Source organism: Leptosomus discolor, chromosome 5 (assembly GCF_034619465.1).
Source record: "Leptosomus discolor isolate bLepDis1 chromosome 5, bLepDis1.hap2, whole genome shotgun sequence".
Lineage (NCBI taxonomy): Eukaryota > Metazoa > Chordata > Aves > Leptosomiformes > Leptosomidae > Leptosomus > Leptosomus discolor.
In genome coordinates this window covers 50,634,718-50,706,117 of record NC_141395.1, presented here as the reverse complement: position 1 = coordinate 50,706,117, position 71,400 = coordinate 50,634,718, and the positions used below count along the sequence as shown (strand labels likewise).

Sequence of the window (71,400 nt, the reverse complement as noted above, 5' to 3'; positions counted from 1 at the left end):
CCCAATTCTGTCTCCAGTAACACCTGTGTCATCTGGAGGGGGCTGGGCTCTAGAAGCTGCAAGCTATACTTGGCTGGGAATCAGTCCGTGGGCTTCTTATCCAAGAAGGTGTATTTTAGCTAGCCTACATCAGACTCATCCTGCCACCAGCAGCGATGTGGTGGCATGAACAAGGCCTCTGGGAAACCAGCCGTAGTCCTTGCTAGACTTGTCCAGATGGTGGCTGGTTCTTCACAGCTGGGGTGACCTGTTAGCACCTCCTGCATGCCGTTACACCTAGGCTCTGCGCTGGTGAACACTCCTCCTCTTCCAGCTCCACGGGATCCTGCAGGCTATTTGTCTGTCTCTGTAATTAATAGGACTGTCTCTGACATTAGCAGGGTAATGGCTATTTTTATATTCTTGTAGCACTCTAACTGGGAAAGTTGCCTCAAGGAAGATGGTGCATGTGTGCATGTGCCACGAGATTTCATGGGTAACATAATAGTTAATGCCCTCCTCCACAGTTTCACCAACAGAGTGAAAAGCAACATAGAGCATTTTCTGCCTTAGTGCCCAAAAATACCGACAGACTCCCTGTCTTTCTCCTGGTTTAAGTTTAGATGCTGCATTTCCTTACAGAGTTGCAAATGACAAAGACTCCAATAAGCACAATTTCAATGGCTTTCTAAACTTACCCCATGACAGAGCAGGCGTGTTGTATTTTGTAGGGCTTACAGAGTATTAAGGCAAAATCAACTGAGAGTTCAAAGGAGGCTGGGAACAGAGATTCTTGTTCCATATGTTATACCATTCCTGATGGCAGCTACCGCTTACATTTCTTCCTGTTTACTTTTCAAGAGGTCAACAACCAGTGTCTGCAGGGAAGGTTTGCCTGGGAGTTGTAATATTCCCACTGTGTTGTTCCTTTCAGCAGCTCCTGTCTTTTACTGGTCCAAGGTAATAACCTTCTTTCCATATTTTCTTTCTTTTTTCACTGCATCTGAACGACTCTCTTAAATTATGTATATATATGTTTCCCGTTAGCCAAAGCCCCCCCCCCCCCCCCCCGTATTTATGAAAAAGTATAACAATGAAGATATCGACTTCCAGTTTTGAGCCACAAAATTGATATTCCTCCAAAGTAAATACTGGCCTTGGCTGTGCCACAGTCAATATTTACCTTGAGTAAAATAAATCTCGCTGACAACCAAAACCTGAAGTCAATATTGGCTTGCTGTAATCCAGCCGGTATAAAGTAATCAGTTTCCTTTATATTACCTGAATGCTTTATGCAAATATTTTCAAGTTAAAGGTGAGCTCTGCATTCCTGTAGTTGTAACTGTGGTACTGAAACCATCCCCCCATTTTCAGTCATCACAAACCTGAGAACTCTCCAAGAGAGCGTATGAAAGCTCTCCTATCTCAGAAACAATCTGTGAGTGACTGATTAACTATCTAATCTGTGTACCCACTCTGAGACCCATTACTCCAGTATCTAAGAGTCTTGGCCTCTTTAAGAGAGGCCAAGTTTGCAAAGAAATAGAATATCTTTTACTAGACCAGGTGATATACCTGAGAAAGTGGATAAACTGAGCACACAAACCTTAGATCTAAAGATATTGACTCTTCCTAAAAAACCTGCATCTCATTTATTTAGACCATCGGGTCTACAGCAATATCATTGCTACTGCTACCTCTATGGAGAAACATTTCAGTACTCGAAAGAGGCTCCTTTTAAATGGATTTCCTTTGGTAACCAAGCTTCAGCAACCTTCTCATTCATCTGCCTTGCTGTTTATCTGCCTATCCATCAGTCACTCCTCACTCAATGAAGCCTGTTGGCCAACACCCACTGCCTTTGACAAATGGCAGATTCAAACTAATGAAGATCCTGTGGGTTTTATGCAAAACTGGTGAAGAAGAGAGACCTAGATGAGTCTTCCATTGGCCATGCCAGAGGAGTTGATCTGGGTAGTCAGCATGCCCAAGCCTTCGTGCCCACTGCAGCAGCACTGCAGAGTGAACTGGCAGGTACAGATATCAGGCCAGTGTGGGGATGCAGAGCATCACTCTGTGGGAAATGAGGTTTGATTAATTCTGCTGACTATGGAAAAGCACCATTTTTTAAATGTTTGTGTGTAACCGAGTATACTGTACCAGTACACACACACACACACACAGAGAAAGTTGAAATGAGGTCATTCCCTTAATTTGTAGTTCCAAAAGGGGTGGGCATCTTCACAGCGCATTTTGCAATTACCATGGCCAATGCACCCAGCAGCCTCTCTTGTAGCTAGAGCTATGTTGTTCCATTGCAGTGGCTATTATAGGCAACTGTGGCCATGAAGTCTGAGTGAAGCTCCCTGGGCAGCTAAACCTGTCTCAAATAGGCTTTGCCTATCAGGACAGAAATCATGATCCGCTTTCCATATTCAGTGAAAAAACAGGAAAAAGAGCAGAGAGCTTTTGAATGACTCACTGATGGGCTGGGGTTGTTGGGGTTTTTTTTGTCCTTACTGGAGCTTTTTCATTTCTAAATAAGAAAGAGTTGCAAGAACTAAAAAATCATTAACTAGATTAAGTCCTGATGAAGTTTTGTAATTGTTACAGTGCACAGAGTTGCTTTGCTAGATTATTTTTCTTTTGGTTCAGGTTACTTGTGCAAAGATGTTGGTGGTCCTCGCAAATCCTTAAAAGCTATCTGAACACAGCACTCACTGCTCCCTGCAGTGCAATTTTGCCTGATTAGCAATCTCTCTGGGAGGTCAGCGGCTGGAACAGTTTGTGAGTTGCATTATAAAGGAAATAAATAATAATCAATTATAATGTTTAGGGCCAGTGGAAGACCACAGGTGCAAAAAGCTGCAGACTCCATAGACTTAGTGCGACATTAAAGCCTAGTTTTCCCCTCGGTAAATACTGTAGCCATTCCCAAGCAGAGGGATGCTTTCCACCAGGAAAAGGAAGATCTGACAGGACGCTGCTCAGGACTATTTGCTTGTTGTGGTTGCCAAAGATACAAACCTGAGGCCAAGTCAGGGGTTATTTAATTAAAATAATGAAGTTAATGAAGCACAGGCAAATGCCCTTCATATTTTTATAGGGTGCTTTCCTCGCCAGCCACCTGTTCCCTGAGTAAAGCAGGCCATGATGCAGGGTGGACTCCACAGGTCTTTGCCTCATTAAGCTTCTCCACATTCATGGTGGGTGAACCGGACTCGAAGGCAGACTGTGCTTTGTGACCCACTGGAGCACAAGTGCCTGCTCATCTGCAGAGGGCTGGGTCACCAGCTACTTGATCGCATCTCTCCTGAAATTCTAGCTCCTTATCTCATCAAAAGCTAGAGCGCAGCTATTTTCCCAATTTACCTACAAGAGCAATTTGAGCTCCTGCGTGGATGTGAAGTGTTTGTCAATGGCGAAAGTGGTTATGAACAGAGAGCGGGATGTGCACAATGGTATGAGGACACCACTCTAAAGCCTCGCACAGTAACTCTGTAAAATACTTCTTTCCATGGCAGGAAGATTACCCAACCAGCCAGCCTATACCTTCAGTAATTCAAAATATTTTCCTACATCCTGAGCTGAAGAGGGTATCATGAGGGAGGTAACCCAGAAAGGGGGCCCAGTATCTAAGAAAAAACAGAGCTGGGGGATGACATAAATGACAATGTCCAAGTATTAATGTGACACTCAGAGACACCCTTTAAAGCCGAGCTGACTCACAGGCAAGTGTTTCACTGTTTCCAAAACCTATGACTTGTTTTCCCCACAGAAATGACAGGAAAACCCCAAACCAAACAGACTGAAGATGCTTTAATTCTCCCTGACCCAAGTGAAAACAAAACAAAAGAGTAGAAATACTGGAATTTCCCAGAGGATGGAAAGTTAGATTTTCACCTAGCTGCAGTCCCCTAGAGGCAGCATAGATTGATAGCCATCTATTTGGGCTGTTCCTTAGACATTACTGGAGCTGTATAAGAAAGCATAGGTTCTTGCACTGAGCCCGACTATGGTCACTAGCAGCAAACCTCTGCTGTCATAAGCTTGTGCGTGGTGAAAAGGAAGCAGCCGCAGCCTTAGACCTTCTCCTGTTTCTGGGAGAGCCCTTGGCACTCCCCCTTTGGTGTCACAGGGTAGGACCTGACTCCTGAGTATGCCTGTGTCTTTGCTGAGCCTGAGCGTGGAGGTAACACAGGCATTAGGCCCTCAAGCCAGTTGCCCACAGCTGCAATGAGAAGAGCCCCAGCTACGACTGTCCCTACAGGGCTCACAGACTGCAGGAGCCCCCTCCCCTGCCTGGTGCAGCTGCGGCACTTGCCCTTGCTCACATGCTCTCGGCCCCTCACTTTTTCCCTCAGCGAGTGAAACCAGAGAACGCCGGAGGGTCACTCTAGACCAGTGGGACAGGGACTATTAATGCCAGAGGAGCACAGCCCCAGGGCTTGCTGAGTGGACGAACAGGTTTCAGCCAAGGCCGCTGAGGTGACACCAGGGGTCTGTGGGATCCTGGCAGCTCCCACCAGAGAGGCTCCAGCCCGGTGCATGCTGCCTGCACGAGCCGAGGAGGTTCCAGTGTGCTCGGCACTTGAAAAGCACCAGGGCTATGGCTAGGAGGATTTAACTGCAGATCTAAAAGAAAAAAAAACCAACAACCTAAACCAAGTCAGTCGTTCAGTCTAAAACATGCACAGGTACTTGGTCTTGCCATGTGACTTGGCGTTGCTGTCTGACGCCTGCACTAATAAGCAAATGCCATGACTCAGGTAATTCTCCTTCTCTCTCTCTCTCTCTCTCTCTCTCTCTCTGGGTCTCATTTTGTTTTGCAAGCCATGGCATGAGCTAGCTTTAGCCTTGCCATAGAAATCTGACTCACTTCCTAAGGGCAGGCTAAAATAACCTGAGGATTTTTTTTAAATGCTACTTTTACCTTCTTAGCCACAACAGAAAGACATTGGGGATTTTTGGTGGAAAAATAAAAAAAAAGTCAGGTTTGTTAAACACAGATGAGATGTTCTTTCCAGCTCGATTTTCTCTGACTCTCTGAGTTGCTCCTTTTCAGAAGAGAAAATCTGCGCCTCTCCTGTGGCTAGCGTTTGACAATCAGCACTTCTTCTCTCTTCCCTGAGTGGTAAAGCCAGGGGGAGGGAGAGGGCTGAAAGTAAAGCAAAGAATTGTTCAGATTGCCTAGATCCCTCCAGGAAGTGATCTTTCTGCTTTTACTCCAGACACACGCCTCCCAGCTAGCCAGCAGCTCCAACTAATTAGCGCACGTGATGGGAATAGGAAACACAGTCACAAACAATAGTAGCGTGGGAACGCAGTGTAAACTGCAATTACATAGACCCCCCTTCTTCCCCCTGCCCACTCCCCCCTGCTCTGCCCTTCTCCAAATAAATAAATAAATGCATAAATAAATAAATAAGTGTATAAATCTGCAAGAGCTGCTGACAATACAGCAGATAAGTATGGAAGGCAGTGCAAACTGTGCCGGGCAGGAGGTGAAGATCAGCGTTTGCAGGATGAGCAAGAGCCAGCTATTATTTTCATTCCATACTTCAAGTATATCGAGGCTGCTCTGTTTCCTTTTGTTCAGCGTTGGGGCACAACAGAAAAATGTGTTTGGGGAATTTCAGCGCTTGCCAGGTCATGGGGGAGGTCAGTCCACTTTTGTTGGGAGAGAGGCAGAAGAAGAAAGAGGGCAATCAAATATCCTCCTTGAGGCAGCTTACAAGCACATGTCTCATGCTGTCAGGGGGCTAGGCTCCAGTGTGACACTTGCAGCTTCTTGTCCTCCTGCCAAGCTGAGTATGTTTGGTATACATTATATATGTAAGAAGTGGCCACCACTTCCCTGGCCAACAGCAGCTTTAAGACATACTATAACGGAGCTGTTGTGTGGGATTAAACACGTTTGCTGTGGTTTAGACATTAAGAGCGTCTGAGTGTTGGCACTTGCTTTAAAGCACCATCGTTAATACAGACCATGGAGGTGTTCATACAGAGCTCATCATCGTGGTGTCGCAGTGCTTAGGCTGTTATGTATCAAGAGGCACGTCCTGGTGATTTGGTTTTGTGACAAGGCAAACACAAGGGATTTTTATCGCAGCTACTGCAGTATGAATCAAAAGAGAGGGCTGGGTATGCATGGGAAGCCACTGCCATAGCTGACCTGGCATGCTGCTTTGGTGGCTCCATATAACTGAGATTATCTGGAATAAATCTTTCAGAGGGGCACTATTTTGGAAGAAAACTAGTTCTCCTGGAATAATTTTTCTTCTTTAAAAGTGGAAGAAATGAAGGTCACTCTGAGAACAGTGGATTCACCCAGGGCATTGGTTTTGTGCCGCTATACCAGTCAGCTCTGCAGGGTCCACAAGTCTTGACTTTTCAGAAACCTGTAGGAATGCTGCAGTTTTTAAGAACTGTGAACAAGACTGAAATAAGGCATCTTGCAAGAAAATGCCCTCAGTGTCAGCTCAGGCCATTGCTATTTTGTTACTGTGTTTTTGTCGCACTTCAAATTCGGCTTGAATCTCAAAATTGGCCACTTTATGACCCCTCAGTTTGGAGTCAAAAACTCTCAGGTCAGATGCTGATACACACGTAGATAATTTAGGAAATAAAAGTTTCCCTAACAAAAAGCGGGTTCAGTATCCAACTTTGTTCTGGCAAAATCAGAGCAGCACTTCTGTTGTTTATTTTTATCCTGGTATTCCATAACGTAATGGAAGAGACAACTGATGATAGGATTTGATTTTGATATCCTCCAATGTCCAAATACTCTGCCTGCCTGGAATAAGGTTTCACATTCAAACTAGTAAAGCTTCGCCTTTATTTTATCTAAAGTAGGCAAATCAGGCTACTTTGCCAGGATCTCCATGATGACACGTCAGCCAAAGCCCTGACCACCTTGTGGCAATTAAAAATCCCTGGCACTTTCTTACTTTCGTCACACATGCTGAACACACCCTTACAGTTCATTACTCTGCGACCGGGGAGTGTCCTATGTAGTCGTCGTTTCCCCAGGTCTCACTTTTGCTCAGGTGACTGATCGCTGTGGGACAGCAGTGGCAGAAAAGTGTGAGGTGAATACAAGGCATCATCTGAGAGAAAATAAAGAGATGCTTTTCCAGGAGTTGGTGCTCTCCATGTCAGATAGGTAATACCCAGTTTCCATTTAACTTGTCTGTGCAATGGTCGTCAAAGCTTTTAGTAGCTGGTACCTTCAGAAGCAATAAACTCTTACTTTGACTTGCTTTATTCCAAACCATACGTGCCAACAGCTACAGGGCATGCTCAACTGTTGTTTTTATTTTCACACAATGAAATTTAGTTCTAGGAAACATCTTAGGAAAAATTATTGTTTCTCTTTGCCAAAAAGTCAGTTATCTCCCCGTGAAAGAGCATACTTTTAAGTAACAGTTTGCATGGTGGAACAGAAGGTCTGGGAGTTGTTTTCTATCCTATGCTTCCTAGCGGGAATGAATAGCACATGAACATTTTTCTCAAAGCTGCATCTTACTGGCAAAGAAAACTCAAAGTAGGTCTCAGACTGTAAACTCCTTGGAGGAAGGACTTCCATAGATCACTGCATAACACAAAGCAGGGTTCGAACAGCGCTCTTAGAACACTGAAGTTGCAAAATTGCACAGAAAAAAACTGCTTGTCAGGCTGCTCCTTGATAGACTGCGAGGCTTTCGACAGCAGGAAACCAGAGCAAGTTTCTGTATTATTATTCCTCAGTTCAGTTGTGAAAGAGTACTGTAGGAACAGAAGTATTTTGGCAAACTACAGAGTGCTTGGCTGAAAAGAGGTCAGCAAAAAGAAAAACATGGGTTTACCCTGTGATATGTGGTGCAAACCGTACTGCGATACTGAGGAATGAACATGGGGATTAAATGAACTGCCCGGACATAGTGAAATTGTCACCTTGGTGGGATGGTGTCTGTAGGTGACGCGCATCTGTGGCCATTGCCCCCTCCAGCAGCTGGCAATGCTGACAGAGGCTGTCCTGCCAATAACGTGTTACTGAATTTCTTGTGTGATTTTACACACAAGGTACATTCTTACACACGTGGACATTATGTCATATGTAATTAAGAGAAAAGGTGGCGGCAAATCAAACCAGAATTTTCTACACCACGTCTCCCCAAGTCTGCCCCCTTTGGCATCTCTTATGAGACAGTCATTAATTAACATGACCTGGTGTCTTTCCTCCTGTATGGTCTTGGCCTTCTTCATCACACAGGGCAGGCCGTGCTTTGGGACTGGAAGGTGGGATGTCTAGTGGAAGAAGCTACTGTCTGTGAGAGCCTTGGCTCAGAGGGAGGCTTGCATTAAAGGAGAAAAGGGGCTGAACTGATTGGAAAGGAAATTAGGTGCTAAAATGGCCAATCTGCCTGTCCCCCCCCTCAGTCAGAGGGCTGACTGAATACGAGGTAGCTTTGCCTGTCAGCGGCTTGAACGTGTGTTCAGAGATTGGCCTCTTACACAGTTATAGCCCAGGTCTGGATTTGGAGATGAGCTGAAGCCAAATCAGGTAAATGCCAAGACTACCTGCATTGTTCGGAGCCATCCAGAAGAGAGATCTGTCTCCGCCGCTGCTGTTAATATGCTGACAGGGCTAGTCTGGCTTATTTATAGCTACACACTACTTCCAAAAAATGAGAGCTGAAACCTGTGCTGCAGCAGGAGTGCTGCTGCTGAGGCGTTCTGTTTACAGTAAGGGCTTTGATGTAAAAATTATCCCATCCTTGGCCAGCCAGAAATGTCTTGACGACCTGGACATCACTGCAGACGCACATGAGTGTGACTGTGCAATGTTGATATTCTTCTGCTGCAGCAGTTGCTCCAGCACAAAGCTGCACAGCACCTGCATGGCAGAACTTGGGACCAGCATGCTTAGAGAGCACCCAAGCCTCACTTCTGAACTGGGTAGCTGGACCTTGGAGACGTGCAGACGTGAATTTCAGTGTTCAGCTCCTGAGAAAATACATTTTACAGTCATAGTACTGCTAACAGATCCCACCAGAAGTCTAAAAAAACCTCTTCTGTCGCTCCCGTTCGCTTCTCAAGCGCTTCCACTCGATCTGTGATCGCTGGTTTTGAATGGGGTCAGTGGCACCCCCAATCGACACACTCCACCAGTCGACACACTCCGCCAGAAGTCAGTACAGAAAATTACAAGATTTGGAGCAGCAACTTCTTGCTTGCAGAGCTGATGCTGCAGCTTGATATAGGCGGGGCGGGAGTGTCTGTGGGGGCTGATGTTTTTGCCTGGCTGCAATGCGAGTGCCAGAGCCACTGGTTGGATTTGGCACAGTAACCATAGGAACAGCGGGTTTCTGGGACTGGGAGTGACAGGTTGACAGGAATACTCTTCAAAGCACTTGCTCCCTTGGGAGAGAAGACCTAAAGGAAGGGGATGGGAGTTAATTTAGTGCACACACTAGAGCAAGGGTCAGCAGCGGCAGGTCTCCGCTGGAGGGATGCCTGCAGCAGCAATAAACAACTCCCTTTCAGCAAGACTTTCACTGGCACTGAAATCACCGTCAGAAGCACTCAACAAAGAAAAATGGGGGGGGGGGGGTGTACACAAAAAGTGACACCACTCCCTTCTAAGGGACAGCCGCAGCCAACGGTGCCTGCGTGTCTCAAACCTGAGCCTCTGCTTCTCTGCGACAGCTTTACCCTGTCCTGCCATCCCTGCTTCCAGCACTGCAGCAGCCAGATGAAGCTGTGGAGCCTGGATCCAGAAACACTGAAGTGATGGGGAAATCCCGGAAGTGATGGGGAAGTGGGGCAGGAGACAGCATGCTGGTGTGTGTGATCGGAAGGGGGACAAAACGCTTGGACGGTGGGGTGGTGGAAGCAGGGGCATGGTTGTAGCAAGAGGTGGGCATGTAGAAGGCAAGAGGGTGCTTGCACTGCAGCGTGAGGCAGGGAGAGAGGAGGCACCGCGGTGGTGTAGGGCTGTCATCTCCTAAGGCTCGTTGCCTCATTGCTGTGAAAGGTCTGAAATGAAGCTGGTTTTAGAAGTGCCGCCTTCTTATGCCCTGTCATTTTAGTTTCCTTGGACTTTGGCAAGCAAAGGGCTGCTCTCCCGTCTGCCCTTCTGGCAAGAGAGGTCCGTGGCAGCGCTGTCTCAGTGTCTTGGTCATTTCTGGCTAATAAAACTTCCCTTTGGGCCACGGTTAACAATTAGACCAACGCTGAGGGTCAGGCCCTGCCCAGTACGAGAAAAGCACAAGAGTAATTTAAAGCTGTTTTTGCTGTCTGTTCCTCCTGGCGCTGGATGGGAAGATTGAAACCACACATGGGCAAACATTTCTTATCTTCCCACGGCAGCTGATAGCCGACAGCCATGGCTCATGCTGAGGCCCAGCTACACTCTACCTGCCTGTTCCTGGAAATTGTTTGGAGAAGTCAGGGTCCAAAAGCACCTTTGGAGGCTGCCTGGCCCCAGGGGTTCACGGAGCTAAGGATGGGGGGAAGCTCCAGGATCTGGCTGCAGGTGGTGGCCAGATCTCTACTCACAAGCAATGAATGCTTAATGCCAAGTAACTTCTTTTACAACATCTTTTTTTTTTTTTTTTTTTTTTTTTTTCCCCTACAGTAGGAAGAAGACATACATTGCCTGAACAGGAGGAGTCAGATGTGTAGCCTGCGGGCCAAACCGGCCTAAACATCACCACGCCTTCCACCGACCTGGCTTTTGGTCCTGTAAAAGCAAGTGGTGCAGGCAGACGTTTCACAGCAGGAATACAGAGGTTGGAGAGGTGGATGTAACGGAAGCGCCGACACAAGCTTAATGATAGCGCTGCAGAAAGGACAGATTTGTGACAAATGTAGTGTGGGAACAGCGTATTTCTATCAAATTCCATTTAGGGGTGGCGGCAGGATCTTAACTGCATCTCTTTAGCCTGGTCCTTGCTTCTGCCCAGCAGAGATGCTTTGCTGGGATCCCGGCAGCTCCACGAAATCGGGAGCAACTCTGTGCCGGGAACTTTTACCGACACGCGGGGGAGGCTGGAGCAGCTGTTCCAGGGTGCTGAAATGGGGAAGCTCGGGATCATCGGTCCTTCGGGGTCACGCTGCGCACGCCTCGGCCACCTTCCAGCCCCTCCGCCCGCCAAACGCGAAAGAACCGACTTCGAAAAGGAGCCTCAGTCGAAAGGCTTCGTGTAAATGGAACTTGACTGTGACGGAACCCCCGCAAAGAGCGCACCCTCCTGTCACCCGTCCCCTTCTCCCGGTGCCTCAGCCCGGGAAAGCCGGCGGGGTGCAGAGGAGCTGCGCGGGGCAACACGCCGTCACGGCTGACGGCAACCCCGCAGCTGCCCCGCCCAGCCCCCCCCGGGTTCTCGCCCGGGGACGTGCCCCCCCCGCCCCCCCGCTGGGGCCCGCACGCGGCGGCCGCCGGTGCCGCGCGCCGCCCGCCGCGCCGGAGCGCCGCTTTCCCACGGACTGCGCCTCCCCGCCCCCCCCTCCCCCCGCCGCAAACCAGTCCCAGCGCCGGGGCGGGGCGCAGCCACCGGCCGTCGGCCATTGGCTGAGGTTGGGGCGCCGGCGGCCAATGGGGGAGGCGGGGGCCGCGCGTGGCGGTGCTGGGCGGCGGGCGGCGGCGGGCGTGATCTGCCTGCCTGCCCGCCTGCCTGCCCGCCTGTCCGCCTGCCTGCCCGCGCCCTGCCCGCGCTCTGCGCGCTGCCTGCCCGCTCCCTGCCCGCCCGCCCGCGGCGAGAGCCGTAGGGACGCCATGGGGGAGACGGGTGCCGGGCGAGGCGCGGGGCGCGCGCTGGGCGCCCTCCTCCCCCGCGCCGCCCGCCGCCTCCCCGACGGCCGCCCGCGCCCCGCCGCCGCCATGAAGCGGGCGCACCCCGAGTACAGCTCGTCGGACAGCGAGGAGCTGGACGAAGCCGTCGAGGTGGAGAAGGAGAGCGCGGATGAGAACGGGTGAGCGCAGGGAGGGCGGGCGCCCCCTCCCTCCCCCTGAGCCCCGAGCCGCCCCCGCTCCCCTTCTCCCTCCCCGGGGCGGCAGTGCCTGTGGTGACCGGTGTCCCGCTGACTCCCCGCAGGAACCTGAGCTCGGCCGCGGGCTCCATGTCTCCCTCCACCACCTCGCAGATCCTGGCCAGGAAGAGGCGCCGAGGGGTGAGTGCCCGCCGGCCGGCCGCGGCTTCCCCCAGCCCCGGCCGCCCGCCCCCTGACACCCCCCCCACCCCCCCCGCTTTCTGCCCTAGATCATCGAGAAGCGCCGCCGCGATCGCATCAACAACAGCCTGTCCGAGCTGAGGAGGCTGGTGCCCAGCGCCTTTGAGAAGCAGGTAGTGCTCGGTGACCCTCTGCCCTGCCTCCCCCTCCCACACGTTCCCGAGAGGAAGGGTCACCCCTCTCTAACGCGTCTGGTTTTCTGCCTAAAAAGTTCCGTGCTTCTCCTTCCTTCCTAGGGATCAGCCAAGCTGGAAAAAGCAGAGATTCTGCAGATGACTGTTGACCACCTGAAGATGCTGCATACAGCAGGAGGGAAAGGTAAAGTTTCATGCCTGACAGCGGGTCAGCAGCTCTGCAGCAAGAAGAGTGCATCCTCTAGCATTCGTGTATGTGGGAGAGCTTGGAGAATGTGAATGGGAACTCTTTTACATTTCATCAGAAATTTGGGACTTTTACTTGACAAGGTTTGCCACATTGCTAGTGCTGAAGCTTTGCAGTGCTAGCTCTGGGTTGTTCTCGGAGAGGGCGATTACAGGACTCTGTAGTGATGTGTCAGCACCGTGAATTGGCTTTTGGCAACTTGGAAAACGTGACGTTTTTGTTGCTTGTTTCTCTGACTTTCTGAAAGTTCAGAACAGAAGGTAGGAAAAAAAAAAAAAAGCAGGATGAAACAAGTCGTGGAAAGAATTAGCAAAAATGTGCTTTTTAGGAAAAAAGTATGTTGCCTGCAGAAGTCCCCTCTGATAAGTTAGGACTTGTGCTTCTGATGAATTTTGCTGTGCTGTGGTTTTGCTTGCACTGGGGAGACATGGAAAGAACAAAAGTACTTTCCTGCAGTGGCGCTGTGCAATTTCATTTTAAAAATGACAGTCTGTGACTGGTCTTGGGACTTGCAGCATCACAGCACAGATATAAAAGAAAAGCTTGTTAGACAAAAAAAGGAACAAAAAAAAAAAAAAGGGAGCTTGGCAGCTAATCTATGGTTGGGAATACTAACCACATCCAAGTGAAATATGCTTATAGGGGAGGGTGGAGTGGGGAGACTACATGTAGACAATGACTAGAAACCAGCATCTTAAGGCTCCATTCTTTGTTCTTTTTTCCTCAGGTTATTTTGATGCTCATGCTTTGGCGATGGACTATCGGAGTCTAGGGTTTCGTGAGTGCCTGGCTGAAGTTGCTCGGTACCTTAGTATTATAGAGGGTCTGGACGCCTCCGATCCTCTGCGAGTCCGACTTGTGTCTCACCTCAATAACTACGCCTCTCAACGGGAAGCAGCAGGTAGTGCACATGCTGGCATTGGACACATTCCTTGGGGCAGTGCCTTTGGACATCACCCTCACATATCTCACCCGTTGCTGCTGGCTCCAAACGGGCACGGTAATACCAGTACTACGGCATCTTCCACAGAACCACATCACCAGACCAGAATTGCTGCCCCACATGCTGAAAATTCCTCACTCAGAGCGCCCCCAAATGGCAGCGTCGGACCAGTGCTCCCCGTGGTCACATCTACTGCCAAACTGTCTCCTCCTCTTCTTTCCTCCGTGGCATCTCTGTCTGCGTTCCCCTTTTCCTTTGGCTCCTTCCATCTGCTGTCCCCCAACGTGCTGAGCCCGTCTGCACCGACGCAGTCAGCAACCCTTAGCAAACCATACAGACCCTGGGGGACTGAGATTGGAGCCTTCTAAGAATGAACTCTTTAGTGAGGGTGGGGAAGCCTACAGACCTAGCTGAGCTGGGTTATGCCACGCTTAAAGTTGAAGTTCTTAATAACTGGGACAAAGGTACAGCTTCACCTTAACCAAGTTTGTCTAAAAACTGTCTCTTTGGATTTTTCTTTTGTTTTCTATATTTTTGTATTAGCAGGTTGTTTTATTTTTTGTGGGTTTTTTTGTTTGTTTGTTTGGTTTTTGTTGTGTTGGTTTTTTTTTTTAAATAGTTGGTGAAGTCTGAAAATAAAATTACAATAGTGGTTGTTAACACTTGTGTTAGATCTGTGCTGAGCATTTAAATCACTTTTGTAAACAGTTTGTTTTCAAATGTTTTGTTTTTCCTGAGTGTGTCAGACTGCCTTTTTATGAAGAGATATCAGCTATTGTTGTTAGCAGTGGCCTAGTTTAGTTATTAATTTTTCCAAGACCGCTCTTCTCAGCATTAACAAGCTGTGGTTTTGTTAGTATTTTGACACTGAGATGTTCTATAAAGAGTTACTCTTTTTGTAAACTATATTTGAGTCTTGTATTTCTGAACAAAGCGTTGACAAATCAGATGGACCAGCGTTATCTAAGAGCCCAATTCTTCTGCAGCGGTTTGGTATTTTTGGTGGTCTTGTTCTACAGAACCACTACGCCATTTCTTCCACCAAAAGGAGCAGTACGTGCTTTAGAGCAAACTCCAGAGTGGGGAAGGTGCAACAGCCAAATTGCACACTATATTGGTGGTGGGTTTAGTCGCTGGGGAAGTGAAGGGGGAAAAAAAAAGTTGTCACCTGCAGTGGTCTTCCAGGCACCGCTAGTCGTATGCATGCTTGTTTCACAGGGCCAGGTTCTGCTTGAGATACAGTGGAGTAGTTGTTCCATTACCTCATATTCTTGGGTAACTGAGATCAGACTCTTTCCCTCTGTGAGCTTCAAATTTGCACCTGAAAGGAGCGATGCTGGTGTTCACGTGGCCAGTGGCGTGGTACAGTGGAACCCGTTCGCAGCCCAGCCTTGTTGTTCAACAGATGTATCCTAACCGGTTGGTTTTTGTCGCGTTTTGCTTTTAGGTGCAGTTAAGGGCTCTGCTGCATTCTTGTGTGCATGAGAGCGTGTGCGTATAGATGTGTATTTTGGATGATTTCATAAGAATCTTAATCTGAACAGCTTTATCTAGTGAGTTCCACTGGACGGGGGTTGACTGCTCTTGTGTTTGTGTTGTGGCTAAATAAAGGAGAAAGAACAAAGTATTTTAAATTACATGCTCGTCTGATACATATCGGTGGAGAATTCTGTGCCTCTGGGTCTTGCGGGAGGTGTCAAACAATTGCTCCTTGGTCCTGCCACGGGCATTTGTATTTACTTTTTTCTCAAATATTATGGCATACTTTGCTGCGCTGGCTGAGTGCATAAAGAACTGCAGTGCCTTAGGATGACAGAAAATGTAGGATTCATTTTGCGTGTCACTTGTAAAAGTCACTTGCCTGGCAGCGTGTGGGCAAACAGCGAAGGCACCAGGGTTACTTCTAAAGAAGAGGTTAAAGCTGCACTGCACCTGAATGTTCTTACTGACTGGTAATAACTCTGAAAAGTGATCATCTTCACAAATGCAGAGCCCTTTCCTGTCTAACTCTTGAAATCTTTGTCTGTCCTGTAGCTCTGTAACGAAGCTTTGTACCTAGCAGTCTGGTTTAGCTCACGTTGGGTGCGTGAGTCCAGAAGCTACCCAAGGTCTCCGACCGATCCTGTGTTTGTTACTGAGCAGTATTACAAGTGTCTTACACTTTTTCCTGAAGTAACGACCTGACAGGCTTACACGTAGATCGAAGGTTTTCTCCTACCTGCAGAACATCAACAACTTCTCCTGGAAGTACCTGCCTTCTTCCCTGCGCGTTTGAGTTTACAGTACACTTGTGTGGGTAAATGGCACATCCTCGTCCGGATTTAGCTCTGCCAGAACAGCAAAAAGAGCTCGGCCCTGTGGGAGACGAGAGCTTTGTTTAAAGAGGGGCTCTCGGGCCAATTAAGGAGTGGTGTTGATGAGAGGCTTTCTCGGAAGAAGGATTGCCGTGAGGCTGGGAAGAGTGGGAGGGCATTCAAGTGCGTAACCTTGTTTTACCTTCCTCCCGAAGCTGTAGGAGACCACTGCTAGAACTGAAACGTAAAACTCTGTGGGAGCTAGAAGTACCTCGGTGTCATTAAGGAGAGGTTATAGAGCATAGTATTTCATGTAGAAACATGAAATAAGAGGCTGTAAAATTCCAAATCCAGCTTCCTTTTCACAGTGTGTATTGTCTCCTGTTTAATTATGCTCTGTCCTGTCCCTAATAGGTTTTTATACCAAATTAACAACTCCTACCTAGAAGATTGCTGTAGTGCATGCAACTATTCTTTAGATCTTTTAATAAATGGCGATGCTTCTCAGCCTTTTAATGGTTATTTCATTGACATTCAAATGACTTTGCCTGCCTCTAAATAGCTGGCTCTTTTGTGTAGAAAGACCCCTATAATTATTTTTGTCCCACCATCCTACTCTTGAATGGACTTCTGAAGCAGAGAGTGCAATAACAGTTTAGCTGCTGGTGTGTGTCTGTACCTGCTGTCTTCTCTTTTCATTACCAATGACAAAGGTATTAACAAAAAGTGCTACTTTTGCAGTAAGTCTGCGTTAACTTTTAGAGACTCAGAATCTACTGATTGCTATCCTAGAAAGCGATGAACGAATTTGGCCCAGAAGCTGAAGCGTCAGGGCTGGAAGTCCAGGGCTTTATTACTCCTTGTGCTGCTAACTTAGTAACTCGTGCTTGGCAACTGTTTAATCTGTATCTGTTTTGTCAGCTGTGAGAAAGGGATGGCAGTGCCTGTGTCCTTTCATCAAGGGACAGCGGTAGCTGGAAATTTTCTGTATGAATGACAAAGGCTGCTTCTCAAAAACTACACTTCTGAGACGTTCTACTATTTTTCTTTCCCATACGATGCTAGGTTTCTAAAGACAAACTGAGAAAGGCAAAATAAGCTTGCTTCTATAGATGACAGATATCTCGTGAGCCCCAAACATTTACTTGTTTACCCTATTGCAAAAGAGCAATTCAGGAGCACAAGCTTTACCAGAGGGATGCTGGAGAAGAAAGGAAATGCATATGTGACTTGATCCCATGACCCTCTGACTACCTTCAATTGCTCTGGGTGAACTGTGTCTGTCCGGAAATCCTCAGGCTAAAGCTCTGTGTGGGATGTAAGATGATGTGGTATTTCATACAAGCTAATATTATCTTCCTTTATCAGGGAAGCTGGATTTGAGTGCAGAGTAAGTTTAAAAGGCTGGCAAGTGCTGCATAAACCCAGATACAAACCTTTGGAAATCCATTCTGTGCTTCAGTGTAAAGGAATAGCTCATGAAAGTGACATTTTTTAGCTTTCGGAAAGAAGCTGTCAGTAGTTCTTAAGACAGTTTCTGTTCAGCGCTCCTGTCTTAACACTAGTAGCCTGTCAGAGTTTATTAGGCTCATGCTGAAAACCCCATGAATCCTGGCTATTGCTCTCTTCACTCACACATCAGCATGTGAGTCCCCAGGTGACAGGAGCCTTCCTATACTATTGCATAGTGGTGGGAAGCCTGCCAGGTTGTGTGGTTTTCTGTGGTTTCTTTTTTTTTTTTCCAAGCAACAAACAAGCCCAAGTGAACACTGATAAACTGAAATCCTTCTTCCTGTTTTATATTGTGTGCATATTCACAAGCGCTTCTTGCCAGAAACTCCCAGTTTGGATCGTAACATACTCTCCACGGAGCTGGAAGTCTGTAGCGAATAGTGTGGGGGTCATGAGCTTTGTGCTGGAAGGCAACAAAAATCATTTATGAAGCCCTTTTTTGAGGCCCTACACGAGAGGTCAGAGAGATGGGTTGTGGTGCTTGTGACTCAGTATGCTGAGGCACGAATATGTCCATAGGGCACGAACCAGCCTACCCGGCCTTGTAAAGCAGCGTGCGCTTTGCCGGTAACTGAAAGCCTTTCTCTCTACTTGCCCAGCTTATAAATACAAATTAGAATGGTCTCTTTCTTCTGGAGCCAGAAGATGCAAGTATTGCCTCATATTTGCAATATAGTAGCTTGGCTGCTGTAATAAATGTTGAAATGGCAGTGCCTGGTAAGATACAGACACTTGAAGGTGTCTTTTGGGGAGTCTGAAGTGTTCATTTGGTGAAAGCTATTATTAAGGAAGTGCTTGGGTATTATATGTTGTTCTCTCTTATTCCAGCTAGTCCTGCACAATTTTTTTCTCTAGCAAATTCTACTAATTATTCATGCAGCTTGAAGGAGTGGACTGAATTGCCTTGCTTTGACCCATGCTGTGTGCAGCCTGCCCAAGCCCTATCAGCAGAGCAAAGTTCATAGACAGAGGTTGTCTTTCGGCTGGTTTTTCTTTTTTCTTCCATATGTGTTGTAACACAACTGTATAGTGCAGGAAGGGCTTACCAAAGTGCCCAAAACAGCTGAGTGCTAAGGGCATTCTGCCCTGCTTGTAGAGCCCTTAACCATGTTACACTGCTTGGACTGTTTCAGTGTCTTTTACCATGCTGCTTTCATCAGGCGAAGCCTCCTGGAAAGGAAGGGGTGGGTAGCTGGAGCCAGTTTTGCACATCTTCTGCACTGGTGATTGACGGGGCAGCCTCAGGACAGCGAGAGCTCTGCAGACCACTCTCTCCTCTCTGCATTGAAAAGGCTCCTTGGAGCTTTCCAGGTGGCTCGTATTTCTCCAAGGTAAGCTGTAAAATCAAGGCACAGACAGCAGTAACAGGTTAAACACTGATGGGACATGTGTTTCTCTGGTTCGTGCTGCTTTCACAGAAGAAAGGACATTGGGAGTAGAAAAGTTGGTGGGACAGCTCTGCGAGAGAATGGCAGGGAGCAGGAAGGAAGGCTGATGTGCAGGATCAGAGGAAAACTGAGGCTGTGAACAGACGGACAAAGAGTTGCATTGTTTGCATTGCCTGTTGCAAAGCTACGGAAGTAAGTGACGTCAGATGACAAAATAAGCCGCGGGCAAGCATGTAAGGGATTCCGAGTGGGGAAGGTAATACTCTTGGTATTCCTAATTTTGCTCAGTACGCCAGAATCAGCTGAGCAGCAGACAAAGACTGAGGCACACAATTTAAAACCAGCAAGGTGCTGAAATGAACGTGTGTGAATGTCTTCATTGAATTTGGTGGGTCGTCCCACTGGCTAGGGAGGAGCCAGGGCTCAGGTGGACTGTCGCCGGCTGTCGGAATGCATCACAGCACGATTTACTGATTATGTTTGTACAATCTGGTCAAGTGAGCATGGGGAGGTTGAGGAATTAAAGCACGGTCTGTGCGCGAGAGGGGGCTTGTCGCCCAACTTGCAGAAAATTTGATACATCAGGGTAACTGATGTGAGCACCTAAGGACTGGCAGTTGCTCCCACAAATCCCTCAGCCTTCCTCAGCAGCTCCCACCTAGCTGCTGGTGCAGCCGCTTGGCTCCTGGGTTCTGGTGGTGTTTCTGGGCATGTGTTAGCTCTCCACGTGTGTACGAGGTCTCCTTTGCCATCAGGTGAGTAGGGCAGGTCCGTGTTCAGACCAGCAGTGGAAAACTAGCTCTTCTAGTGAAAGTAAGCGTGGGGCCCACTTCTGAGGTAAGGAACATCTGGTAGAGAGAGCACAGAGTTGCTAACCTGCTTTGTATTATATATCTGCTATTGATAGCACAGGTAATACCTTGGTAATACTGCTTCTTATTATCACAAAGCCTGTCTTTTTTGACAGAGAGGCCATTTCAGAGGCTGAATTTCAATATCAGAAGATGAAATGAGGATAATTGTCATGTGTTGTTGTTCAGCGATGGTTATGTGAAAGTTTGTGGGATTGGATAGTGATTAAAAACATAGCAAAGAGAACTGAAGTGTGTGCTGTAGGAACTCTTTTACATGCTACGCAGCAGGTAGATCTATTTTTTACTTTGTCAGGAAAACATCAATGTGATTTGAACAATGTGCCCTGTATAATGTAGATGCCTAACTGTCTGTAGATTGCCCCTTTGAATTTCTCTGGGATTCATTGCGTCTTCTGTTAAGAGGAAATTATCAACAACAAGAGGAAATCCTGTACTAGTACTGAATAGTCCTTATTTTAAAGGAACTTCCCTTCTTGTGGGAATTGCATATAATCAGAACAACACTCCATAAACCAGATGAATTATTTTAGAAGGAGACGGGTCAGCCTTTTATTTAAAAGGTCTGACGTTATCGTACATAAGAAAATCAATTGTTAGAGTGGAAGATATTCTTGCACGAGCTGCCTGTGCTTCCCAAAGGTGGGGCAAAGTTTAAGGCTTTGGTAACAGGAAATCTGGGCTCCTTAGAGACTTTCATGTTTTCTGGAGCATGCAATGACAAAATTACTATTTTTCTTCCCCAAAATAGCACCAGGAGTAATAATGATTAAACTTTACCTTGTTAAGATCTGGCATAGGTGGAGATGCAAATGATGCACATACCTGTTGGACAAAACCAAATATCTGTTAAGTTGGCATGGCAGGGGTAAGGTGCATCAGTCAGTGGTGCGTTGTAAAGGCCACGCAAGCAGAAAGAGCAGCTCTTTCGAAGACAAAACCTTCCCTTCCATTAGGTTTTGAGATCTGGCCCTCTGTACTTCAGTTTCGGCTGCACAGACCTTTTCCACCGCATAAACCAGCATGGGTTGTCACTCCCTCACCTGTTAAATCTGTGCCTGTTTCCAAATTGAGGATTGAAACCTCATGTACCCGTACCGGCCCAACTAGCCATGAAGCTGTGAGAGTCAGATACTCCTTGAAAGAAGTTAAAGCAAAATCTGTTATGCGGCTTTAAAAAACCCTTTGGGTTGTTGTTGTTTTAGGCAACATTTGTCCAATTTTTATCGCTTCTCTGGGAAGTAAGAAGGCTGCCCGCTTCACCGTGCTGACAGAGGTCTGCAGGACTCTTCACACAGCTCCCTCAGGCCCTACCTCATCCTGCCACTTCACAAACCAAAACCTCATTTTCCGCCCCTGCAGCCCAGCAACATCCCAGGCTGAAAGCATAGCTTCAATGACAGGGCTGGCTGAGAGCCACAGGGGCCCAAGACTGGGAATTCCCATGGTCTGCCCCCAGGGACAAAGCTGAAGGAGTGACACATCAGGTTTCCTGGTAGAAAAATCCCTGCTTTCCTTTTTTATTATTTTTGTTTAAAAGCATCAATATCCTCATAATGTGCTAGCCAGACAGTCTGACTTCATGCATTTTTTTTTTTTTTAAGCAAAAAGGGAGCAATAATGAAATTATTCTTTAGCTTTCATTTTGGCCTTATTTTCTAGTGCGAAAATAGTAATAATAAAAGGCTCAAAATCACTTCTTCTTGCCAGGTCCTCTGCTAGGAAGTGCAGCTTTCCCTCCATACTATTTTCGTGGACTTGCATGAGACAGAAACCTAGTCTGTATCAAACAGTTGCTGAGAAAGCTGTGATTCAGGCTTTATATAATGTAGTACTTTGTATACCAGAGTCCATTGGGAAACAGGCTGTTCAGCTCAGCTATCTGCATTGCGTTAACTTTTATAACCCAAAACTCCCATCAGAAAGGAGATTTTTATGAGATTGTATTTGACACGCCCCAAACAAGGTTCCTTTAACAACTCTGACTGAAAAAGGCTAGAGAAGACTTTGCCAGGGGCTAGTGCCACCTCAGATTTAATTTGTTTGGCGACAGTGTCTGCTCCTGACTCGTTTGTACTAGAACTGTTGCAACACTGCTGTTAATCCCACGGGGCAGTGAGAGATGATGAAGATAAATTTGTGTACAGAACTCATACCCAGCATCTATCCCCACTTTGTTCCAACATCACAGACGCTGCAGAGTGAAATGTATTCCAGGGGAGTGGGTAGGGCATAGGGAAAAAGTTGAGACTCCTTTTATGTTGAAGCATGACTAAAGAGGAGGTTTTTATTAATAAGCCTCCTTCTCCCTATCCCCAGGGCTTTTCAGTCTCAGCACTGCCCCCCCAAAGTTGCGTGCTATTTGCAATGTCCTGCAGAGGTGTAGCTCTACTTTCTGGGTAGGGAATTGGGACTCAGAGAGTTGAAAATGATTGTGTGGCTTGGCTGAGGTGTTGCAAACTGTTTTTTTCTTTTCGTTTGTTTTTTGGTTTTGTTGTTGTTTTTGGTTTTATTTTATTCAGGACTTCTTCGCAGTTCCTGGATTCAAAGCACAGCTGCTTTTGACTTTCTGGAAGCCGCAGAGGGTGAGTACTTCTCCACATCAGACTGAGCTACTTCCCTTGTCAGAGTTTCAGGCAATGAGGACCACTGGGAACATTTAGGAAGCCTTTCCCTAGTCTCCTACAGCACTTAAGCAAATGGAAGCAAAAAAAAAAAAATCAAGTTCCCACAGTAACCTTAACTATAAGATTCTACTTCACACTCCAAAGTCTCCTAACACATTCAACTATTTCATCAATCACTAGACCCCTTCACTACTCCCCGATGAAAGAAAATCCAACCAGTGGTTGGAATGAAACAGATTTCTTAGGCAAAATTAATATTCCCCTTAGATTTGTTTTTGCATGTTTGACTTCACAGCTTAACATTGTGTTTTTAACACAGTCTTCTGTGTATAATGTACTAGGTCTTAAATAAATTATTTGAAGGCACAGCTTCCCTTATGATGTCTCAGATCATCATGTGTATGGTTCATCAATAGGGCTGAATGTCTTGGATTTGCTACTTAGACCCCTTCAACTGGCAGGGGTAATTGGTGACATGTGTAGGTTATTTTCATGTGGACTAGATCTAGAGAAGAGTAGGTTTAAAGGGGAGAAAAGTACCCACTTGAGGAGCTCTGTGTGAGGGTGATGGTGGGGGATGCGCAGCTGAAGACTTCGTTAAGGTGGCACAGATTGCCAGTGTGGCGCTGGGTCATGGGAGGGACACGGGGAGGTGCAAGCTGGGAAAATCTTGCAATGGACAAAAATGTCTAGGAGGTGAAAATTGGCAGTTAGAGTGCAGCATTGGGAGGAGTTAAAGGCATGGAAGGAAACTGGCTGGGGCTGAGGAAAAGCTCATGTGTCAGAGGAGAGGATGCTCCCCTCAATCCTCCTAATTTGCCAGAAACGCCACGGTGGTCACGAACCCTGTGTGACTCAACAGTAACTTGGACACAAGAGGCAGGATCACAACCAGCTGGGCTGGACCCTTATTCTGACTGAAGTTGCCTCTCTCCATGAAATGAACATAATTACACGGATGAGAAGCCAGCAATAAAACATCGCTCCTTTTACATAGGGTGGCCCAGAACCTCAGTTGCCACAGCCACAGCTGTGCTCTCACAGTCTTCTATGGGTGCAAGCTGTACCGTAGTAGCTTATTTTTCCCCTGACTAGTTGCTTGTTTCCTTTCTGTTGCCTCTCTAGTTCTGCTGCCTGATAGCAGGAACAATCACAAATGTGTAGCACTAAATAAACAACTATATGCTTCAGCAAAGCCTTTGTGCCTACACATGGCTCAGTTGCTTCAAATGGCCAACCTGTACCTTGGCATGATGGCAAGATCCTATTCAAGAAATGAAGGAAGAGCCTTTATAACCTTGGGCAAGTGATCTTCTCATGATGATGTCAGGAAAAAACCCTGTAATTTGGACAGGAGGCTTGTTTAGGGATCCTCCATAAGGAAAGAATCACTATACCTCTTTAGAGCAGGAAGGAAAACTTTTCTGGAGGACATACAAAACTGTGACAGTTATGTCTGTTCTTGGGGAGTGTAGAGAAAACTCATTACAGATTAGTGTCTCTGCAACAATTTGGTTGCAGAGACACAAATCTTGGTTTTCACAAGACAGAGGAGGAGGGCTGTGAGGCAGCAGAGCAATGCTGTATTCAGTGGTGTGGCCCACGGGAGCGAAGGAGCGCTGTTTGCAACGGGGTGTTAGCTGCACAATAGCTGTTTGGGAAACGCTTTCTTACGATTTTATGAGAGAGAGAGAGAAAATAGGCACCTATAGAAATAACTGTTACAACTCCGTTGATTTAAAAGAGAATGAGAGTGCAATGAGGGTGCTTTTGTTCCAGCAGAGGAGTTTATAGTACGTTTTTGTCTCCTGACATCTCTGTGGCTTTCTGCAGGTTGGGGTGCAGTGGGCTGACTCCCCTTGCTTTTCCTTCCTGTCCCTCTAAGGCCAGCAACTGTGGCTGGGCTCAGTTCTAACACATAAGGCACAAGGGAAAGAGGCGTTCCTCTAAAAGAAGAAAACAAAACAAGAAAAGCCAACCGATGCAGAAGCTTGGCGTGATGGGTAACAATGAAAAGGTTCACCCTGCTGTGTTCCTGGGGATAAGAGCCCTGTTGCAGTCCAAGAGTGCCTTTTCTTCCTGGGACCTGCGGGATCAAGCGATACGTGGTCAAAACCGCAAAGTAATAATTTCAGTGCCACCGAGCACTGAGAGACCCCCTACAGAAAACGATCTAGTGTCAGAAAGTCTTTCTGCTCTGGAGCTGTACTGGCATCTCTGTGGAGTGAGAGTGTTACACTCCTGCAAATGCCTATTCCAGATGAGAGCTTCTGTTTATGCTCGGTTGAAATAGCCACTATTAATAGGTATGAATTAACTGTTATTAAAAAATGAGAAAGCAGGACGGGGAAGCCCAGTCTCAAATGCAGTGGGTGCACTGAACTGTCAGAATCCTGCAGGCTCACATACCAGCACACCTAAAAATCAACAGCAGTCGCGGGCATCACTGCAACTCCTCCCTCCTGGCCCCTGAACTTTCTCCTGCAATCTCAGAGATAACCCAGCCTGCGCACCAGATGCAAGGGGTGACACTTAGGTGTGACCTTAACACCACGTATGCCTCTAAGGTGTCCAGATGAGCCACAACGTTACAATTTTTTTTCCTATCAGATGCTTCATTCTGGGCAAATTGTTGAAGAAGCGAGATATGATTGAAACCACATACGCTGTGGTTATCAAAAATGAACCAAGTCACTTTGACTTTCAAGAGGCAGCAATGCCTTGACTAGAGAGGAAACCTGATGGGAAAGCACAGCGGTGCTTTGCTGTCAGCAATGGCTCTCACGTTGCTAAACTGCCAGAAAGTAAGCCCGCTCTTCTGGAGAGGGAATGTTTGCTGTGTACTTCCCTCTGTTGACTGAGTTACTGCAGTACACTAAACTTGGGTAAACTGAAGGCGAATCTCACAGACAATGGAGTGGGGTTGAAAGGCAGACAATAGGCCGGATTCTTGGCATTCGTGAGCTGGTGGAGCTTTGCTCAAAATATTGCAATGGCTGAGGATTGGCCCACTTTGCTCTTAGTTTAAGCAGCCCCCTTTAAATGTGACCATGCTCTCAAAAAGGAAAAAAAAAAAGTCTTATGGGTACACACCTTTGCAGGTGCTTAATTTTTTTGTCTAAAAAGATAACCCCACAACTTAAACTTTTCTTTGCATCAAACTCTCAGTCATTGCTGGCACTTGGCCTAAAATCAGGGAGGAAAACGAAGCAGAACTACAGTTTTCTTGTTTTTAAAACAACAGCTTCGTATTAGTCACCACTGCTACCAAATGTGGGCAGCAGTTCAGGAGTGCTTTCCAAGAGTATTGCTTTCTGTCAGTGAAATGTTGGTAAACTCACACTGGCTGGAAGGCTCAGTTTCCAGTCCTTCATGGAGTGCTATGGAAATGTAATATGCATTGCAGAGAGACAGCTTCACCAACCCCCAACAGCTCATTTGCACTGGAGTCAAACTGCATAAAATCTATCATCCTGTCCTGCTCTGCCTTGACCACAGAGTATAGATTTCCCTCTTCTGGGCAGGGAGAAATGGCAGCAGTGACTCATGTTTGGCACTTATGTCATTTGACGTGAAAACCATTTCCACTGGAGACTTGCAAGACCCTGGCTTGCAGTTTCTTTTGTTTTCTCACTACTCCTCTGGCATCCTCCTACGTGACATTGTGTTTGAAAATGCTAAAAGGGATGCTCGGTCGGCATAATATCCACACGATTTATCTTCTGCTGACAGAAGAGTGTTACTCAAAGGGGCTCCAGCTCTCTCTAAGGCACCCCTCAAATTTGAACAGAATTACGCTTTCACTGGTTGCCTGAGATGCACTGCAAAACAGCATGTCTGTGCCCAGAAACAGATTTCATCTGTGACAAAGGCACCTTCATGGCCTTGACATGATCCTTCCTCTGGGCCTATGGGTAGTTTTGAGGTGTCCCCTAAATTGGTTAAAAAAAGCACCATAAGCTCTACTTTGAGAAACGAGCTGAAGTGCCCCATCACCTGCTGGACACTTTGTGGCAGCTCACCCTGTGCTGTGATGTTACTGCCTGGGAAAGAGCTTAGAAATATGGGGGATCTCTTTAAGAGAGTAAATCTCTTACAACAATTTTTGCAGAATATATTGGCTGGCCACCACATGGTAGTTGTCAAAAATAGGCATGGGAGCTCCTGAACGTGCCAAGGAATGCTGCAGCTCTTGCTCGGTGGCCTTTGATCCTCATGATTTGCTTGGCTTTCTTCAGCAGATATATGTTTTAGGACTCTGGTTTTAACTGTCATCACCGGGCATCGTTTATTGTTATCTTTACTTCAGGCCTGCTCTAGTACATAGAGCTACCACTGGATTTGCTCAAAGGTCAGTCATTTTATAACACTGGGATGAATCATGTTCTTCCTTCATTCAGCTTCTACATGGTGTCGTGCTCACCTGGGGTAACCTGACAGAATCCTGAATAATTCTAAATGATGTGGGAATCACTACTGAGCTCTCCTGTGACAGTTTCTTCTGCTTCCCTCAAATGTTCTGGGTAATGGGCCACTGGGAGCACGCCCAAAACCATATATCATTGATCAAGCGAGCATATAGGTTCTATCATTTACATCTCTCTCCAAAAGAGTTGATAAAGAAACTCCTCTTTGGGGTGGATTGCAACAGACATAAGTAATCTTTGCAGTCATCTTCACAGATGCCTAACTACGACCTACACGACATGGCCTCGGCTTTAGGTTTAGCACCTAATGTGACGGGAGAATTAGACAGGATACACAAGGCTGTGGCCTGAGTTTCTGTGTTGAGGATAGGTCGGTTTGTGACTGGGAGTTACGACAAAGCAGGGAAGCTTCTCCATGCATTTCTTCTTGCTGTCAACATGAGACAAGTGCCGCCTGCATCTGGCACACGAGGACTTGTGCTTGATACATGCTGCTGCTCAGGTACTTTGTTGAGATGCAGACTCTGTTATTGTTTCCATGTCTTGTACCAAACCTACTGCTCTGCTGGCTTCACTAATAACACAACAAGGACTGATAAACTCATGAGAGCTCTGGCAAGCAGGGAAGTAGGAATGTAGCTCAACCAGAAAGTTCATCTGTGTCAGAGAACGGAGAGATGCAGCTCCTGAGCCGAGTCCCACATGGTGTCACAGGTACTTAAGCAGGTAACTTTTTCTTTCTTTGTAGGAAGCCAAAGGGAGTGTTTCCTTTGCTTGATATTGCTTTTATTTATTTATTTATTTATTTTCCCAGTTTGCAGTCAGATACAGGTACTGTTTGGATACACATGATGGATGAATGATTGCTGTAGTCCCAGATCAACAGCTTCCTATTTTAGGGGAAATTATGCCATGGTATCTAGATAAAGAGAGGACGTTGCCTGAAGGGCCATGGTATGTGCCTTTTCTTATTTACTGAAGTGACTGTAAATGCTTCCTTTTTACAAGGACTCAGCTTTTCAACTATGAAATTTTGAATGACATATTTGGAGCCCGATTCAACTTTTACTGACATTGTGGAACAAGTTTCTGTTGCTATTAGTGAATATTGAGGTCAGATCCTTTATTCACTGTGCAAAGATCAAATGAACGACCACACCTCTTAAGTGTTATTTTGTCCTTTTCTATGAAGTTTACAGTTAATTTCAAATTGTGTTGGTTTTTTTTTTGTTTTTTGTTTTTGTTCTTTTAAAGTGTGGTCAAAATACAAAGGTTTAAATCCATAACTAAAAAGATTTTACTTTGAAGATGTTTTTATTTGTGACTGTTATAACACCATCAGTTTTTCTCTAGAATAATGAAAAACCCCTGAGATAATGTTTCAACAGCAAAAATTCATTCAATATTCTCTCAGGGGTGGGTGAAAACATGAATGTTAAAAGACAATTAAATGCTAACATGATGCAAAACATTTGCAGCACTTACTAGTGATGTCCAGTTAAATAATTCCATATAGGTTCAGAATGCCTCAGCAATTTCATTATAATACATTCTCTTTTAAGAATCCATTAAAGTGGTCCAGGTTTAAGTAAATAAGATTGTGATTAATGGGAAAGAAAAGGAAAGAAACTTATCCTTAAATAATTTTGCAGACCCACATCTGTGTTTTGAAAGGCGAAGTTAATCCTTCGCAAAGCAAAACACTTCTTCAGTTTGACAACAGGTTTTGCGTTTGGTGCAGTTCCTTGTGTGTGACTTAAACAGGTTTCCACAGGGTAACCATTGCACTGTTTCAGAAGCGCACATGAATTGATGAGGTCCAAACACTCAAAATGATGTGTTACCTTACTATTTCTGTTTTTTCATCCCCTCGTGCAAATCCTAGAGAATGACCTGCATTTGCCATGAAACACTTTTACCAGGACTTGTGAGTATTACCTTATTTTATGCTATGATGGACAAAATACATAAGATATGGGATAAACCAGACATATTTTAGAAACTGTCTGCCTTCTCCTTTACATACTTTTCTCTACCATGGCCTCTGAGACCTCTTTTGTCAGAAAGTATTGAGCAGTGTGTAGTAAGAGGGGGTGTCCTTTCTAAGATGGTCAATAGCCCTCAAGAAGTTCATGGATTCACATTCTTTTAAGACTGCTGTACCAAATGAAGCCCAGTGCCATGCACAGGCTTACTCAGAGGATGGTAGCTTGTGGTGGTACTTAGGGCAGTTGTATGGTGGACTTGGGTCACAAAAGAGAGCCACTTAACTAAGGTAGGTAGCATATGAGTCATACGAAGTGTGGATGAGGAGGCAAAATTAGAGAAGCTTTAATATCTTCGAGTTGCCTTGAATTTAATACTGTTTATAGGAACAGTGTCTGTGCTTCCAGCAACTTTCCGAAGGCAGCTCAAAATCTGCCAGTGGCGGTCTGGGTGACTGCAGCTACCTGAATGCAGGGCATTTGCACCAGAAGTGCATACCTGTCTGGCCTGCTGTTTGCAGGGGTGGCCATTCTGTGTCTTGCAGGTGGCCAGTGGTTCATGAGGAGGCTGTTTCTGTGCAGGACTACAGACTATTTCTTCTCGTTTGCATGAATAATCCTCCTTGCTGGCTGCTTGTCAGAGTGTGGTTTTTTCTTCAGCTTTTTTGACAATTATGTGAAAATAATTTTATGATTCCATATGGAATTGTTAATGCTTCATGGACGGTATTACTTTAGTGGTGTATCATACCCAAAGCCTATGAATGCACCTAATTACTGGTTTCTCCAGTAGCAGGCTGATTGTTGCACTTGCTATTGGAAGTGCCATGTTTGTAATTTCATAGTGGACTTGTTCCTGAGATTTAAATTTAATAAAATACCAGCAGTGACTGACATGGTACCTCGGTCGATATGTAGCAGTTACCTCATGCAATGCAATGAATACCATGAATATTCATAGTATCACTCACGTACCCACTTGCTTTTGTCTTCCTAAAGTCTATTGCTTCATCATAGAATCATTTCAGTTGGAAAAGACCTTTTAGATCATCAAGTCCAACCGTAAACCCAGCACTGCCAAGTCCACCACTAAACCCTCAGCACCACATCTACACGTCTTTTAAATACCTTCAGGGATGGTGATTCAACCACTTTGCTGGGCAGCCTGTTCCAGTGCTTGACAACCCTTTTGGTGAAGAAATTTTTCCCAATGTCCAGTCTAAACTTTCCCTGGTGCAACTTGAGACCATTTCCTCTTGTCTTATCCCTTGTTACTTGAGAGAACAGATCGACACCCACCTCACTACAACCTCCTTTCATCGATGCAATTTGTCTCCATCTTGAGGCATTTTCTCAGAAATAGCCCTGAAGATGTCAAGATTCATGAGTCTTACCCAGTTCCGAGAAAATTGTGGAGTTGTTCCCACTCTTCTTTAGGCATTTTGATCTCTTAAATTTAGTCTTTCTCTAAGGCCAGCTGCTGAATAAAACTGCAACTGCTGTAGCTACTTGCAGCTGTATTTTCAGCCAGCCTTTGTCTGGCCAAATATAATGGAGATAATTTCATATTTAATTTCTGTTTGCTTTCTTTTAAGACCACTGTAAACATAGTGGTCATTTGAAGAACAATACTGTCTTCATAGTGATGCAAAGATGCGAAAACATGCTTTAAGCCTTTTTCTTAGTGAAGTAATATGCACTGTGTAAAAGCTTTTATGTGCTTCCAGTCAACTATAGCTTCAACTAAAGGGCTAGTGGAAATAAAATAAGTCATTGTTAACACCAGTATAATGAATAAATCACTGAGCAGAATAAGGAGAAAGATGATGGTTTCCCATGTTACACAAACCAAGAAAGGTTAAGTTTATGGGTAGAGCTATGCTGGGATTCAGTATCAGAGTATTTGTGTTTGATTTCCACTGCGGAGAGGGAAAACTCAATACTACATACATACAACAGAAATAATACACTGCTTAGAAACACGGTGCATTTCTTTTTAAATAATTCATTTCTGTTTACACTCCAGATCTGTACATCATCCTATACTGGGCATAGGACTTAAGAGCTACAAGAGCTCTTTAGCAAGCTGGAATATTTAGTTTGTGTCTTGTTTTTGTCCTGCCTTTAAGTACCTTGGAAAATAGTCTGAAATGTGGTAGAAAAAAAGAGAGATACAGGCTACACCTATGAGCTTTGTTCACCTGGGAAACAATTATCTTTGATTTAGAAACCTCGTGGTTTTCTCTGTTTGCCTGGAGAGTCTGTAGAAGGCTACATGTAAAATAGTAACTGACTGCATGGTGGTGCCCCTGTGTTACAGAACAGGGGAAAGCAGGGACCCCCTTCCAGCGCAGGGAATCATTCTCTTCCAAACTGAGGAAAATCTAATTTCTCTCAGAAAGGAATATAGGAAGATGAAAAAACCTTCCCTATATTTTATTTTATTTATACCCATTTATCTTAATGGAAGAAATAGAATAATTTGGGAACATATAGACAAGAAAACTTTTGAGAGATGACTGCCTTCATACCGGTGTTTGAGCAGGAGGTGGGTGAGTAGAGTTCAGAGAGTTAGGGAGCTGCTGGTCTGTAGGAACAGAAGAACTTTGCCCAGGAAATTTCCCTTCTTTGACCACAAATTCAAAGATTCTTGCCTGCCTCATTTTTTTTTTTGCAAGAACTGATGAGCTTCTTGAAGATGTAGCAGGTAGCAGGCACCACTACCAGGTGAAATCAAACACCTGTGGGGCTCTCGGTCCTGGGCTGTTACAGATGCCAGAAGTTTGCTCTGGCCTCAGAAAGTGATTAGACATATTAATAAAAGAAAATATCCATCAGGGGTGTTAAATGTACCATGTAATTCTTGCTCAGGCAGCTCCAGAAGTGCATATTGTTGGAGGCTGGAGAAGCGTCGCCATGTGCCTGTAGTGTTCTTATACTCATCTGTCATTGCCCACCAGCAGTGGCCAAGTACTGGGCCAAATGGGTACTTGGTCCCACCCAGTGCAGCCGGTCTGGCAAGTGAAGGTTCAAAAGATGCAGAATTAATCAAACCTGCCAGGTACCATTCTTGCAGTTAGCTGCTTGTTTGATTCAGAGGGAAACAATAGGAGGAGTCTGGAAAAGCTTGAAAACTCAGTCAATGTGTTGGGGAGCCCTGCTCAGAGCTACAGGACAAACCTGCAAGTCATGCCTGCACCCTTCCCTTCCAATCCACCCTTGGCAGAGTTCTCAGTTCAGTGCTGAGGTGGCCAAGTGCCTTTGGGAGTCAGCTTCAGCATCACGGCAGCCGACTGGACTTACCCAGTGCCTCCTGGAGGAGAGATGGAATCAAATCCGCCTTAATACTCACAAAAATGCCCAAGGACTAACTGAGCTTTAGTAGAAAAAGGCAGGATCAGCTAGCTTGGCTGCAGGAAGAATTGGGAAGCCTTGACCAGACGAACCTGCTGTGCTGGGGGAAAAAGAGCCAGAGCTTGGTGGAGGACAAAGTGCCAGCTCTGCCTCGGCTCCAGGGTCTGCAGAGACCTGTGCAGCCGTGGTGGCTCAACCTGCCTTCTGCACTGGCTGAGCCGGGCCAGCAGTGTGCTGGACCCCATGCAGCTGTGCTATGGCTGCTGAGCACTTACACTGGTCTGTCCTGGGACTCCCAGCATGGAGTTGCTTCACTGGGGAGATCCTGTTTTCAAGCTGGCTGAGCTCAGTCAGCCCTGAGCCCAGGCCAGGGAGCTTAGGGCTGTTTGGATCCATCCTTGCACAAATGCAAAGGATTTTGTATAGCCAAGACTGCTTGCTACATCTGTGAGCATTAAAGATGCCTCGGCATGGAGGCCAAATGGTGCAAACAGCCCATGTCTCGATAAACAACCACAGTGCCCAAGCAGCGCGGCTGGGTGCAGGCTGCCTGGTAGGAATGTGGGACTCCCCAGCCCTGCCTGGGACCTGCCAGGCACAGCAGCAGCTTGCACTGGCCAAAAGTGTGCCTGGCATCACTAAACTTTGCATGTTTCAGAGCTCTGGAAGAAGATGTCCAGGTTATCAACTTCTCATTAAAAGGATTAGGTAGGGAATAATGATATTAGGTGGCTCTTTTATTTTTATTGTCTAGTCCTCCACAACTAGGTAGCTTTGAAAGAAAAAAAATGTGCCTGTGGCCTTGATGCGGAGAGACTGGCAAGCCTGGATAACTATAAAAATAGTGGGAAATAATCAGAAAGAATCTCTCTAATTTCAATGTTGTAAATTCCAGCTTGGTTTGCTGATGAGGTAGCCTCCTGAGGGAACAGAGATGCCTGCCTGCCTTTAAAAGTCACCATGAATCCTTTCATAGAAAAATACTAACTTTACTGACTGCAATCTGTCAGTGCTGGAAAGCACCTTGGATGGCTCCAGAGTGTAGCTCCCAGTTTGCCCTGCAATGCCTCTCACAGCACACCTTCCCACAGAAACATTCCTGGGGTTCCAGGGATGGCAGGGGGACTCAAAGCAGGAGCGGCACACCAAACTTTGCTCTTGTCCTCCCCACGCTTGGGTGCTGTTGCCAATTTTCTGCTGTCTCCCATCCCTGCACCTCCTGGGGATGTCTTCTCCTTCCCCTTGAGCTCTGCTGCAGGCTGTGGCTGCACGGGCAGGCACCCAAGGTGACACACCAGGCTGGGTTGAGTCAGGCTCCCTTTGGCATTGGTAGGGCGTCCTAGGAGCATGGCACAAGAAAAACTGAGCTGGCCCTTCATGGGGATAGCTAAAGGTCGAACAGAAACTGTTAACTCAGGCACAGCCTGTGTTTGACGAGCAAGCAGCTGTGCTGCTTCCAAACCCATCCCTGGAGGGAGAAGATGGACATTTATCCAGTGCTGCTCCCGATCTAATACCTACGTCAGGGATAATCTACAATCTGAGTAACCGGTTCATGATTCATTGAGAGCTGTTCACATGCCACAGCGCTCCACCAGATTTTTCCATCATTTGCAAACGTGTAAGTGTAAAACAGTGCAGGAAGGGATGTCCCAGCTCTTGAGTCTGGTCGCTTCTGCTGCGAGCATCACCCTTTCCTAGCCTGCTTGAAATCCAGCTGAAGAGTATGAGGTTCTTCTGCTTCCATCTTGCACTCAGGAGGGCTGGTTCAGACTCCCTGGGGGTTAGAAACCACATCCAAAACTCCAGACTAACGGAACAGTGAATTTTAACCTGTTTATTCATATGGCTACCTTATCCTTTAGCTTACACAATGCCTGCCCACTGCTGTATTCTTAAGGAAATCTAGCCAAAGTAACGAATTTTGCCCAAAGAAAAAGTACTAACTTTTATGTTGCATATAAACCCAAATCCAGATTTTAGGGCAAATATAGAACACCAATCTCTACGATGCTCTAAAGTAAGATTTCAGGATAAAGCACAGCTTGACAGGATTTTCTGAGTAAAACTTTCCATCTGTAGTTGCTTGTTAAATAATCAGAGCTTGCCCTCTTCTGGTCACAAGCAATTGTACATGGGGATTTTTTTGTGAACTGAGAGCCTATGGAAATTACTATCTGAAAAACTCTTTGGCGAAGTGCATATTTTAAGAGTTAATGTTTTTTAAAATTTATTTTATGATGGTGTACTTATTTTCCAAGGTTTGTTTAAAAATCTGTTGAAATTATAATAGCTAAAAGAAATATAAGCTGTAGCTCAGCTGTTTCCTTATATCCCACAAGCCTGGGATGTATCATGGATAATGCCTTTCTTGTCTTCCATCTTTGGGAGCTGCCCAGAAGCTTCCTCTTCTGGGACCCATTTGACCAAAGCCAACCTGTAACAGTAGGAAGACACTTTCCAGTAGCTATATACTGCCACCCCAAGAAAGGAAGGCTGGCATCACATTGTAAACTTGAAGGTGGTGAATGTTTCCCTAAGAAAATTATCAATGATATACATTCCTGTGGTCTTTGTGGACATTTGAATAGAAAAAGTGAGAGTTTCTGACGGTGGTGTTGCAACGGTTGTAATTCTGGCTACTCTTTATTCCACACAAAAATACCAGCCCTTTTTGGTTTTACAGCCCCCCGTGGTCATGCTACTCATGTTACAGTGGAGTTAAATCTGAAAATGTCTGGGCTTGGTCTTCAGAATTCAGATCCACCATCCACCTTATATAAAGACCTAGTGTAAGCTGTGCAGCAGACTAAAGGACATCCTTCGGAGGAAATCCTTGCAATCCCTGGTGTAGAGATGATCCCCATTATTAAGACTGGCCACTGCATGGCACTATTGCACCAGCATCACTGTGGCACAAGCCCTGAAGCATGGGAAAGATTATCTAAAATCCTCCTATTGCCCCCCTCACGATATCCCTTCTGTTGAGTGAACAACTGCCTCCTTCCACCGCTGAAACACGCTCAGAATGGGGCATGTGCTGCAAGATGGCAATAGGACCTGCCTCTTCCCATGCAATCCTCTCCTCTCTCCACCAAAGAGCTAGTGAGGGGGTTTTGACTTGACATGATGGGATCTGGCAACAGCTGGATGAGAAAGAATGTGTTTTTGCTGCCCTAAAGGTTTTAAACCACGTCCCTCTCCTTCTGGGAGATGAGAGAGAAGTAATTATCTTCTCTGTATGGTTTAAGGTGCTGTGAGTAAAGCTCTTTCCTACACGGATCACATCTGAAAGGCAGACACCTCTGTGCCTGGGTGCGTAGGATGTTGCTGTACATCAGTGACATGTTTGGAGATTCTGCAGTGAAGGAACAGACCCACATTGCTACTTGGCTATGGAAGGGTTAGGATTTTGTTCCAGCCATTCAAAAAAACCACCTCCATGAGACAAGAAGCATGATAACAAACGGAAAAAAAGGCATCTTTTTCAAGTTCTGGATCCGTGGTGGGTTTAAACCCTACATCCAAGCCACTTGACTTTGGAAATGGTTTGCGCATAAATTTTGTGGCTTCAGTAGGAACACGTGAAGTGTGACGGGCTTTGAATTTTTCCTGTTTGACTACTCAGGCAATCTCCTCATGGCAGCCTTGACATAACCACTGGATTAACTAATAGGAAACTGAGCCCTACTCACCCTCAGAGGAGCAGTCCTGGGACCTGCAGGGGTCATGGGTCAGAAGTGCCTTTCTCAATGTGCTGCCCAGCTCTGCCTTGCTGTTGAGCCACCATCTCAATGAGAGGAGTGAACATCTGTGTGGTACACCACCAGTGCTCCAGGCTCCCTTCTGTCCTGCGGGAGGTTTCAGGCAGCCCATGGAAAATGCTCTGCATTTCAGCATCAGCTGCTCACAGCATGTAGCTGGGGATCTACAGTTAATCAGAGAAGTGGCCTTAATTTTTTAACTTAAAGGTCCTGAGCACTTGCTTGCCGTTGAATTAATAAATAAACCGAGATATTTCAAGTAGCCAGAAATGTAATACTTTAAAAATAGATGTTTTGAATATTTTATTACTTTTCAAGGAGATCCTTAATCTCTAACTCCACATGAGAGACCCATGGCACCAATACACTTTTGCCAGCAAAAGCAGGGAGAAGCCTAGGAAGGCAGTACTAAAGAAAAATATAAGGAAATAATATAAGGAAAGAGGAGTAATATAAGGAAACAGCCATGTTGTACCTCTCCAGATACTTATTTTTTGTTATTATAGGTTAAATATGCAGTGCATTTGCAAACAGGCTTTCAAAATATAGTTACACCTTAACAAAATGAACTCTAGACCCACAACTGTTAAAAGATCCAAGCGAACAGGAGCAGAGCATGGGCTCTGACATGGGTCTGCAGTGCTCATACTGCCTTGTTCTTCACTCATTTCCCTGCTGCAGACTTGGTACCTGCTGAGAAGCCTTTCCCAGGCAATGCCCAGCTCTGTGCAGGGGTGAGCATATGCCAGGCATATGCCCATTGCAATGGGCACTTTGGATGTGGACACCCTTGTTTGTGGGGGAAGAGAGCTTAAGTCCCATGGAGGCAAGGCAGGCTGCCCTGCTTGGTCTCAGCACCAGTGATTTGTCCTTGGCCTGTTCTCTGAGCAATTGTAGTCAGCAGAACAAACAGGAAAAGGGCTTGAAGCACGACCAGAGCTTATGAAGTCAATGGAGAGGGAAAACTGCAAGTGATTTGTCGTTGAGAAATGAAACCAAAATCCAGGAGCTCTCAAACCAAGATCCGGGACTTCAAATGGAAATATAAGCTTGACAGAACGACCTTTTTTTTTTTTTTTTTACTGGGGCTTAAAGCAATATATATACTTTGAACGCTTGGCAACACTGAAGCTCATGACATCTAGATTCAAAGTCTGCTATTTGTCTTCTCTGCCAGGTTTACTTCTGGTACTTTTTCCAGAAAGGCATGGAATTTAGACAAGGAAACCCAACTGCCATAACAAGTTGGAGTCCTTCTTTCATTCTGTGGTACAGAGCTCATTGCACAAAGAACTGAGCTTGCAGCCTTGCACCTGGATCAGCTTCTGCTGCATTTTGACTGTGGGCCAAGTCTCCCAGGGACATAACTTGGCTCTGAAATAAAATAGGCTGCATGGGTCAGAAACCGACTGTTGCAGATCTGGAGTTGTCAGCCCATGTTTCTGGAAGAGCAGGTAAATGATGCCACTTTCATGACTTTAAATCAGAAAACTAATCCTAGAGATAATTCTCAATCACCTATCTAGTTCTAAATGGGCCCAATCCAATTTTATATCTCAGCTCTGCAGCTCAGCAGCTTCCCTAGCAATTTTGTGTTTTTCAATAAATCCTGTAAATGAACCCCTTGCACCCTGGAAATCAGTGTGTTAACAGCCAGAGTCTTGCTACAGATATTCATGTATGTACTCAGAATTGCATTATTCACTTTTCTTTCCCCAGATTTCTTTTTTTTTCCAAATATTGAGTCCAGATTAAGGAGTGCCTGTGCATGTGTGTGTAGCTAGTTCTCTTTTTTAATAAACTCAGTGCTTGAGGTCACATTTATAGGCTTAGTTTATATGGTAACATTTAAAAACAACCAGCCTAAGCACTAGAAAACACATAGCAGGAGTTAGTCACATAGCAGGAGTTAGTCCTGTATTAGCAGAGAAACAGGCTTGGTTTATTAATAGATCTTATTTAAGTCTCACTTCCCTGCTTTTATGACTACATTAGGTTTTCACCTCACATGAGCCTATGTCAGAGAAGTAATGGAGCGAGAGAAGAGACAAGCCCTTTTTCAGTTCACAGAACCCCAATTCTTTATTAATCACAGCTTGCTCACAATGACATACAGGAAAATAGCACTAATGAAGAGTAGAATATGCAGGCAGCAACCTCCAGGGGGGTAGGGACAACTTCAAAACTGCAGCTATTTTGGGGATGATGTGTTAGGTTTGGTGATACTTGGCACAAGCACCCTGTCTAGTCATTCCTCCTGCTTCAGCCCTCTTAGTCCTAGATGTCTGTCACTAGGTAAGGTTGGCTAACACTGAAGAGTAAAGGTCATGATGGATGGAAGTCAGCAGTGTAAAAAAAAAAAGGTTAACAACTGGCTCACGGGTTCCAGGTGAAATATTTGGTAGCCTCTTGTACTATTACACATGTAATGTGGTAGCATCAGATAAGTATCATAGATCATGGCACCTACAGATAAAGCCACTTGATGCTATCTATTAGTTGCTCCATCAATAAATTTTCAAGTGGTGAATTGAGCTCACTTGACAATTAGCGTCTGTATGGCTGTGTGGCATCATCCAGAATTTGTCACAGCTTGATGGTTACAATGTGCCTCTTGAATTTGCCTCAAACTGATCCCACTTCTGTTGCACAGCTGTATTTGTTGCCTTTCTGCTCAAAAGCAGAAGCAATAAGTACTGCCCTTAGCGATTTAACCTCAATTATATAGCACGCTACAGAATTCTGTAGTGCAAGTTGCATTTGAAGAAACTACATTTTAAGAGCCTTTTGTCTTGGACAGCTGAATGCGAAATCACGATACCTGTGATCTAGTCACTGTTTCAACAAAGCTTATCGATGGCAAAGCAGTCTAGGTTATTAGGCAATGACTGGTCTCTAGCACCATAGAACTACTACTGACCTCATGGTGGGTTGGTATGAAAGTTGCAGGGAATGGAATCAGACGTGAAGTGCTTCAAATTAACAGACCCAGCAAATTCAACCGAGTGGAAATAGACAACATCAGAAGCCTGTTACAGGACATGTAAGATTATGAAATAACTTGCATAATGCAATACTTGTATTTTTTAACAAAAATGTAAGTATTTACAAAATAAGATCCAAGTTTTTTAAACATCAAGCAAATCATTCTGCAAACAGACCGCATTGTTTTTGTTTTTATTTTGTTTCTTTTTTAAAGTTTTTTATTGAGTTCTTGATTTTTATTTTTTTTAAACCATGTCATACATTTCCCATACTGATATCGCATGATCCATAATAATATAGGCAGGGGGAGTTCACTAATGGTGGGGATGGGTCACATCCACCATCGCTGTTTTCAGCCAGACAGTTCCACCTGGAGCTCCTTGTTTCTACGGACCTCTGCAGCATGCCTCTCCTGGAAAACATCAAGAAGGGAAAAATCAAACCTCTTTCTCATTCCGCCTGCCCAGGGAGGCTCCTGATGACACCGCATTTAGAGGTTGTGCATTTGATGCTTGTGCAAAACTTGTTTCACAGCACAACTATCTTTAAAGGATGTAACTCAGGACAAGTGTCATCTACCAGAAGAGCCTGAGGCATGGTCGATGCTTATGCTCTGGAGCTCAGTCTTTTATCTGATATCGCCTTATAATCCTCAGCACCTCACACAGTTTCATTTTAAAGGCCCACACAGACAGGTGCTGCTTGCAGCATAAAATATGCCACGTGCTCGCATTTACCCTCTGAATTCTTAGATGTTAAACTAAATACAGGGATGGACAAGTGGGATTGAATCAACTGCTTGCACACTGTGTGCAGAAGAAGCGTTAGTTACCATGTTATCTGTAGCATGTAGGACCCTTAAATAAAGGTCCAAGAATTTAGTTCCACCAAGATGGGTCAACCTGAGCATCTCAACCCCCCCCCAGACAGAATGACGAAGCTAGCTATCCTCTCTATTCCTTCTCTGACTGTGATGGAGAAGGGACATGGTTACCAAAAGTCAATGCTAGGCCTTTCTGCCCACTTTCAGCCATGTTGTCCTCCCTTATGCAGTCATAATTAATTTAGACTTATTTGAGCCACTGTATATTCATATACTTCTGTGGAAATGGGCCTGTGGTGCGTAACAACGGCTGTCAAATGAATTTAGGAATGTTCTACCTGAGGTGTTTATAAAACTAGTATTTTTGGCAGCTTCTGGGTTTAGGGTTTTTGGTTTATGCCTCTCTCCTTTCAACTGTCAGACTATCAGACTTTTACCTCTCGTGTCTGATCACTGAAAAAAAAAAACCCAGACAACCAAATGACAAGCACAAGGTGACTACAGAAGCAAACATCCATCCCTAGCTGACTTCGGTTTAAGGCACCCCCTAGGTATTTCCATGCATTAGAGGTCACAGAAGTCAACAGTTACCTTTTTATTGTCTCAGTTGGACTATGGATCACAGGCCAAGACAGCTTATTGCATCAACTCAACCTGTAAATCACAGTTCTTAAAAGATCCATAATTCTGAATGCTAGATTTTATAAGGCACTTGCTCCTTGGAGCTCCTATTAGCTGCAGTATACAGAAGTTATCTTTGATTGCAGGACCTTTTAGACACCAAGACCTTGGGGCATCCACAGTTCGGTGTAACTTTTAAAAATTTGGACCCAGACACCTCACCTCTTCTTTTTCTCCATATTCAGGTTTGCTTTTGTGTTGGCAGAACTGTATAGTCGTGCAATTTTTAACTACTGGTCTGTACAAATGTTCCTAAATGAGTTACGGTCTTCTTTATTCAGAAGCCTTCTTTGGATTTCATGCACATATGCCATGTGGAAACAGGGTGTAACAGTCTGCTAACATTAACCTAGGACAGAGAGATGCTTCAGCTGTCCTTCCCATTTCCTTTTGGACCTCAAGGACGGCTAATTGGCTTTTCCCTTTGTTTTCATAAACTTTGGCAGATGTGCCTGCAAACTAATCTCCTCCAAAAATGTCAAGTAATCTGGGTACAGTTCTTAAGCTCAAGAATTTTCCCACTTGCATAGTTACTTGTAACATCATCCTGTGGTTTCTGTTTCTTTCCTATCTCTGAGGCTTTTGTCTCCATCAAAGAAGCAGAGTTGGTTATGGAGAAGATCTCATTGAAAACCACTGAGAGCTATTTCCTTTCTGTTAGTCAATTTACTAACATATTAGAAAGTTCATCGAGAGAAACAACTGATCACTCACACAGAACTAATTTTTTCCTAAATCTTTATTCGCATGTTTCCCTCTCTTGTGAGGAAGGGTTGTTTTGGAGAAGGGCACACTTGGTCCTGCATGGTGGGATTTGTGATTTACCTGCATCCTCTGGCTGCACCAAAGACCTCCAAAGAAAATTTACTGTCTTTTAGTTGCAAGACTTACGGAAGATGTTAGAAATATTGATGTATAGAAAGGGTTTTTTCCCCATATTTTTTCATTCTTCTCCTTTGAGAAACCAAGAACTACAGACACAGGACAACTGATTTGATCAATGACTTTTCTTAAAAGCCAAAATCTAAACACAATTGACCTTTCAGTTGTTCACAGCACTTCTTAAAAGCTAGAAAATCAATCTCTCTCTGGGAAGAGTCCAGCAAAGGACCATGAAGATTAAGGAACTGGAGCACCTGTCAGTCTCTCCTTTGAGGAAAGGCTGAGAGAGCTGGGACTGTTGAGCCTGGAGTAGAGAAGGCTCAGGGGGATCTCATCAACGTGCATAAATACCTGAATGAAGGATGCAGAGCCGGGCTCTTTTCAGTGGTGCCCATGACAGGATCAGAGGCAATGGGCACACACTGAAACACAGGAGGTTCCCTCCGAACATCAGGAAACACCTTTTCCCTGTGAGGGTGACCGAGCACTGGCACAGGTTGCCCAGGGAGGTGGTGGAGTCTCCGTCCTTGGAGACTCCTTAAACTCAAAAGCCACCTGGACATGGCCCTGGGCAATTGGCTCCAGATGGCCCTGCTTGAGCAGGGGGGTTGGCTCCAGAGGTCCCTTCCAGACTCAACCATCCTGTGATTGTCTTTTTCAAAAGTGAGTGGTGGTTTAGATAGGCACCAGGGGTTCTCACTCAAAAACTGCTCAACTGTAGCAACTGAGATAAGAGCTACCTACAACAACATCTCTTCAAAATGTTGATTAGATTTTCCTCCCTAGTCTAAGGTGAGGAGTGATGGTGTGGTTACCTTCTCTTGGAGACGTTCAATAAGAGCAGCTAAATTAGCTTCACGGTTTTCTTTGATCTGTTCCATTTTCAGTATCAGCTTTTCCTCTGCCATTTTGCTGAAGTTATTGTTCTCCTCCAAAGCTTTTTGAAGCACTTCTCGCTCATGTTCTCTCTTCTCTGCCAGATGTTTCAGCACCTGGGCCTCCTGGGACTGGAAACAGAGAGATATGCAGCTGAAATAAAATACTCATGTGGAGTAAAGCAACCGCCATAGGGCAACAGTTCACTGAGTTTGGAAACTGTAGAAAGTTCATTGCTTTGTTGTTACACGCCCTGTTTGGGAAAACCACTTTTGTGTACAAACCAGATTAGCTTCAATAACAGGGTCTTAGAGGCACTGGCTAAACGTGGGGTACGTGTCCGAGGTAGCAGCAGAGAAGTGCCTGAAGCACTTCTGTTAACAAGAAATGCTGTCATGTCTTGCTGCCCTGGGTTGTCTGGGTTACTGCAGTGGTTGCTCAACCTCTGACAGCTGCAGTCTTTTAGATATGAGCATTTTATTTATGGAGATAGGGAATCGGAGGCTGAAGGTATGTACAGTGTCAAAAGGGAGGCTGCCAACACAGGAGAGGTGCATTTTTCACCCAGGTTGGACTATCCTTTAATGTGCTTGAATAGTTAATAACTGTCTTTGAAGTTTACTGTTGTGAAAGACAGAGAGAATCAATTCACATGATGTTTTTTTTCCCCATGATATTTATGTTTGGCTTCGTCTTGCTGATTAGGAAAGGAAAAAAGGGTTTTATTCTACAGAAAATAACAAAAAAAAGCTATTTTTTTGTTAAGTCAGAAGCTCAAATTTTGCAAGCAAGATAAAAACTGCAGGTAGGAATTGAACAGATGCAGCCTATGTGCAATACTATGTTATTCTTCTTTGTAAACTCATTGCTCAGAAGCATAAGCTTTGTTATTTATTTTAAATCAAATTACTGACATGAAACCACTAATCCTAGGAGAGAAGCCAAAGAACTTGCAGCATTGGGCCCACCCTCCAGGCAAGTCTAGCCGAAAAGACAATATGTTTCAGAGGGGTTATGTGGAAATGATAAACAACACTGTACGCTTTTGGATAAAATAAATTAGAGGGAGCACGAGAAGCAAACAGAAAACAGGGAATGAAATATGGCTCTGGGAAGCTAAGTGCTTATTTCAGTGCAGCTCACAATGCACTGCTGCCATTGTTATTCGTAAAAATGAGTCACTTTAAGGCCTAAATTAAGGGCTTTAACCAATAATTACAATTAGCAGTAATGAATCCTATTAAATTCTATCATGTGGCTTTAAATGGACTGAAAAAGGCTGCAATTCGTTCACATGAGTGAGATCCAACTAGGAGGAGAAAGCAAATATTTTAACAAAGGTAAGATACACATAAAGCCAAATGCACTGACGAGGCAAATTAAGCAGATTCTAGAAAAGGCTGCAAAAGCCATGCAGAACATCTTACAGCAAGGCACCAGAGTAAAACATATCGGGCTTTGAAAGGCTGTAATGGCTTGCTTGAGATCAGAGGAAAGAGCTACTTTTGTCCACCTTGGACACTTAACGTGCTTGTGTTCACCTCTGGCCAGGTTGCAGTGAAGGGCTCATTTCTCAAACTGGTCCCTGGAGCACTCGCTGAGGGAATGGTCTGCTGAAATGGCTGGCACCTTACAAAGGCTCTTCCCTCCATTATAGCATATGCCTAACAGTGAGTTGATAGAGAAGCATTTTTCAGATCTTTGACTCAGAGAAAATAACTCTTGGGCAGGACAAAAGATGTTGCAAATGGGAACAAGAAGTCCCCAGACAGGTGCACAAAAGCAGAGGGGGTTTCACTGGTAGAGAATGGAAGGAGAACGAGCCAAAGGGAAGAAGAGCTGGGCAAAGAAGGAATTCTGTAGGCTAACTGAAAATCATAAAAGCCCCATAAGTTTAACAGGAACCTCAATAATTTTAATAATCATATATTACAAATAGGTTATTTCGAAGCAAAATATTTGATTTCAGATACTTAGCATTTAACATCTCTCTTTAACTGTAGGCTATTTCAAAAAGTAAAAAAAGTTATTTTGCAAGATTTGGTGCAATGTAAAACTGAAATACTTGAACATCTTCATCTTGCTTTACCATTTTTGGACCAACTTGAGTGCTTCAGCTTGACCAGTGCTTGTGAAGTCATTCTGCATTTTCTGTTTAATTTAGTATTCAATGGCAACCTTTCATTTACTTTTGGAGAAGTTATCATCATTAAGTTTTGGTTGCCGATACGAATTTTGTGAACCCTTTGCTTAAGTGATCTAAAAGTAACTTTAATAATCTAAGAATCTATTGAATGGAAAAGGTACTATGACACTAACTATAATGTCCTTTCCCATGAAGTGTTTAAGAAGGGCCTTGTTAATTTGAAAGGCTAACATTTCATAGTGTTTAAGTATGTATATATGATGTGACATAAAATCAAACCTTTTCAGATTTGGAAACAGACATTTCCAAGGACATATCCAGGGCTCGTGGAGATGCTATAATAAAAAGTAAGATTTGGACTGTGCCTATAAGCAACATTTTTGAAAACAGCATTGGCTTTCAACGGGAGGCAGCAAAATGCCTTTGAGACTTTGGGGCACTTGCCCATTTTTCAGGATTTATTTTCTTCCATTCAAACCTCTGCCTTCTGAAAGTACTTCTTATTACCATAAATCCAGGAGAACAGTGAAAAATTAGAGTTCCATATCAAAGTACACACAGTTCTGGAGGCTACGCTGGCAGACAACACATTCAAAAGTAATTTGTCCACTAATGTGTGATAATGAAGAAAATCCTCATGCTCTAATTCAGTACTTACTGGATGCAAATTGTGTTGGCACCAGTAAGAATCTGAATGAAAGCTAAACCAAGCCTTAGGAACTGACTGCACACCCCTAATGCGATTTTGCTTTATGATAAAATGGCATTCCTTTTCCTCACTCAAAATGTTCAAGGTACCCAGGACTGGTTCAAAATAAAGGGACCCCCCTCCCTGCCACAAAACATTCACGGGGTAGATTCTCGTTTAGACTGAGGCCCCCCTTCTAATGCTGCTGGACCCCAGCTGTTTCGTCTGCCTGTTTCTCTGGTGTTCAGACCATTTTCGAAATCCCCTTATGACAATTTTGGAAGGCGGTCAGTATGTTTTTGTACTGGATTGTCAAACAATTTTCTGTTTCCAACACATTTGGCAAAACAACTTGGCCACCCTGTCTGTTCAAAGTCTACTACACATCCAGAAATGGGTAAATGAATGACCCCAGATACCTAGTGGGGCTAGGATTAATAGACTCCCTTTGTTGTTTGCGTTGGCTTTTAACTGCTGCATTTGGACGCCCACAGTCTTGATATAGGATTCCGAGAGAAGTAGGAAGTTTTTATTCCAAGTTTATTTTCAACATCAGATTGTTTAAAGTGCTGGAAAGGATATTTTTGAATCCGTGACAGTCCATGTTCTAACACACTTGTAAATGGTTTACGGTAAGTGCTTCTTGTACAGCTATTGTGAGAAAATGAGTAAAAAAGGCTGGAAATGGGATGAAAGATAAACAAGATTAATAAGGAGAAAAAGGTACGAAATGGTGGGGAAAGAAAAAAGCAATGCTCAAGGGGGAACAGCCAGAAGACTTTTTAAATATAACAAGGCATAATCAATGCAGCTACAGCTGCAGCATCCAATGCTAGACGTGGAGGAATAAAAACGTGGCAAAACATTCCTGGTACAGGTACCTTTGCTCCTAGAAATGTACTGCTATGCTAAAAACTATGATATTCATGTCATATTTCTAAGGGACCATATGGTGCACGCCCAGTTTTCCTTCAAAAGGAAATCCACATCTCATACTTCGCTGGACAGAGATAGATGCAGACAACTAAACACTCACTTCATGAGCAAAATTATTTATGGAAACTGGCTTTGAAGACTTTTTTTTTTTTTTATTTTAAACTATTACTCACAGGAAGAAAATTCTACTTATCTGAGTAACAGGTGCTTTATTTTCTCACATTTATCCATTTTTCTTTGACATGTTCATCCAAATATTGAAGTCATTCATGCAGAGATAAAATTAGAGGCTTGCTTTTAAGCAAGAAATGGGCTCAGACAACTGCTTTTAAACTGGGAATTTCAGCTTGAATGCATTCACCTTAGTTACTAGGGTCCTTAGTTACTAGGATGTACGACGCACACTACGGTCACGAGAGCTCCACTTTCATAACACATTCATTCATTTGCTGGATTTTTAAAATTAGGTTGTTCAGCAGATGTTGCATTAACCTTGGTATTTGGAAGTGTATTGTGTATATAAGAGATACTATTAATGGAGCAGAATGCAAAGACAGGATTAAAGGCTCCTACTTCAGTGTAAATGCTAAGGTGAAGCCTAGGTATTAATCAGAAAGAAATGGTGACTTGAAGTAGTGATGTCTTCAGGGGAAGGAACGGAGGCTGGGATTTCTCCTTGTAAAAGCAAGGGAATGGACTCAAGGTAGACCTCACTCCTGGAACTGACTTCTTCAAGTCTCTGCATGGTTATATCCTATTCCTCACTGGCAATACTGTTATTCGTATTACATTAGCACCTGTTCTGGCTGTTGTGAGGACTCTCTGTCCCAGGCAGTGTGCAAACAGAGAGGGAGAGGCAGCTCCTCTCCCAAAGCAATGACAGAGACATGAAGAAGAGTCAGGTGCTCCTGCTCTATGGGATCATGGAGCAGAGAAGTGAAATGGCCATTCGGCAGGAGAGTCAGAGACATCTGAGCTGTAACCATAGGCGAAGTCCTGCTTCTACGGAAACTAGATGGTGCAAAACTTTCCTTGATTTTAGATGAGGATCTTGGTGTTTTGTTTTTTTTTTTTTTTTTTTTTTTTGTTGTGGGGTTTTTTTGTTTTTTTTTTTTGTTCAGTCTGCCAAGGAACATTTGGGTCTGGGCTGCAAAGAACATAAAGTAGGGTAAAAGAAAAAAAAAGAGCACATCCATGATGTGATTCAAGAAAATTCTCTTCCTCAGCTGGCACAAAATTACCGCTCTCAGGCTTGTGACCTATGGGGGTGAACAAGACATGTTGGAGGGATGCAAGAGGTAACAGCTGAGCCCTCTGTCTGATGCTTCCCTATCTGCTCATGAGGCATTTCGTGATCTGCTGCAGCGTGAAGCCTGGCATTTTAAAGTTAATGAAGATCAATGACAGCTTGTCTTGTGTTCATTAGCAGCAAAGCCCAGGGCAGACGGTGGGGAGAAGCTTTGCCAGCATTGTCTCAGCTCATGACTCCAAGTACTCTGAGACAGACCCTGGTGCCTAACATCAAACTCTCTCCTAACTGGTAGCAAATATCTTCCTGTAGGCACATAGTCTGTAGGATTATGGTTTTTTGGATGAGAAACTGTGAAGTGGCTTACTATTTTGGCTATCTTTTGTATACATTAGGGGAGACACTCCATGTATGCAGATGTTGATGTAAATCAAAATGCAGCAGAAACACTTGGCACTGGTGCTGATTCCACTTGTATTGCTGGGACCTTTATGTGGAAAAGCACTTTGTGCTGCATTCCCTCTCTGCACAAGCACAGCTGAAGGCCAGTAGTAACAGAAAAGAATATCAGTAGATGGGCAAGTGCCTGTCCTCCCCTGCAGCTTGCTTGCTTACAAGTTTGGTGGGAAACCACGGAGCGGAGCAGGAATGAGTTGGAAGAAGAAAGCAAGCTCCACTTCTGCCAGGGAAGGTGCCAATCCCTTCTCTGCCTCTCCTCTCACCTGGGCTGCGTGGTTACCTTGCAGCATTTCAGAGTAACGGTATTAAAAACTCACGTAGCTATGTCTATACTCAACAGCATGAAAGTTAAAAAACATGACTGTTCTCCTGCGTTCTTTGTAGCACTAAGCACTAGGGATGAGCCTGATTCCATTGCATCCCAATACAAAGCCATTAAAAGGATTTAATTACAGACAATTTCTCTCCGATAATGCAAAGTCTAGTAGAAATGTGCATCCCTTTAGTGTTCCATTTTTATGCTACTAAGTTGAACATGGGCAATAGAAATACATAATTTGATATGGCTCTTGAAGGCTGTACATCAAGGGTGATAATAGCTAAACATTCGAGGCCAACGGGTAAAAATTGATAAATGTTAAAGACTCTGTAAGAAATAAAATTCTGCTGCATACAATGCCATCGTGCTCCAGTTTCTTAAGTGGGAAGGATGAAAAGATGTCTCTGATTATCCACCAAGGTAGGAAAATATAGCACATATATGCCAAAAAAAAAATGGGATAATAATGACACTCTATGAAGAGGTTTCTATAAATGGAAAGGACAAATCTGTAACTAGCCCAAATGGGTCTCACTGTATGGTGCAAAAATGAAAAGGTGCCTCAGGTGAAACTCTGGTCTGAGAGTATGAGGTCATGACTGTCAAGTGAGGTAGAGAAAAAGGGGGAGAAAAGGAGAGAGCCCTGTAAAAGCTTCTAAGGGAATAAAAAATAATGATAAACAGGAAACAGCTAAGCAGGAGACTGCTGAAATGCCTGTATTGCTGTAGATGTTCTCATGAGTTTGAAAATTTATTAATGAACACTGCCTAATTAACAGGGCAGAACCTAATTCCTAAACAGTGTGAAATCAATTAGTATTTTTTTCTGAAAAGGCAATTCTCGTCCATTAGTTATACTTGATTTTAATTAGAATGGTGCTGGAAGAACATGATCTAGAATGGTCATGCCTGACAGCTGTTGTACACAGATTGAAAAGTACGATAACAACTGCCATACTGAATGTCAGAAAAAGCCTGCCTGGTTTGTCTAGCAGCAGAGTGTGGAAGATGCTTAGGGAGAGTGTAGATGAAGTTGGGCAAACCTGCCTGGTCCTTTCCATGATCTCTCTCTCTCTCTCTCTCTCTCTCTCTCTCTCTCTCTCTCTCTCTCTCTCTCTCTCTCTCTCTCTCTCTCTCTCTCTCTCTCTCTCTCCCTCCCCACCTCTAGCTTTCTGCAGTCACCAAGCTACATATTTTCAAAGCTGGAGGATGCATCCATATAACCATTTCCTACAAGGTAGTGCTCTATCAATTTTGCTATTGTCTTCTTGATATAAATAATACTTTAATAATCGATAAATAGTCTGTGATAACAAATATAGCTTGATTAAACAACACATGAAAAGGTGCTTCCCTCTGTTTTGAAATTGCTGTCTGATGATTTCATTGGGTGTTTCTTCCACCTTGGATTGTGTGAAACAGAATATCACTACTCCTATTCATCTTCTCATTACCATTCATGACTTTGTAGACTTCTATCTTATCTTTCATTTGTTGTCTCTTTCCAAGGTGAAAAGTTAAGTATATAATTTATCTTCTTATGGAAGATTTGCTATTCCCTCGATTGCTCTTTTATCCTTCTGTGCACTGTACTCTTTTTTTTTTTCAGACCAAAAATGAAGGCAATAGTTGGGATCTGAGAGCACCAGGGATTTTAAAAGTGATGTAATGAAGGTCTTTCTCTGTTCTTTGTTTCTTTCCCAGCAATTTCTACTGCAATGCTAATGTGGAGGATCTTATCTTACAATAATTGAGATACATGTTCATTGAAAACAAATATAGTACCAAGGGGAAGAAATGGCAGGTGTCTGCATTGCTATCACTGATTACCAGTTTATTGCAAACGAACAGTAATGAAATCAATGAAATGAAATCTCTGGGACATTCAATTTATATTTCGCACTAAGAATATGTATAATATCAGGCTTCTTAATTGCTGCCATTTCATTCTGTGTTCATATCTTTACTTGATGTCCTGGTTTGAGCTGAAACCCTTGACACTTGAGTATTTGTACTCGGTACAGAGGCATTTTACAGATTGAGTCTTTGGGGCATATCATCATTCGGGTGTGTGAAAGCTCGTACTTCTGGGCAGGTGTATATTCCTTTCACATACAGTTATTTCCTTTTACTGAAATGAATACTCTGGCAGAAGTTGGATGGAGCTTTGAGCAATCTGGTCTAGTGTAAGGTGTCCTTGCTCATGGCAGGGGGGGTGGTAACTGGGTGATCTTTAAGGTCACTTCCAACCCAAACCATTCTGTGATTCTAAGTATTTATTTGAAAGAAGCAATAGTGCTAATGTGTGTGCATTGGAAGCACAGAGTCTTGCATTAGCAAGGCAGCAGAAATGGCAAATGTGGCAATACTTCAGTGTTCATCTAAATTAATTGTTCAAATTAGTGAGGTCCAGCATAGTCAGGTTTTACTGCAAGTCAAAACTGAGGGCCAGGTTTTAAGGACCTGTCAGTAATCCAGACCTACTGACTTTAATGGACTCACATCTCACCATCCGCCAGTGTGACCACTCCACTGGGTTTCTTGAAAGCAATCCTGATCTGGTCTGATAGGAGTGAAAGAAGAACAGAGCTGCTCTTGTTGGAGCTGCTCCGTGTGCTATCTGTGGCATATGTGCTGTCCCTGGACTTCCGTATACATTTTTGTCCGTATCTGGAAAAGATTCTGTAAACATCAATTTTAGTAACAAATCACACTGTCTGAGAGATAAATGAAAGGCTTAGAGACATCTAAGCTTGTTTCATTTTCAGATACCCTCTACCAGGGACTCCATAAGCAGATGGAAGGGCTTTCCAACTCCAGTTTAACCAGTGCAAGCAGATTTACCACAAAAACACTGATCACCTGGTTGAAGGACACAGAAAGTCCTTCTACGGCTCCTGAGACTTCTCTGGCTTTTGTGGCTCTCCTTTTGTGCCATAGCAAAAGGAAACTTGGATTAACCAGGACAATGTATTACCACATCTTTTGTGGTCATTGCAGGCAGCTGTGACTTTCCTAAAATGGCACGACACAGCATAGGCACTAGGCCCATACAGAACACTGCTAATTTTCAGGCTGGCAATTCAGACTGGCTGTGGTGAGTCTCTCATAGGCTTTGCCTGCCATACTCTGACTTACTTGATCTGCAATTTGGCCTTTTACCTTCTGCAAGAAAGAAGAGCAATCTGAGCTAGCTCTGACTTAGAGCAAATAAAGACCTCTTCAACACACCAGTCATGACAAAAGCCAAATAAACAGTTAACGAGGACTTCCTTCTGCATTTGTACTAACCCTTGTGAAGAAGGTGTAATAACCCTTCCAAACTTTTTAAGAATTATTTAAAAAAAAAATATTTTGTGATATATACTTCCCAAGCATCAAAACTAGTAAGGTTTGTTGCCAGGTGCTGAAAGAAAACAACCTCATTTGTTTCTTTAAACATGTAAATTATTTTCGTCCATGCAGGCCACTGCAAGTCAGTGATGGCAATGGAAAACATAAAAATGGACAGGAAACTTGGCTGTTATTCTGTATACTAAGTCACATCTAATTACTAGCATTTTTTTACGGAAAGATACCTTTCTCCTCTCCTCTGCAGCCTCCAGCTTTTTCTGGATCTCCTCAAGAGAGAGTTCTTTCTTCTTTGGAGAAGCTAAAGTTCGTGGCGCTTCCGAGACCGGAGATGGTGGCTTTAGGATCAGTTCAAAGGCTTGGCCCGAGGCACGTTTGTTGATTTGTTTCACTTCCATGTCTGCACAGTAAAGCGAGAAACGGCAAGCCCTTCAATATCTCAGCGGCATTGAGCAGCACAGACGTTAGCATAGGATCAGAAGTACGGACAAAAAATTTAGCATCTTTGCCTTGGGCATTTTAAATGCAATGGCAGCTTATGGGCTGGAAACTTCTCAGAAGTACATTTTATCTCTAATAGCTTAATTATACCTTAATCTCATAAAGATAAAAATTTACAGCAGTTTCGGAAGATTATTTGGGTTCTGTGTCATTTCACACCCCCCGCAAGCAGTGCCCAAGCTGATTAATTTTTTAAGCATGCTTTCATCTTTTCTTGGTTTCCTTGGGAATTATGTCAGCTGTGAAGAGCTATAATTCTCAAATGGGTAGCAGGAAAAGTAGAGCTCAGTATGAGAGTACTTCAATACTTTAGTTAGTTGCTATTAGGAACAATACAGCATCACGGGTAATGCACAATAGTATTAAAGTATTAGCCAAATAGTATTAAAGTAATAGCCAAAAGCAGTAAATAAATTGTTTAGTCAGTAAAATATCTACTGACTATTGTTATGGACTGGGATGGTGAACTGAGTCATTTCCCAGTACTAGCACATTATCCAACCTGCAGGATGATTTCCAGTCAAAGTCACTCACCATCATATTTATAGATGTTCATGTTGCGAGGTTCCGGGTAGAAACAGGAGCAGATCAGAGAGAGCATGGACAGCTCCTTCATCTTCTCCTTGTAAGCTGAAACGAGAGATCTTGTTAGCACGCTTCACTTCTCCAGCTCCTCCTTAGTGAATCTCTAGCTGAGGTGACTGGCTGGAGACCAGCGAATCTGCTCTAACACCTGGCAGGTTTCTCTAGAATATTTACTTTCAACTCTTTCTTCTGAACATTGAGCTTTTATCAAATCACACATGAGATGCTCAGTATTGCAGAGACTGCTGCTGATCTCCTGTATGATCTCAGCCTTGGGTGTAATGCAGACAGTCCTCTCTGGTTTACAGAAAGTGAATCTGGCTACCAGGAAATGTATTTAGCATTGGAAGAGTGCCATGACTCCACTCTCTCCTGGCAGGTGGAGAGACATGAAGCTCTTACAAATTCTCTGACGTATCCAAATGCAATTGAGAAACAGCTCTGAAATTCTGCCCATGTGTCGCCATAGGCAGATGCTAAAGACATTATCTGTTACTAATGAAAATGTCATCCAGATAATTAAAAATAAAACCAGAAATGAGGATACATGTATCAAATCCTCTGCATAATGTCCTTAATATGCGCAACTACTTGAAACAAAGCTTTTCCTTCCTCATTTACTGGCTAAAATACGTTGCTTCTGTGCACAGGTCTAGTGTATATCAGCCGATGCAATAAATACTGTTGTAATTTATGTTCTTGGTGTTACCTTTACTGGCTTTGTAATGCCTACAGGCCCCAGTCATGGACTGAGGAGTTGGTCTAGAAATGGTGACACCAACACCTAACCATTATACAAATGGTGACATCAACACCTAACCAATTATACAATGTTCTGCGTTCATCCTTCCTAATTGCTATCATCCCAGCTTTTAAGTAGGAAAATAGTCTTGTCTCCAGTCACTTGGCAAGTCAATGTGCCCAGACTAAAGTCAGCTCTCCTGGGTCCTGGGGCAATACCCTAGCCACTGCCCACACTGCACAAAGTATCTATGTTGAGAGGGTTGTTGTTTCAAAATTCATCTTGGCATACACAAATCCCTGCTACTATCAAAATCCTATCTACAGAAGCAGATACGCATTTGCTGCCAGCACGTGAAAACAGGGCTTAAAATATAACTGCAGCTGAAAGTATTGTGCTTAACAGATTAGACCAAATTAATCCTTGATGTGACTAAAGGAAAATCAGACAGCCCTTTGATCTTCAAATTGTGGATACATTTGAAATTGTCATTCAGCCTTTCTCATGGATGTTTTTGTGCTTTTTGAGTTTGTTTTTCCTACTCAGAAAGGTCCCTAAGATTGATGAGAGCTTGTGAGCCTTGGGTGCTGCTCAGTATGGTGGAATCTGGATGATCCATCAGTTCAGGAATGGATTTCTAGCTGCCACTGGATGATTAATTAATCCGACTAAGCTTTGCATGGGGGCCTCTAACCACAGACACTAAATAACCCACCTACAGGAAAAGCCAAAAGGCTTTTTGTAAACCATTGGTGAAAACTGGCATCTCAGGTACAAGAGTGTACGGAAGATTTCGCTTTCTGTGAACTGAGGTTGTCAAGGAAGCTTGGACTTGACAAGGTTTGGGGTTTTTTTTGAAACATAAGTACCAACTTGCAAGGAGTAACTCAAAAATCCTCTGAGGAGACAACTCATGTCCAACCCTGAGTTAATAGTCAAACATAATGATATGTTCATTTAGGCCTCCATCCAGCAAAGCATTTAACTGGATGCATCATCCTAAGCAGATAGGCGTGGTTGTCCAGACTGTCCTTTGAGGAGGGCTTGCCCAGCCAGCTGCCCATGACACCAGAATTGCATCCTTTTCAGCAGGGAGGTTGTGGCGTGGGTGCACATGAAACCCCGTGTCTTGCCTGGGAGGCTGCAAAACATACAGAAAATGGATGCTGGGTTGCGTGTTAAAGACATGGCTGTTGATGACACAAGCTGAAAGCTAAACGTTCTTGTACAAGGTCTGCTGAATCACTGCTACAATGCATACCTTGACATATCTTTGTAGAAAGAGCCACGCAAAGTGCCCTAGGAATCCTGCCTTTTGGGGGCTTTGTTACTATTTTTTATCTTTGCTTCATATTGACTATGTCTTGTTTTCTAATAGCATTTAAGACAATAAGAAAAAGGTGTTTGTTCTCCCAGACTGTCATCTGCAAAACACAGCTGGAGAAAGATAAGAACGTGCTCTGCTCTCTTACCTTTCAGTACAACAGCTGCACTGAAAGCATGCTGGCGAAATCATTGTCCTATTTCATTCTGGCCACTGACAGAATTAGGATGACTTTCCATGCTTTACAAGCATTACATTGTCTTTTTTCATAGTATTGATTTAGTCTCTATTTGCCCTAGAAAGTCCTTCAACCATAGCTGGAACTTGGCTTGAATACTCACAGAAAATTCTGCAGGCTACTGCAACCCTGGGAATCAACGAACCTGACCTGTTGACAAGCACTGTTTTTCCTGTTGGAGATGTAAGGGCTGAGGGCCTCAAAGGAACAGAAGAGCTACACACCTCCTCAGGCACCCAACATTAGCACTGTGATCACTTGGCCCCCGTGACCAGGTGAAGAACAGCTTATTTGGTAGCACTGAGTACAGGAGTCCTGCTTTGCTCAGCTGGCCTTTCCTTAAACTTAAATACATTAAAGAAAAAAAAGAAAAAAGCGGTAATGTTATCCCAGTCAGTGGTCTGATAAGAGTGGCTGGCCCATGTCATACAGGTTGAACAGAGAGATAACTGTGCTGTCCCAAATCCCGAGGAGTCAGTGTTTTAGCCGTGGAAGCCTGTTCTCTCAAAAAATGTGTTTCTATTAAAAAAGCAGCACACTTGGGCTAGAAAGCCCACAGCGCAGCATTTATGCAATTGGCACAGGACCTCTTACGTTAACCGAAATAGGCACAAAAATTGTCTGTCTTACAGTGGAGGTTTTAAAAACCCTTGAAGACAATCAGTGATTGCAACAAAGTTTATTTTTCAAATGTGTTTCAACTGGCTTGCTAATTATATAGCTCCTTGTGCAGTCATGTAGGGTACATATCATTCCATTAACTGTGCAAGTTAAATGAAGGAAAGTAAATGATGGTAATCGGAATACTACAAAACCTTTGAGAGGGAAATTGCTAGGAAAGAACAATGTTGACAGAAGATGGCAACAGAATTTTCTTACTTATATGCAGCAAGATTTAAATAGGGCAAGAGCAGAACATTGATCCTTGCTAAAACCAGAAGGGATTTCAGTATTAGCAATTCTTGCAGTTTTGCTGTGAATATCCTAGTATTTACAGGTCTTAAATTCTGAAGCTCTGTGATTATTTCAGAACCTCATCTTCTTTTTTTTTTTTTTTAAAAAATAAATTCCTCATATTCAGAGTTGCAGAGAAAGCCTTAGAAATATTATCTAATCCCCCTAAAAAGCTTTGACAGCTTCAGAGAAGAAACTCAGCTTTGAAACTCAATAATGCATGATATTTTTTCAGAATGAATCCCAAATGCACCTTAATATCATTATTTTAAGCCAATCTCACCATTTTATCAAACTTCAGGTATTATTTTTAACTGCTGTGTTTAGAAACTGTGAAACCACTCCTTGCGTTGGGTGAACATTCCATGCTTTCTTTGTGGGCTCTTTACTCACTGGTCCAGGTAAGATCTCCCAGGGGCTTTCAAGTGCGCCAGTGCTACGTCTGCATGAGCAAGCAGGGAAGCACAGCAGGACTGGATCTCCAGAAGGAAGCAATTCTAAGAACTCCATGCCCATGCTGTATATATTTTGGCGTTCTTTAGACTAGTTTGGTCCCCTGGAGCATAGCAGACAGACTGCTAATGCACATCTTTCAGTTTCATTACCTCTCAAGTAAACCAGCTTGTGCACTCTGAGATTGCTCTGCAGTGTGAAGCAAAGCACGGTCAGCTGGAGTGTTTTGATGATTCTGCCATTAGAAGTCAACAACCACTTATTTGTTGCTGGGTGAAACAGGAAGATTAGGGAAAACACTGGTAAACCCACCCTGTCTGTTCTAATCTGTTATGCAACAGCTACAAGGAATTTTTTACAGTTTACTGTAAACCAAAAATCTGTCCTGACTGATGGGCCATAGGCAATTTGGGTCATATTTTGTTCCTTGGCAAAGCATAGTTAGGACAGATTGCTGTGTCACAGCAGAGACCATTATTCAGGAGCAAGACTATTTTTAACACATGAAAGGAGAGAGATAAGTGTAAATGTTACTTACAACATCTGATGAAGGCAAATCTGTTGATTCATTTTGCCTTACTGAATCCAGTCTACATATAATAAAGTGCTATTGATTTTTAACACTTCAAGTCCTGGTAGCCAACCTGTTCTTGAAGTTCTGCACACCTGGAAGGAAACAGGAACTGGCACGTTGCCCATGATCAAAATGTGCAACCCATAACATGCACCAGCCCCGTGTTCCCTTGCCAGGCACAGGTGAGACTAAAAAGTAGTTTTAGGGATTAATTTCTGTAACCCTCATGATGTTTCTGAGGTCACTAAAGCTACCTAGGTTTTGGCAGAAGTATTAGCAATTTCACTCTCTCCAACAAGAGATCCTTTTAAAAAACATCTTTAAAATGGTTTGGGATGAATCAAGCATGAGTGTTATTCATAAAAGCACAGGGTGGCAGTGGAATCAGGCACCACTGTAGCATCAGTTCTTCAAAACACACATACACATAAGATGCAAGCGACAGACCTGTTTCTTCAGCTTCCTATTAAGACTGTGTCAAATTGTAACAATGAACCCAATACGGAAAACCCATCCCAGGGAATACACAAGCAGCTGTTTGCTTATGCAGACTGCCCAATAACGATTTTCTTGCATCTACGGTGTGTAGATACAAACACATGCAAACATGCAGACTGGAGGCTGGCACAAGTCAGACTGGAAATTGCCCCTAAATTTACAGCTCAATCACTGATCATGACTACAGATTTTTGGACTAAAATGGACTACACCCGATGCCATGTCTGTGATTTTTTTACTTAATGCGTGTGACTGGATTCAAATGTCTTTGTTCACTTTATTTTCTGATGTCTGAATGTTAACGTTAAGATGTAAAGCTACTGTTTTGTATTATTTCTATTTATGTAACTTTCACTGCTGAAGCAATAAGAAAACCCATCTACTGAACCCCGACTGTTACGGTCATCTGTGACACAAGTTAATGGGACTATTTTGTAGGGCTAATGCAACCACAATCTCAAAATGAGATTTAATGGAAGGGGTTTTTTGAATTTGGAAGAAAAATATCTTGTCAGTCTTGTCATGATTATTCAAAACAAACAGTGATGCAGATGCTTTGCCGTGGTCACTATTACAGAGTCTTGGGCAAGATTGTACTGTCCATTTACAGAAATGAAAACACACCTATTTCCTCCCAGTGTGAAAGGAATACAGACGCGCCTGTCCAGAGCCTGTCGGTGCACTCAGGGCCCTGATAGCCTCACCACACTGCACACTGGTGGAAATGCAGGAGGAACAGTCAAGAAAGCTATGGGTAAGCCTCCCCTCCTTCTCCAGATCTGCAGACACTGGTCCGTAGCAGTGGCAGAGCCAGATGCTGCACTGTCTCTTCTGAGCCACCCCTTTGGAGAGCCACAGCATTACACTGGCATGAGGAAACCCTTGGCAGTTCAGTTCCAACTGTCCTCCAGGACTGAGGGGAAGGCTACAGAACACAATGCTAACACAGAGGTCTGTCATATTTCCCTCCCTACCTCCACACCCCATCCCTCTTCCCCCAATTTTCTTCCCATAGAGCTTTTTATGTAGGAAAGGATGTGAGCTATTAAAACAGACTTAGAAGACAATGGAGAGGGTGACCAGTGAGGAATGAACTCAAAGGTTACAGTACTCCTAGGACAGCTTTATTTCCAGCTGGTTAACTGAAAAAACTTAATTTTTTGCAGTGAGAATTTCAACTCCTGTTCTTCAGATGCTTTGGCAGGATGCTGATGTTTAAAATGCCAAACTTATGCCTACCTTCATAAGAGGCCACTACAGCCACAGATAGGTCCTGATACACTATTATCACCTAAGTGTGAAAGTCATGCAAGCGTCAGCAGTTTGCAAATCCTTACAGCAGTAACCATCCTGCTGTATTCTGTGGAAGCACAAAAGACTGTGGAAATTCAGCTATGGGATGATGTGTACCAAAGAGATTTTCCTGAATGTAAACTGGATGGAAAAAGGGAACAGATCATGGCAGCTGCAGCAGGAGGAAATAACCCTCCTTACTTGGCTCACCTTATCTGCTTGAGAACTGTTGTTGGTTTTATTACATAGCTGCATCCAGAGAAAACGGTCTCTTTTGATGGGTATTGTAGCAAGCTTGGCTCTGTCATGTCTCACAGAGAAGTCCTCTGTTTTACTTTTAGTTTAGGACTCCTGATAGAGTAGTAGTGATGATTCTGCACATATCATTCTGGGCTTGATCCTACCATTAATGTTCCTGTTCTCAAGAAAAATCCCTATCCCCTGAGCTATCACTCAGAGTCTTATATGAGTTATTTAAGAATCAACCTTAAGCCCTGGATGGGGGGATTTGCTTTCCATGATTTAATGCTCACTGTGCGTAACATATTTCCTTCACATCATATGCCTGAAGGGTCATGACATACTCTTTCACCAGCACACAAAGCCATTAAACGCCTTTACTTCTGAGACAGGTTATACATAAGATGGCTCAAAAAGCCACATACTTCACTCCAGAATTTCCACTAATGTGGCTTTGAAGATCCCCCTTGGTAAGCAGCACTACTTCAGTCTCCATGCTGGCTAAAAGCAGCTTTTTCAGGAATGCTAATATTCACATGCGAAGTGGCAGAAGGCTTCTCAGAGACTCTCCTCAACACACCCACCCCAGTCCTGCTGTTATCTTGTCTCAGCATTCCTGAGATTGGGTCTACCACCTGTACTAGCCTGCCATGACAGCAGCCTAGTAGAATTTGCTTCAGGACTTCCCTGCAGCAGGACAAACCCCAGATTTATGATCCTTCCCTTAGAAGTGGCTGCGTAGTGCTTAGGAGTCCCCCAGGCCATGCTGTTTCCTGGGTGCAAAGCTGTGGTGCTCGGCTTGGTCCTGGGGCCATGCTGGTGGCTGAAGCACCCTGGAAGGACTTGCAAAGGAGGTGGTACTTTCTTCAGTGTCTTTGTAAGTTTGGTGTGAGGTGGACTGAGTTTCAGCTTGGAAGTTGCAGAGCCTGCAGGCAGCCTCCTTTTCCCCAACAGCCTGGGCACACAGGTATCGGTCACCACAAGAGCAGTGTGCCCAAAGCTTGCTGCGGACCCAGGCACTGCGTGGGAAATGCAATTCTGAGTCCTTGTGTCAACCACACTAGTTTCCCCTGGAGCACCCAGCAGTCAGGGACTAGGCTACCAGAGATGGCTGCTGTCTCCTGGTACGCTCTTAAGATCATTTTGTTACTGTATTGCAGGAGCATGCAGCGGCCCAGCTGAGATCTGCACTGCTGCACAAACATGTCGGATGTGAACGCCCTATGCCGAAGAGCTTATGGTGTAAGTGACAAAGACAGGTGAGGGATGCTGGGGGCAAAGTGACCCAGAGATGAAAAAAACTGCCTCAGGTCACAGACCCCGCTCTGTAGGAAAGCTTCACGGAGATCACAAGCCTCCTGATTCCTGGATGAGTGACACCTCTGCTAACACAGGTTGTCTCTTTGAAAGTGCTGCAGGCACTACGGCTGCTGGCTGGTGAAACAGCCCCGAGAGTGAGGATGCAAATCAAGTATGATGAAACAGAATGGCAATGGTGTAGTTACGCAGCCTGCTATGATCAAACAGCACCTTCCCAAGGTATGAATTGGGCTACAGGTTCTGTTTTAGCGCAGTAGGACTGGGTTACCAGAGGAAGGCAGGGTGTGACAGATCTGGCTGCCAGTATTTATTTTTCTGAATCTCACCCTCAGCCATGTGTGTTTGGAACGATGGCATTTATTCAATTTTTCCTAATGATCTCCTCAGTGGCTTCCACTGACTTAATTTTGCACCACCCTGATCCCTTTATGTAGGCTCAACAAACTCTTCTTGGTCTTGCATCACCCAGCCATGCATCACCCACTGACACTGGATGTCATTTTATTCCATGGCAGCTGTGTATTATCATGCCTAGAGAGTAATGACATAATTGTGGCATATTGTCAGTCTCCACAATTGAAATAGGAGTTCTGCTGCTGTTTCTTCTCATCTGGACACAGCAGATCCTTGCTGGATTTGTAATGATATTATTTCAATTATGTTATGAAATCCCTCCCTGCCATCTTTTGACCGAAACTACAGTCAAATTGTTCTAAGAGCCATACTGAGCTTCTCAAGAGAGCAAATTTTTAGCAGCATTATGCACATGTTCAGAAAGCAAGCTACTGATACAGCATCAAGTGAAGGAATGGCCCAAAACGCTTCAGCAAAGCAGGCAATTGGGAAAGAACAGGTAAAGAATCCAACTTTTTCTGTTTCCATCATTCAGACAGTCTCAGCTGCTGCGGAGGACCTCAGTCAAGGGAACAGAGATGCATTGCTACAGTGCCAGTTTCGATCAACAGACAGGCTGGTCCTTGCCATTTGTCTGGGATCAGATACTCACGTGGTTTTAATAGAACTGTAAGTCAGATATAAAAAGTTATTATTTTTTTAAAATATCTCATATAGGGGTTGTAACCACAACCCTCACTAATACACATCGTGTACCTTTCTAAAGTGCAGGTATCTTTAAAAATTGTGCTTTGAAGATGAAGGCCAAAACATCAGTTACTCATAACTTAAGGCTCAGAAAACAATAAGGAAATTCAATTGCAAGGTGCACTTTTTTTTCACTTTAGGCAAAGAAAATACTGTGGGCAATCAGCCAAGTAGAAATTTGTGTTTATATTATATGGGATAAAAGCAATTATAATTTGCAGTAGGGTTGGACTCTTGATTTTTACATTCCAATCAGTAAACGTATTCCTTGCCTGCTGAGTCATTTCACCGAGTGCAGAAACTATTGTAATTATTTTCATACCATAATTATCACAAGAATCCATTTTAGAGACAAGATGCTGCTGCGAGGGCTGTGGAAGGTACCTCTCAAACTAATAATTTCATATAGACTAGAAACCCCATTTTATAATGTCTGAATAGCAAACACATAAAGCATTAATTAACTTATATATGTACATAGATAAAAATGTATATATATATAAAAAGCTTTTTTACATAAGTTTATTCGTTGATCTTGAGCAATCTGCATGTATTTAATGTACTCAACCCAAAGCCAAACATGTGTAACTGCATCTTTAAGCTACACAATCACTCTTACTGGCTGCCATGACTACCGACTAAATGTCAAAATGCAAAAGACAATGAAAGGAGACAGTCTGAAAAATCCGATTTTCTTCTGGGCTTTGATTGGAATTTTAATTTTGTGGCACATTTTAAAATAAGGATGTCTCATCAGTTTGAATAAAGGCATTAGTTTGCTTTCTGTACACAATTGCACATGACATATGTAAGTAGATTACCTAAAAATGAAGGGTTCCTGTCCTTGTAATAATACAGACAATGGCATACACATTATAATTGTGTTAATTAACAATAGTATTTTAAATTTGAACACCAGAGCAAAATAAGTTCTTAGCAAATGAGTTTTAAGTTTCTGTATAAGACTGCTTGATATTAGAGCTTGCCTGTCAACGTAACTCGTATTCGTGGAGGATTTTGCTTTAAACCCAAGGAGATGTGACAATGGAAACTGTGTTGCAGATGCCCTGATATCTGGTTTATACTCTGATGCTTTCTATCTTATGGCTTATTTCCCTTTTTTCATAACAAAGACTATAGAAGTGTAAATGCTTTTATACAAATTTAAGAGTCTACTCAGTTGGGTATATGTGGGAGCAAGGGGCTGTACTTATTTAATTACAAGATATTCCAAAGGACTGAATTTCTGGGTTTAGAGAAAATTAGTCCCTAATTTAAGAAGGTCTCCCCATGCAGGAAGCCTATCAAGGGTGTGTTTATCCTTGGAGAAATACTTTGGTTCAAAAATAATGTCTTTAGGTTTTGAAGGACTTTGAAAGCACTGCACAGAGTAAGCAAAAATGACAGCATCTCCCTGATCAACCATGTTGATACAAAGCAGATTCCATAAACCACAGATTTTCATTTGGCATTATCTCCTAACAAGTGGGCAGCAGAATGTCTAGGAAAAGTATCTTTTGGCACAGGTCCCCAAATCTAGAAACTGGGGCTACTTCTAGATATTTTAGTGTTCAACATGTTCCCTGTGAAAATCTATTTTCACAGCATTTAAAGACATAAGACAACTTTCTGCTAGTCTTCTACACAGTCCTAAAGAGAGTATAAATGCCCAAGTGAGACTTCAGCTGACATTTCAATGTGTGTCTACAAAAACCCCTAACTGTCAATGCTGAAGGATAAAGTCTAAGCACCAAAATACGAACAGATACTGGGGCGGTGACTTTTTTAAAAAAATAAATGTACTATGACTCTATATGTAGGTTGGCTCTGAAATTCTCACAAGGAAGAGGTTTTTTTGCTATTTCTTCCACCTTTCTTTCAAAGGGGTCAGATTGAGAAAATGGAAAGCACAAGCAGGCCAGAAGCAGAGATGTTTGTGAATTGACAGCAGGTGAGGTTGGGTTCACCAGTGGTTGAAGGTATTTGGTGCTGTGGAGCTGCACCTGGGGTACCACATCCAGTTTTGGACATCCCAATTTAAGGGGGACATGGAGGAACAGGCGAAGGTCTAGCAGAGGGCAACCAGGAAGGTGAGGGTCCTGAAGCATGTGGCCTGCGAAGGGTGGTGGAGGGGGCCAGGTTTCTTTAGTTGGGCAAAAAAGTGGCTAAGGGACAACATACTAGCATCTTACAAGGAAAGATCAATGAAATGACAGACTCAAACTCTTCCAGATAAAAGAAGAAGGAGCAACAGCCACAAAGCGTCCATTCAGGAGTTGGCTAGACAAAGTGGCGACGGTACTTTTTCAAGCAGGACAGGCTAGACAACTTCTAGAAGTCCTTCCAACCAGCTTCTCCATAGTTCAATTCCCAGAGCGAGCTCAATTTTTTCTGTGCCATTGTGGGAGGGAGGGCTTGGTAGGAGCTTACAGCTCTAGCTCCACTCCTCTTTGTTATTCACATCTTTCAGTGCTTGCTATCCCAACAAGAATGCATCTCATCTCACTGGACTTCTGCACTATTGCTATCACTCTGGATCTGTGCATTAGCTGCAGACTCTTGGTGAGCTCATCCCTAGCATGTTACAGAACCAAATCCCTTGGGCTCCTTTCCTGGCTCTTCCCCCAACCACTCACTCACTCACTGTCCTCCATCCAACCTCCTTTCTTGCCAAAGAACCTCATGGTTTCCTTTTGCCACGTTCCAAGAGCACCTCATTGGGGTAGCACCAGCAAAAGACTCCAGCTTTTCAGCTGCTAGACTTCAGATGTGGCCATCGTAGTAAGCCACTTCCCCATTCATCCTACCTTTTTTCTGAAACACAGTCTTCCAAGTACCCTTCCAGGTTTGTAAAAAATCTCAGCATTTAAGCTTGCTTGCAAAGCAAGCAATAAACCATACAGATTAGATACAGGCAATAAAGAAGATACGTAAAAGCAAATAAAGAGAATTATTGTCACTATTCTTTTAAATTTTGGCTTTGCCTCACTGGGAAGATTTTGTGTAGCTTGCGGAGTCTAAATGATCATTTCTTTCTTGGAACCATTGCAAATAAAATAGCAGTCTGGGCATCAGTGAGTATTGACTTCTGTAGTACAACAAATCTGTTTTTTCTGTAAGTTTTGTTATTGAACAAAACCATAAAATCATATTGAACTAGAGCACGTCGATACAAATGTGCCTATTTTAACCAGAAATTGGCACAATTGAAAACATTTATATAGGTCAAACTTAAGACCAAATACAGATAATAAAATAAAACTGAGATATTTATTTAATAAATATTTAATAAAATTTAATTTATTAAAATAAATCTGAGAGATTTATTTAATTGGACATTCTTTGCTATTCTAGTAAAACTGATTTGGGCAGTGACAACAATCAATTAAGTGACTTGTGTGAAGTGATGTATGAAAAATTCAATAACCTTGATTCCTGCCAGGTGACTAGCATTTTCCAATTTGTCACATCCTTTGTTAGCCTGGTATGCAAAAGTAAAGCTTCAGCTTGACCACCCACTGAGCTGTGGCCATTTATCAGTGATCCTCTAGAGCCCATCTAGAAGACACGGCCCATGTCCTGCATCATTCCACTGTTATGAACTTCCAACTCTGAGTAAAACTAATTACAATAATTGGAAGTTTTTGACAGTCATCATCTTCAGCTGATTAATACCATTTGACTAGCAATCAGATAATTTGTGGATGAAATCCCAGCCTTATTTTAAGTCAACTGGAACGTTCTCTTTGACGTGGGTGCATTTAAGTTTTATCCAACAGATGCTTTCTGGGGGGCTTTCTAAGCTGAAATTTTTGAGCTATTCGTCATGTATCTGTTGCGCTGTGGCTTTCAGATTTTTCTGTATGAACTTTATAACTAAACTATCTATGCAGCTATTATTACTAATTACCTGTTTTATACTTCTACTGTTGTATCCTGCCATGTCTTTATGCATCTATCCAAACATTAGATTGCTTCCATTAAGAAAACGGTACCACTCAACAGCATATTGCTAAAATTTATCATATTTAGGCATAGATTATAAATATTATTGAATAATCAGAAGATGCGTAAAATGAATGAGAAGAAAAGAAAAAGAATGACAGCCTCTTCTTTAAAACCATGCTGAGGGTGCAAAGAAATTAGTATATTATTCAGAACTGATTAAATTGGCTGACTGAGAATATTTGCCAGTGGGATATTTTTGTTACAATCGACACTATAGTAAAACTAGAACAAGAACCACTGGCCAGAGGAAGCAACCTGTGTTTTAAGTAGCTTTGATCAGATTTGCATAATAGAAATACATTTGATTTTTGAAGATAAAAAAAATAATGCCTAAATGTCTACGCTGTAACAATTTATATAGACTTCCAGCAATGTGACTGCTCCCAATTCAGTCTTTCATGATCCATCTCTGTTTTTCATCTTTCTCTTCTCCTTCCCTCTTTTATACTGTTCTTCAATTTAGTGATTTTTTTCCTTTTCTGAAATATTACTGAAGATTTCTAGAATTCATTTGCTCTGTGAGTCTATTTCTCTCTCTGTAGCTCTCTGTCTATTTCTCTGCAGTATTAGCCTCCACTTAAACAAAAGAGGATCTTGATGAATTCAGAGACACCGCTCTGCTAGTAAATTAACCACATGAGGAGCTGATCCCTGCAGAGGTGTTCCATTGATTTCTGCGGGGCTCTGCTGTGAGGGCACTTGGCTTACTTAGAATAAAAAAGGATCTTCACTTGCAATAGCTAGATTTTCAGGGCACTGTGCACCAGCATATCCCAGCATCCACAGCCTGTCATTAAAGGCAAATCAGAATTTCTGTGTTGTTCAGTCCGTCCTTTACAACAGACTTACCAAACTTCCAGGACTAACTTGGCCATCGCATTTTTCAGTATGTTTTAAAAGTAGCAGGAGCTGGAGATATCCAAATGTCAACTTATAACAGCCTGATTTTTCTCTTTTGTTTTATAATCAAATTCTTTTTTCCCGTATTAAAATGTCTCTTTTCCTGTATAATCAAATTCTCCTTTACTAGTGTAGCTGGCTTTTATACGACTTTTCAAAATAATAAAGGAGATGTTTCTTTCCTAAGCTGATGCTTCAGGAGATTTAAAAGGGGCAAAAGAATGGGTTCATCAGACGTAAATCAATATGGGTCTACTACCATAGTTTCCCACTGGTTTAGGATCTAATTCTAGCAAGACTGCTGTTCCTGGCTGTTGCACATCTTAGCCACTTAAATGTGTCACCCATACACCACAGTGAGGCACTGCTATTTCTCATCTTTTTTTTTCTTCCACTGCATTAGAAAATATGGAAGTCCTCCTTCCACTGAACATCACTTTGTTAAATTACAACGATTTGGCCTACAGTTTTCTTGGCTGGAGGGCTGCCTCTTGCTGAATTTTGGAGAAGCTTTTAGCAAAAATCATTTCACTATTTCTCAGAAGATGACTAAGGAAAAATACATGCACATGGTAAACTGAACAAGTGCTTATTGCATTTGTTTGAAGGGTTCTAGCACGTTGTGCCGGGAAAGCATTCCTCATTTGAAAAATCTGCCCAGGCCTGGCCATGGAATAAATTGCTGGAATATCTGATTTCAGGCTTCACCATGGCTGGGAGAGACACGCCCCAGCTTTACAGCCAGTTTCTCTGAAGACACTTTGTACTGGACATGACTGATTCCACATGGGCTGAGAGTGATACTTCAAGCACTTCTCTTCCCGGTCGCTGTGGACCAGAGGAAGGCCGGAAATTGGAAAAAGAAGAGGAAACAACTATCCTGTGGTCTTAATTCCTCCTCTTCTGGCCCCTCAGAAGTGTGAAGGATTACCAGAAGGAATGGGCTGCGTAAAAGGATGAGAGTTGAATCTGCCTGGTGGAAGAAATTGCCAAGAGCAGATGAATTAAAAAAAAAAGAAGGAAAAAAAAAAAAAGGTACAGTCAGGGGATGGGATGATTGAAACTGGATCAAGCATGAAGGTGACATATGACTGACTGGATAATGAGATTGGGTTAAGAAAATGAGGGAAAGGATACCAAGGAAATGGACTGGGACTGGAAATCAGTAGGTGGTGGGAATGGAGCAGATGGGAAGCTCTGATTAGGATGGCAGATTGTTCACAAGAATGCTCAGAGTCATCTGAAATAAAATCTTCCTGACTGCTAGCTCAGACTTTCCTCTAATATGTAAATGACACTAAAAGACTATAAAAATATTAGAGTAGCAGTTCAGGGACAGACCGAGGTCCATCTGATAATATCCTGTTTCCAGGATACTTTTTCTTAATTTTTGTTTTAATCTAGGAAATTGTATCTGTACGACTCATAGAAATGCACTAAATGTAATTTTGTAACTTTTGTCTTCCAGATGACTCCTGTTTGCTTCTCTAAATGCCTTTAATCTTCTGCTAGGGTTCAGTATTTGTTCTTCTCATCGCATTTTTTCACCCTCGACAGCACTGTTCACATCTTTTGTGCAGAAATCAGGATGCCTGCAGAGCTGAGACCTCCAATAGCATTGGCAAGCTATGCAAACTGATAACGATAATTTTGCAGAGCCCTTAAAAGTATGTCATGTTTAATCCTGGTTTTCAGGCCTCCCACCACTAGAAGGAGAAATTCGTTACACTGTTAACCTAACGCTGTTTGATTCTCTAAGTAAGATGTTTCCCTTCTTAATGTTTCACTGCAAAAAATGTGAATGCACTTCAGAAGGGAATAACTTGACTTGTAAATGCACATCAAAATAAATATCTTGCTATTACTTTTCTTAAGAAGTCATTATTGATATTTTCCTTAAAAAATAACGGTGTTTAGAGGCAGATCATTGTTTCCCCAGCAAGAAGCTATTTGTCTTGAGAACAAGTCTTTGTTGACAAGTATTAAATATTTCTGTTATTAAACCACAAGGACTGTGGGCTTCTTTTCTATCTACAACATACAATATTGAAAGCTCCCTGACTGCAGTCTTGACAGCATCAAAAAATATCTAAACACATAGAAAAAATATTAGCTTAGAAATAGTCTTTTGTAGTGCATCTACATAGTAAATTCAATAAATACCGGTACCTGTAGACAAAGACTGTATATTCAAGTAACTACAAACATGACTGCTGAGTGACATCAGTTGCTCTTTCTTTTCACATGAATGATGCAAGAAACATATACATCAAAATAGTTAAATATGATATTTAGTAAAGGCTAAATATAATATATTTATTGTATAAATATATAATAAATATATTCATTATAAAATGGGTTACAGAAGTGAATTTCACTTCAAAAAATGTCTTTGAAAAATTACAGAGCTTGATTCATGCATTAATTTTAAATTAAAAGATTTCCTAGGAGCATGTAAATGTTTCTTACAGCTCCATTCAGGTAACTGGAGGATCTGCAGTATAAAAATACTAGTAAACCAAAAAATTCAAATTTTTGCTACACTTTTATATACAAAAGTAGGTAAAAAAATTTTTGCATCTTTGACCCGGCTGTGGTCTCTACAGTCTTTTGAAAAGGAAAAAATAATCATAGTAATACTAGACACTTCAGGGAGCCCTGCCAACGAAATCACATCAGGAGTCATCCTGGTGGAAACCAGAGGATGAATTTGAACATGTGTTACCAGAAATCTCAAGCCAAAAGGACAATTTGTGTTTTCAGTAACTTTAGAAAGGGTCAAAAATAGTACCAAGATGAAAAGTTTATATCTATGTAGTCACTCAGTGACTAGTGAATATATTTAAATGTAAAAAACATAAGCATGAAAAGGTACCTTAAGGAACCTTCAGGTAAAGCAGACCTTAGCTTAAGGTAAATTCTCAATTTGTAGACTTCTATGACAATCAGTAGTATAAAATATACACATCATTATATTTTCTTCTCCTAAGAAATTCCCTAAGGATTATAAAAAGTACCTGAATAGAACAGAATGCTAATACAGCTTTAGAAGGTAAGTTGCTCTGTTTCCTAATCTGATCAGTTTGGATTTTTGCAACTTCTATTAACACCAGAGCATTGTTACACATTTCCATGCAGTACAGAACATAACCTCACATCACAGCTCTGAAGTAAGTATGTAAGATTATCCCCATCTTAATGAGGAGAACGACAGGTCATAAAATGATTACAGGACAAATCCAATAAAGGAGTTAGGTGCCTAAAATGATATTTAAGAAAAATACAGGCTTCTAAATTCAAAATGTGGATTCTGCAAATTCCTGCATGACTGCAGAGAGGTTATGAAAATCCATAAATACCACAACTTGCGCTCTTCAGATTGGTGGTGCATTGCAGGGTGCTATGTTTTTGTACAAGCAAGGGTGCCTCAGACTCGAAATGTTTAAACCCCTGACACTGGGAAATCGATGTTCTTCCAAGCTAGACTCCATCCTCTGAAGAAATCTGTGTAGCCTATTTCCTGAGAGCATATGGCACACATAAGACAGGGTCCTTCCTAAATGCAGAGGCAGCCACTGCTTTCTTTTAAAATGCAGCTGAGGGGAAACATTGCTGGCTATCTTACTCCTACCCTTTGGGACAACTGCCTACAGTGAGCACCTTTGACTGGGAAGTGCCAGAGCTGGGATCAATCTCTTTCAGAAATGAGAGGATTCACACTGAAGGATCCTAACTGCCACCCAAAGAACCTCAATTTTTATTTTCTGCTCCCACAACCATTTGTATTTTCCTATATCATGCAAAATCCAGTGATGGTCCTAAAAGCCAGGGCTTCCCAGTTGCTAGGTGGCCATCCTCTCTCCTGTGTCCTCTCTTTTCCTCTCTCCAGCATGATGCTCTTCCCACAGGAGGGTGGGAAGGGGCCACAGCTTAATAGCTCTGGTGTTCTCTGGGGAGGGAGGACACGCAGGGACAAGAGCCACCACACTTGGAGGCCACCACCAGCTGTTTGGGATGTACCCATTGTCATGTCTTTTTCTCCCGCCACGATGGAGGAGACCAAAGCGGGGCTTCTCTGCAGCCACAGGTGCCCAAGGGACAGCTGTAGTCTCATCATTTCCCCCTGCATTTTCCTCTGGGTCACTGAGTGATGAGTACCTTTACTCTGGGCAGACCTCAGCCAGAGACACTGACCTCTCCCCAGGTGTTGTGGAGGTACAGTCACACCTGCATCCCACCACAGGTGCCTTAGAGCTTTACTAACTCTATCCTCACTCACCTCCCTAAACTAAACCACCTGCCTGGGGCAAAACTGGTGAAAAAAACCACACCAAACCCCAACAATCCTGTTTTGTGATTGTACGCATGAAAGATCACGAATTCTTCACGCAATAACTGCTACCACAGTAATGTGTTTTGTGTATTAGAATGAGTGCATACATTATAATTTATTTATTAACTTCGCAGATTAAACAGCTATACCTTCAAAAAACCAACATTTCTAAATGTATTCAGCAAAGCCTAATACTTTGCGTAGATGCTATGCATCAGTTTAACTGCACATCCTGGCAGAAAGAGCTTAAATTCACTTCATTTGTTAAATTATGTATCAGCAGACAGGAAAAAGAAAAACATAATAAATGGAAGAGAAAACGAAATAATTACAGAGCAGCTTTGTCTGCTGGTATTGCTCAGACACACAATGTCTTGAATATTTTATTCCCAGGAGCCAGCATTTCTGCATCAGTCCATTTTTTTCATCTGAGGATGCAGGTCTGTGCAGATTGAGGTCTCCAAAACCATTTTGAAAAGTGCTGAGCAACTAGAGCAATAGATGCTGCCTGCACTGTAGTCATGGGTGCCCAGGACCTTGCAGGATAGAGGTATGTGTTCTAGGTAGAATTGCTGGCTGATGTTCACAGGGGGACTTACACTTCCAAGCAGGATCAATAGTATTTTTAAACTGAATGAAAACCAACACCACCTCAGACTGTAGCCACAGGATTCACAGCATGATGATTGCATGTAGCCTAGAAAGAATTGTGAATAGCAGCCATTCTTCCAAATCAGCTGCCAATGTCTGTGTCCCCATGGGCTGAAGATCAGCTGATTGTGCTGAGGCCAGCGGCTGAACTCCATTGGCTCCAGTGAGGCAAGACTCATTGGCAAAGTTGGCTTGTCTATCATCCATTTTATGGATACTGCTGAAGAAGACATGTTCTCTACAAGCCACCTGATGACAGCAACAGTTTTTGTTTATAAAGGTGATTTGTATAGAGAATAACATCAGATTTTTGAAGGTAGTCACTGCAGAGGTAAGTAAGTACTGCTGGCTCATGATGTGACTTTTGCTCCTCCTTAAAGCATTGGGCAGAACTACTGAGAGTGCCAGGATAAAGGGCATTGAAGCCTGATAACTAAGTCGAAAGGCAAATGCGATCAATGGATATACAGCGTGGGGGGAGCAGACTGCAAGAAGACTCATTGGAGGACTTCAGTTCCAGCTGTGCTCTTGCCCACTGGTCACAGGGC

At 43.5% G+C, this 71,400-nt stretch overlaps 2 protein-coding genes across 5 annotated transcripts; one reads left to right on the top strand and one right to left on the bottom strand.

Annotated features, from left to right (window-relative positions):
* Window positions 1-11,740: 11,740 nt before the first annotated feature.
* Window positions 11,741-13,887, top strand: HEY1 (hes related family bHLH transcription factor with YRPW motif 1). 4 transcript variants are annotated; one of them, XM_086465689.1, is made up of 5 exons: window positions 11,741-11,937; window positions 12,060-12,135; window positions 12,225-12,308; window positions 12,432-12,513; window positions 13,304-13,887. In XM_086465689.1, exons 1-5 carry the CDS (start codon window positions 11,741-11,743, stop codon window positions 13,885-13,887), a joined length of 1,023 nt encoding a protein of 340 aa, XP_086321815.1. The 4 variants fall into 4 exon arrangements, with proteins under 4 accessions (XP_086321815.1, XP_086321818.1, XP_086321816.1 ...); XM_086465692.1 differs by having other exon boundaries at window positions 11,846-11,937; window positions 12,069-12,135; XM_086465690.1 differs by having other exon boundaries at window positions 11,846-11,937; window positions 12,432-12,537.
* A 25,192-nt stretch (window positions 13,888-39,079) lies between these two features.
* On the bottom strand, window positions 39,080-52,269 carry STMN2 (stathmin 2). Its single transcript, XM_009961515.2, has 4 exons — window positions 52,173-52,269; window positions 51,365-51,537; window positions 41,929-42,120; window positions 39,080-39,139 (listed from the first exon to the last, which is right to left on the bottom strand). The coding sequence occupies exons 1-4, from the start codon at window positions 52,252-52,254 to the stop codon at window positions 39,080-39,082; spliced, it is 507 nt and encodes a 168-aa protein (XP_009959817.1). The 5' UTR covers window positions 52,255-52,269.
* Window positions 52,270-71,400: the final 19,131 nt, after the last annotated feature.

Bases quoted from the DNA above. Each gene is read 5' to 3' on its own strand.
- HEY1 (XM_086465689.1), top strand. From the start codon at position 11,741: ATGGGGGAGACGGGTGCCGGGCGAGGCGCGGGGCGCGCGCTGGGCGCC. The intron at 11,938-12,059 runs GTGAGCGCAGGG...GACTCCCCGCAG, and splicing joins GAGAGCGCGGATGAGAACGG to GAACCTGAGCTCGGCCGCGG. The intron at 12,514-13,303 runs GTAAAGTTTCAT...TTTTTTCCTCAG, and splicing joins GCATACAGCAGGAGGGAAAG to GTTATTTTGATGCTCATGCT.
- STMN2 (XM_009961515.2), bottom strand. From the start codon at position 52,254: ATGAAGGAGCTGTCCATGCTCTCTCTGATCTGCTCCTGTTTCTACCCG. The intron at 51,538-52,172 runs GTGAGTGACTTT...TTTACTGTGCAG, and splicing joins GAACATCTATAAATATGATG to ACATGGAAGTGAAACAAATC. The intron at 42,121-51,364 runs GTATCTTTCCGT...CTCTGTTTCCAG, and splicing joins CTGCAGAGGAGAGGAGAAAG to TCCCAGGAGGCCCAGGTGCT.